Consider the following 72,089-nt stretch of genomic DNA (forward strand, 5'->3'; position numbering starts at 1 on the left):
GATAATTATCCGACGCTCAGCCGGGCAGGTGAGCAAGCGCGAGCTGTGAAGCGCTGAAGGAGTGAGCGCGGTGGAAAGAGTTTAATTTGAACCGGATTAATTAGCGTCTGCAGCGGTGACTAGACAACAGATTGAACAGATTGAGACGTAGGCAGGTAGGACGCGGCTCGAGGTAGCAGCCGCCAACTAGCTTACAACTATTATCGGTTAGGATACAAGCGTTGGAGACACTGTCGTTGGAGTTTGGGATGCAACGCGCGCTTCGGAGAATGCTCATTACGGCGCGCTTAAATTGCCGACGATCAAAATAAACACTTTTTCTGCGGTGAAATGTTGACAGTCTCACGATCGTAAAGTCACCGAAGTTATTTTCTCATCACTGTCAGCAATTAATTGCGGCGCGTACATATATCGGGCAGCGCGAGCGTTAAATACTGCGCTGACATTCCAAGCATGCCACGCGTTTGCCGATTGAGTTGTTTTATATTGCGCCAACAACGGTTAAGCGTAGCGTTTTAATAATTGATGCTTAGTCATGTCGTGTTTCAGCGACGATTATCAAATATTTGTCTCGTGGCTTAGTGGTGTGTGTAAGAAACAGTTTGAAGTAGCCTGAGTCAGTTAGTCTGAAAACATTTATGTACAGGGTGTGCTGTCTTTATTTCCCCGAGTTCTCGAATAGACTAGCGTTGATTGCGGGCCAAATCTTTGACTAGAATGACGCATCTTAGTCTAAGAATTGTTGTCATGCACTTTGCTTTTCAAGTATCCTAACAGAAGGAAATCAAGGAAGCCACATCTGGAGTTGTGGATGATTAGTGAAAGTGTTTTTTTGACATCAGTTATCCATGGAATGTTTTTTGAAAGAAAAACTGTATAAAAGCCAAAGTGGCCACATGGCAAACATTCTTGTTTATACTAGTAACTGTAAAGACCTTTTCCAGGGCATTTCAGGCTTACATTATGGTAGTCAACGGTACCATATTGACGATACTGACTATCCTATCGGCTGATTATTCTTCGTTTCGTTCGATCAAAATATGGTTTGGGAACATATATCGAACCAAAAACACATTCATTGGTCATCCAATGGCGTTTCATGGATCTCTAGAGCTGCACTGTATTGAGTTTATCAAAATATGAGGATCAGAAGTCGATCGTCCATTAAAGGTGCAAGTACAGATCAAGAAGACTGTAGGAAATATCTAGAGAAGGGCTCCCGGGAAAAAATGGAGCATCTCTTGTGCTCTTCTTCCGCATTGGCAAGACGGCGCGGTAAGCATCTGGGCTGCTCACGGTATGAAACACTGAATGAGATATAGTAAGGCGACAGAAACTGTTAAAATTCGCGTCAAACGCAGGTATCCTAAAGGATGAAAACTCCTCATAAACCAAGCAACTGAACTACCAGATGGCCGCAAAGGACCAAAACTGGTTCATGTGAGGCTTATTGGCACAACAGATTGACCAAACCTAACCTAATCTAAAGGTTAAAGTTAGTCAGCGTGTATCGACCGACATAAAAGCTGACACACCCTGTATGTATATATGTAGCGATACTTCTATTAATTTCGAACCCGGTTTTATGTCAATCATAAAGTATTGCGTGATATGTTATGTAGCTTGTGGCATGTGGCAAGTGACAAGTTGGCAGTATGTCGCTAGCGAGCAATTTGTTTCAGACACAGTTGCCAAGTACAACGAAAACAAAGTATTAATTATGTGAAATTTAATAAGACGATAAATTAGTGAAGAAAATTATATTTCAAGAATTTGGCGCCAATGAATTTTACAGTGGTTCGCTGCAAGGTTGAAGTAATAACTGAAAAATGGGTGACGTAGAAGAGAAAAATAAAATTTTTACCAAAGAAAAACTTTGAGAGGACAACTTTGAAATATGAGCAACTAACCTGAGAATTCATCATTCAGGCATCAACTTGATTTATTGAACTATTAAAAGAGAGAAATAAAAATAATTTTTACGCTTCAAGTCATATATTAGCGCATATTTTGGGAGAGTAAACTGCTAAATGGTCGCTTCGCCCTTGTAACACTAATAACATAATCCTCACTTAACCAAGCTTAACAAATAATGAGCTAACTCATTCGAACTTGGTAGCCGCTCGCTACAATAAATACTTGTATACTATCTTTTTGGGCTAAATTGTGGAGCCTTTCTCTCATAAACTTACTAATTACGTCAATATCTCTCAGATTGAGTCACTAAGTCTCGATTATTAATAAGTTCGCATTATTTATTTGGTTTCAAAATTTTTCATCCGTAAAACATCAGAAGATTAGAGATAAAAAGAATGAACTGAGTGTAAGAAAATCAACAAATGAGTCAAAACGGACGTGTGGAAGTAAGTCTCCAATGTGAAATGCGCTCTCGGATATTATATAGACTATCCTACGCTCTTTACTCTTAAATTTTGTCATTCACTTGGAACCGCTTGCTCAAGAATTGGTGAATTAAGTCCGATGATTTCGATCACAAGTTGTAGAGAGCGCTATTTTTATTGAGAGTCTTTATAGTAAAATCTCTCCGCTAGCAAACTGGAAGACACATAATCTTAACGATGTCGACGTGTGCACTTCCAAACTTAATATTCGGATGCCAAAAGACAACCAAGATATCTTCAAGAGTAGAGAACGTGAGTTTAATACAAAGTAGTAAATATCTATATCATCTTAGGCTGTTGTCTCTGTACTAGACAAGGTTGCAGACAAAAAGACTCCCTATCGCCGGGCAAATAATACGAGCTGCGGAGCTAAATAGAGAAGTTCGACGGTTTTCAAGGATAAATCGGCCGGTACTGCTGCAATTTCAAGTTCGAAGTTCATCAATCGTCGCTGGCTTATTGACATAGATCATAGACTTGACGTAGCCCCACAGGAAACCGCCCATAAATCGCATCAAAACCGTAATTTTTCGGGATGCAATGGTGACTCAAGAAGTATGTGTTAATTGCTGCCTGATCAATAATGCATAATTTGCTCATTGACGAAGCCATTCAGCCAGAAATGAGCCTCATTACTGAAGTTGATTTTTCGATGAAAATCCGGATCATTTTCAAGTTGTTGCTCAGCCCAATTCACGAACAATCTATGGTTCTGGTGGACAAGCGGCTTCAGTTCTTGCACCTGTTTGATCTTGTAAGGATGTAGGTCAAGATCTTTTCGCAAAATTTGCAACAACGACGTCACAAAATGCCTAACGTTTGAGAACGACATGTGAGATACTGATTTGGTCTTCCTCAATTGATATATTAGACTACGGGAACTTCTCACTGGCATGCAAACATTTTGTACTCTGCCTGTGGATTCAGAATTTTCCACTAGACGCTCAATTGTTGATCTGACAAGACGATTAAGACGACCCTAAATTGGACGTAGCGCTCTTAATGTTGAACTCACTGACTCCGAATTTCGGTAAAAATTTTAATAATTTCGACTCGTTGTTGGATCGTATATCTTTTTGCGATGAAATAACAAACCGTAGTGAAGAGAAATGTGAAAAGAGCGGGAAAAATATGGCATCGTTTGCTATCTCTATCGGTCTACTTTTGTAGCGTCTCTATTGAAAAACCCGCTATAAAGAGTGCAGTAGCTGGCTGACGTCGATTATATTGATATCATTGGCCTCAACAGCTGCTACTTCAGACAGAGTAGGCAATTGAAAGTAAAGTTCTCTCTCGACAAACAAAGACCAAACTCTATAAGTCCCTCATCATTCACGTCCTGCTATATGGCGCAGGGGCATAGACAAAGGCAACAGCTGACAAGTCGTCGTTAGGAGTGTTCGAGAGAATTTTTTTTTGCGTAAGATTTATGGTCCTTTGCGCTTTGTTAATGACGAATACGGCAATTGATTGGATGGTGAGCTGGTGCTAGATATACGGAGACACTGACAGAGTTCAGCGATCAAGAGGCAGGGCCCATGCTGACTAGGTCATGTGGTTCGGATGGATGAGGCCATTTCCACTTTGAAAATTGTCGATGAAGTACACGCGTGTAAATGCAAAGAAGACGAAGACCGACACTACATTGGAGACACCAGGTGGAGAAGGGCCTGACTGCACTTAATATCTCCAGTTGGCACCAAATACCGAAGAAAAGTAACGACTGGCGCGCTTTTGTTGACTCGGCTACAAACAGGTAAGCGTTGTCCACGAGAGTAAAGAAGAAGAAGAAATATTTGTTTCAAAATGTTGACAAATACTGGAAAGAGAGAGAGAGAAAGAGGGATTTTAACAATACTGCTTTGCTGAATGTCCCACTGTACCGATATTCCATCCACTAAGCAACGCTCAAGACTCCCTATTGCGCAGTCAAAAAGCATCAGCAGTAACTCGAAAGACAGGCGCTGTGACCGAAACATAACCAGTGTTGCCAGTTGCTACAAAAAAACAAAAACAACAAAAATATCCAAAAAAAGATTCGCATAAAAATCGCTGATGAATGAAATTTTCAATAAACGCTGAAACAAATGTGCCATAAACGGCGCCAACAACAGCAACAATTGCGCATAAAATAAGCTTAACGCAACAACAATAGCACGAAATAATAAAAAAAAGCATGCAGCCAAAACTTGCATGCAACAATTCGTGCGCGTTCAACAACTTGCAACAGTGCAACAGGTAATCAAAGTAGGAAGCGAAACAGTTGGAGGCTGGCGTCTACGCTACGCTGTCTGTCTGTGCGCCTGTCTGCCTGGCTGGCCGAGACTGCGACCACCGTTGACGGCTGCGTCGCGGAGCCACGCTCAGCTGTCAGCCACATCGTTAAAGCTTTTGACATGCAGCAACAGTGCATCAGCATCTCAACTTGACATGTTGCAGCCACACAGTTTGAGCCTAATTATAGACGCGCGCGGCGCACACACACACACACACACACACACAAACAAACGCACCAGTCAGTCCACATGGAGCAAGAGTAGCTTGTGGAGCGTTGGGGAGTATATGTATGAGGAAGATTTTGTCGAATTTTTTAAATGGTTCAACTAACGCCCGTAAAGTTTGGGGCACTTGTAGGCATAAAGCGGCAGTTGCAGTTATAAATAGGCTTGTTGAACCCAAAATTTTGAAGATGTATCCGAAATAACCATCGTCTAAAGTAGTAAGCTCATTTCCTTCATTAAAAAAACTAAAATAAATTCATAAAAAAATTGGAAAAAAAATTAAAAAAATTGAAAAAATTTCATTAAAAAATTAAAAAAAAATTAAAAAAATTCATTAAAAAATTAAAAAAAAAAATACTGAAAAAAATCTCTCTCCTTGCGTGCATGTTGCATGTTGTTAGTTAATGCCTTCACTTCTTCAAATATTTTTTTTGTTTACAATTTCGAACGCTTTAAATTGGTAGCAATTCGCTTTGAGCAAATAAAATTCGTGTGTTTTGTGGAATTTACTACTTGTTGCTGTCAAGTTGTTTCGTGAAATGTCAGTGCGACCATTTACATGCGGACAAACAAGCTGATCAAACCAGCTCTGGATTACTGTGATTCTTTGATGAATGGTTGAGCTGAAGTTAATTGGACGTGTGTCTGGTGTATTAATTTTAATTTTCAATTTAAACAGTCTCCGGGCACTTTTTGGTTTGTTCTTGTGGGAAACATGATCAAGAAAGTGGAAACTGGAACTTGGAAGGAATATGAAATTAGATTTTTGGGTATTTGCATGTCTTTAAATGCACCCAAATCACCCAAAACCTTTCTAGAAGGCTGGGTTAGAGGGAATAAACTTCAATGTGGACAATACAAAAAAAGGAACATAGCTAACCGATTATCATAGTATAAAGTTCCTTTCATAAAATCTTTCTGGTTTTTTCTTTACCTTAATTATTCCCCACTAGTTCAGATGGCCTCAGGACAGGCTTTTCCATTTCAGACGAGTTGGGTCTGTTGGCTTTGCTCGGTTCTAAGTGAAGAAGCATCGGCTAGTTCGTGCAATATCGACCTTTTCCAAGTTGTTTTTGGTCAGTCGCGAGCAAAGCCCTCGTGATGTTGTTCGGTGTCCTTCTGCGTTTTATTTATTGTACTATGTATTCCTGGACTAGGCTGTCCTTCCTCTGCTGACATATCTTCGATGAAGGCATGAGAGAGAAGTATTCGATGGAAGAGAAAGGCGTTGAGCTTTCTCTTATGGAAGAATCAAAGCTTGCGGGGAGTGTTCTGTCGGAAAATAGACATCAGCTCCAGTTTTAGGCTTTCTTACCGGAGGAGTGTTTTCCCAGCGGATGTGGCTGCCAGAAAGTCAGAAATAGACCTACTTTTCCCGCGCGCAGTCTCCTTCAGTGCGATGACTATCCACTTCGGAAGTAGGGTAGCGATATTGGCCTTGAGCTCGCTGACTGTGCGCTCAATAATAGTGGACTCCTTCTTTTTAACTAGTTTGGGCCTGGCCACAGCGGTATTGCAGGAAACTGCATTGCTGGTTAACTTGCGAAGGATTCAGTCGCAATAATTCCGAAATGGAAACAGGTAGGAGCTTCGTTGGCTTCTCGTGGTTCACAACTGTTTGGGTTTCAGACCAGCTCAGCAATCGTCGGAAAGTCCTTCTGGCTCAAGGTGCAATCTAAAAAGTCTAGTGAACTCTTCGCTCTCAGAAAGTTCACCTTTCAATGATTATAAGCGTTCAAAATGGACACAGTGCGATCGATTGAACATCTTACCGGATGCCAGCAGCATCAGAAGTTTGGAAGAAGTTGTAATGTAATTATCTCCACACTTCCTTCTCGAGTGTGCCATCTTTGCCAGATCAAGCACATCCAGGTGAAAAAATGGCATTGATATTACTCTAGAGACTTTCTTCCTTACTACAAACACCGTCGTCCGAATACTGCCTTCTCCAGTTGACATCCGATTCAATTTCTATAATGCATATCTCCGCTGTAACAAAAGCTGTGAACGAACTCGTCTCTTGGCATTCAATCCTTATTTGACTACTGCTGGAGTGACTTTCTCTGGTCTAAAAAAGTGCCAGCTCTACAGAGTTGCTGTTTATTTTCAGCATGTAGGAGAGATTGTGCGTTAAAAGGTAAATGTCATCCGCGAAGACCAAGTCCTCGAGTAATCTTGTGAGGTTACAAGTGGTAGTGGGGATAGTTGCCATACTCCGATATTTTTCGTGAAAAAGTCGCTGAAGTTACCAATACCTTAACCAAAGCTTGGAGTAGGCAGAGTGGTCCCCCTTCTAATGTTAACATTTTCTTGTTCTAATAATTTTTACCACAGAGTTATTATCCACTAGTAAACAACTAAGCCACTAATTCGACCCAACCTCTCGTCACACCTCTGAAAATATTTAGTTGCCAACTATTCGCCTTTGACACAACAAAAAACCGAAAATATTGCGAACTGAAGTGAAACAATAACTACAAACAATGTCTACATACACACTGCACTTACGCAACGCACTTCAACATCGCATCGATCAGCCGCACTTAATTAATTACACCAATTGAAAGCCACAATAAGAGAAACAAACATCGAAATGACTGCAGCTGAGGCATGCTGTCTGTCCGTGTAACGCTAAACGCCGAACTCCAAGCTCCAAACGCCAAAAATACACCCAGCGCACGACACACGGCCACTGTCACTCGAGTGGTGCATTGCGCAGGCGCACCTCGGCTGTCCGACAGCTCGCCACGCTTAGCAGTAGTCGGCCAGTGGACGCTCGGACTTGTGTACACACTTAAACAGTGTTGCGTGTTAGCCACAGTTTAGACGTAATTTATTAACAATTTTCAACACAAACTTACAAGCGGCTAAATTCCACTAAATTCCGGATGGCCGTATGCTCACTTAAGACGACACAAACTCGTCCTAATGCCTGTTGTTGCTATTGTCATTGCTATTGTTGTTGGCAACTGCTAGTTGTTTTCACTGCAGATGCTTTCGTGCAAACTGCCATGCTGATGGTTAATGGCCGAAGGCTGTCGCCTGGTGCTTGTCGATTGTCGGTTGCCTGGGCTGGCCGGGCGTTTGACTCCGGGCTGCTGGCTGTGCTGACCGTTCTTGTCCGGTGGCAATTAACGTACAAGTTTCCGAGAGAAATACGAGCAACCATTTGCTGCACACACAGACGAAGATAAAAAGAAGACAAAGATTGTGGCAAGACTGTGGCAACGGTTTCGTAGGTTGTGGGTTCCCCAAAGGCGGTAGCCAGAAGGGGAGGATGTGGCTGCACTTCTGGTTTACTCGCATTGTGTTGAGGATTCGCGGCTGCTAGCTGCCGTGTTGCACACTGATTAACACATAACTGGCTACGTGAGAAACTTTATTGACATTGTCTATGCCGCTGTGGTATTCTTGAGAAAGCTTTAGTATCCAGTCTAAATTGTCATTGCAATTTGAGTTTAGCGATTTATTTTACCCTTTCTCTGCAACGCTGATGATTTGTCATTCTATTTAATTTTGTATCTCTTTGCTTACTCCCCCATCTTCGAGGGAAGGAAACTCCCAACTTGCAGTTCGAGGCAAAGACACTTCAGATGACATTTTCCAACCCAGCTCAATAAAAGACCCTTAAAAATTTCTTTCAGGTATGCCTCAACAGTAAGTGAGCGATTATCGGAATACTTTCTTGGCATTACTTACACTTTTACCACTTCCAAATACAGACAGATTCTTGGAACATTTATAAAATGTGTTTATTTTCTTTCTAGATTTTAAATGTATTCATTTGGCAGAGATAGTTAGGTTAAGTAAATAGGCTAATTTATCGTGAAGCCACGAATAATCCCATTTGGACTATTAGAGAGTTCGTTCATTGTGATGCCTAGAATGCCTAGGTATGAATCAAAACGACCATCGCGTCTTTCGATTTTTGTCCTTTCGTCCATTATTGTCTGATGAAAGCTGGAAAGTGAAAAAGAAAGTGTCTAGATTTTTCCAACTGAATCTTTAGCCTCATCCCGTGAGTACCAATGGAACAGTGTCTAGTTAGAATGCCTATCATTGCGGCGATGTAAGTCTTGCTAAGAGCTGGCAGTCCGACGGACCCTTTACGTTCCATTCAGGCTGGTTGCTGACCAACACTTACTGTGATTTCACAAAGCCCTAGACTCAGCGTTCGAGTGCCCGAAGAAGGTGAATTCCTACTTGTTCCCAACCTTATGGAATTAGGGTATGGTGACCTTTTGGTGGAAGCTTATCGCCTTTACAATTTCCGATGGTTACGCTGTGGCCAGACAGCCAAACAAATTTAATATGGTTGTAGCTTAGTGCTACTGCTAATAAGATCATGCAGTCCTTGCTTAATTTTGAGCTCACTGTCTGCGAATGAGTACTCCCGACAGAAGACTATCCCCGTTTATGTTGTAGCGGCTGGATTCCTCCGAGTTGACAGTCCTTGCATCAGGTACGTAGACCCAATAGTCTAGGGAATGGATAGAAGATTAGGTCGAAACTGCACATCGAGTGGCACAGACAATCTAAATTTATGACTTACATACATACGTCTATTAGGCTTTCTCTTGAAGCAATTATTCTTCCAAAATTTACAAAAAATTCTTTAATAATCTTAAAACTTATCTAGAAATTACGATATTGGACTATCTACTTAGATACAAGTGAGCTGGGGAATCGAAGAAAATGATACTCTGCGGCATGAAGACTCCACATCTACCACGGGCACGACCTCTTCGTCGCGGATGGTTGCTGAATAGTTAACTGCAATAATTGGAGCCTTCGAATTATTTTACAAAAGGAGTCAGTATTATCAGGATCATCAGCTAACTACCCTTTGTGAACCGTAGATAACGATAAATCAGGGCTTCGAGCCGACGTCTTGGAGATAGTTCGCAAACAGAGCGCAGTTTGTGTATCTATCCAGTATCTGCCTGCATGTGAACCTATGTATTAGACAGCGTCCAGTCAGAACAACTATATTTGCGACAAAATCGATTCTGCTAAAAGCCATTAGTTCGGAGGACCTCTTATAGCCTTGACAGACGGCAGCGTTAATCCGGATTAACTGCGCACTTAATCAGATCCAAATTTGTTGGTGACAGACGGCAGATATGCGAGTTTGAAACTCTCATAAACAGCTCATTGTCCCTTTTATAATATTTTCAATGAAAATTGATAGAAGATAAACAATACTCAAATAGCTCAAAGGCAGCATAGCCGTACGGAGTTGGAGTGTCAATATTCAAAAGCATAACGAGGTCCACTTCCGAAGACTTTTTAATTGCTATAAATACGTCTATTTACTTATATATGTACATAATATTTTCCTAAAAAATTTCCCTCAAACTCCTATATTTCTGAAATATACCACACCACCCCCCAACTGTATGGAGTGTTCAAAGCTCAACTCCCGATTTGCAAATGAGCCGCATGTTAGTGTTACTCATCGCAACATCCGCAGGAAAGGCGTCCACATCAAACGCCACAAATTAATAAATCTCAGAGCCAACTAGAGTTCCCACAAGCCGCAGGAAAAAAGTAAAACGGAATGCCGAGTGACGGCGCAGACGACGTTAAGTGCTTGTACATGCAAATTTAGCCATAAACAAACGCGAAAACCACACTGCCTCAGAGCCACATAAATACGTGGGTACAAACATACACTTCACATTGTATATTAGTGGCTGCGCACCCAAAGCCCCACGCAAAATGCAATGCACGAACGAGTCTCTTAAATCTTCTTTCACTCGCAAGTGGCTTTCGTCGTACGCGATCGTCGCTAACAAATTCTGCACTTCTTGTTTGGCATTTTCGCCTTTCCGGCTATTTGCGCATGCGCAACGGCGCAAGAAGAAAGGCGCCGCCTTCCATTAACTCAGCCGCCGCGCTCACTTATCAATTCCAAGCAGTGCGATGGCATTTTCTGCGTGCGGACGCGGGAGTGCGCTTCAGCCGGTGGACTGCGTTGTCCATTATCGCAAGAGCCGAGTACACGAAGCTTTTATTTATTTATGTTTGGACCTTCTTTTATTCTTGCTCTGCTGCCACATACATCTTTAGCCGATTTTCGAGCGGCGATTTTTCCAATTGACTTCATTCCGTGGCGCTGAATAGTAGCCGATCGCAGGATCGCGCCAGGCTTTGTGATAAATACAATGCCGCACCGCGGACTAAAACAAAACAACAACAACAGCAACACTAGCCTAAGCAACACCAACACCTTAACTCAACTTCAAGGCGATCCATCGCATGGCGCACCGGCACACCGCCGCATCTTGGCCGCCCGATATCGACCACGGTCGTGCCAACTTTATTTGCGCATGCGCCGACGGCTGCCAACTGACGTTGATCCCTTTAAATGGACTTTGTTTGAATTAATCGAAGTGATATTTCGCTTGTCCTGAATTCAATTTGCTGGCGCAATCGCTCGGCGTCCACAAACAGACCACGAAACGTTTCGCTCATGTCTTGAGACACATGGCGGCGCGGCATGCCACAATTGGCCTGGCCGTGGCACAATCTCCACAATTTTCGCTTGGTTGCACATATCGCTGTCGTATTCGCTTGATCCTGCCGATATTGCGAGTTTCCAACTATTTTTATATGGTTTTCGTGTTTGTTTTTGTTGCCGTGGCGTTGTACGTGGGTATGGGAGACCGCTGAAGCCCTGCGGTTAGCGAATGAGTTTTGTTCGATTTAGCATCGAAAAAATCAATTGAGAAAATATAAATATTCCCCAAATGAGGTTTCTGATGCAGACTGACATGAGTTGTGGTCCAAATCAATATTTTAGTACAGCTGTTGTGTATGAGAGTGTGTGGATATAAAAGTCATATACATATGTATGTATGAAGATATGGTATTTGGTATAATGCAAATGTGGATTTTGTGGTGAGTCTCAATAGAATACAATTTTGTAGATCTAGCTAAATGAAGTTCATTATTTTTGCACTTAATTTAAAGTTTTATTTAGCATAATAAGAATGATTCGAGAGTGATCCGATTTATGTAAATATAGCACAGTTTCGTTCGAAAACTTGTTGCCATCTTCAAATTCCATTCTTATATAAGCCCACGCCCCTACTGGCAAAACCTTTAGTTAGTCACAAGTTTTCACAAGCTTCTCTTGAAGCGAACTCTTCACCAACAAATCGTTAGCCACAGACAACCAGCCGTTACCCTAATTGAACATAAATTCTCCTGCTTCCTCGAAGATTGTTGTCTTCTTCCTCAAGAATTTTTATTTTGTCGCTCTGAACAATTGATTTCTTCGGACGGATTGTTGATAATACCAGGCCGTACTAAGGCGGTTCATAGTATCCCAGCCAATACCACCAAACAGGTAACAAATAGTTGCCGTCAATCCTGGCTTGGCCATTTCTGCGCCGGCTTATCACGTTTCGACTACGACCTTTTCTGTTTGTCGTTGTTGTAAGCGACTTACCTTTCATCACCAGTAAACATCTGCTTCAGGATTGAAAAGAGATTTAGTAGCGACTCTTTCTTTAGCCACTTACGCGGTTATAGCCGGCTTTGCAACAACGAGCCAGTCGTCTCAGAGCTGGAATGTTTTCATACATTCGGGCGACATGACCTAGCCAGCGTAGCCGCTGTTTCTTAATTCACTGAACTATGTCAATGGTCGTATATCTCTTACAGCTCATCGTTCCATCGACTGCGGTATTCGCCGTTGATAGTGCGCAAAGGACCTTCTTCAGCAGAGCCTCTCCTAACGCCGACTCATTAGATGTAGTTATCGTCCTTTTCTCTGCACCATATCGCAGGACGGGATTGATGAGTGACTTGTAGAATCTGATCTTTGTTCGTCGAGAGAGGATTTTACTTCTTAATTGCCTGCTTAGTCCGAAGTGGCACCTATTAGCAAGAGTTAATCTGCGTTGAATTTCGAGGCTGACCGATCATGCGGATACCACATAGTTAATGCCTTTTAACATTTATGAAGAAAGATTCTAGAATAGATATGGTAATGACTATTTTTTTGTATAAATTTCGAAAATAATTATAATGGGTTGTCAAAAAAGTCGTGCGGTATTTTTATTGAATTTTTTTTTTTATTGAAATTGAAATGAATTTTTGATGACTCATGCCCAGCTCTTGACCGATGCTACGGCTGCTACTATGCCGATCTCTTTCGACCAATTCAGCGATTTTATCGCAATTTTCGACGACAGGCCTTCCGGAGCGTGGCGCATCTTCGACCACTTCTACACCAGAACGAAAACGTTGAAACCATCGTTGTGGAAATGGAAACTGTATCGGGTCCATAAACTGCATAAATTTAATTGGCGGCTTGAGATGCATTTTGGCCTTTATCGTACTAGTACTGTAAAATATGCCGTATTTTGTGTTTATTTTGCTCCATGTTTGCGACGCTATAACTCACGAACGACTTAAAAGAAACGACAATCAATCAAACACGTGTTAGCGCGTGAAATGGGCTTTCCAAAAAGGTATAGCATGACTGGATGCGACGAATAAAACTTGAACTACGCGCTTTCAGCGCCAACTAGCGAAAATACCGCAAGACTTTTTTGACAACCTATTATATACTTGTATATATTTACAGTTTTCCCGGAAAGTAATAGGACTGAGTCGATTTAAAAAAATTTATTGAACCAATCGTCACAATTCTTTAAAAACTTTCAAAAAATCCGGGGCTGTAGTCCGGCTGCGGAACCCTTGTAATGCCGGCCTTGGATGGGTAGCTGTTCACATAAAAGGCGGTGTGAGCCGGGGCGTTGTCATGGTGCAACTTCCAATCGGCTGCGATGTCTTGTCGGACCCGAATGACCCTTCGTTTGAGTCTCTTGAGGACTTCCACGTAAAACTTGGCGTTGACGGTTTGACCTGGAGAATTAAATTCATGGTGGGAGCATCGTTTTCACTTTGGATTTGCTCATTCTTCTCTTTTTTGGGCGAGGAGACGCCGGCGTGTGCTACTCGGAAGATTGCCCCTTTGTCTTTGCTGAAGCAACATCTGGGTAAGCCTGCTGTATGTAAAGCTAAATCCATTGGTTTTTTGATGAAACTTTGGGAGATCAAAAAGTTTCTACTTTTAGGCAAAAAGGTACTTAGTTATATTACAGGGACCATCACAGGGCACTTAACCCTAAGATACCACCTTCAAAAAATTGGTAAGGTGGATTCGGCGAAATGTAGAGCATGCGCGGAGGCTGATGAGACGCTGAAAAAATATATTTCCGAATGCCTAGCCTTCAGTACATTCCAAGCTCCCAATGCTTCAACTTAAGAGGCGTTGGACAGCTGGGACATTAAGGTATTTTACTGAATCTATTAATTTCTATATCATAATGGGCATAACTACATACTTATGTCTTGACCCGCGGTTGTCTGCATTTGGCGCGCCTGCGTCGCCCGTTGTAACTAACTAACCAAGCATGGCCAGATTTAGCAGATCATTTAAAGTTCTACACATATTGCCTTTCCAATAGATATTGTCTACTTATTTTTCAGAAGTTGTTTAATATTTTTCATGGTCAGAGCATTAGAAACCTTTTATGTACTGCTTCCACTAGCTGATACCGCATATAATACTTCGCGATTGAAAGACTCCGCTTCAATTCGAAATTTGTATACTAGTGATAGTAGTCGCTCCAGACTAGTACTAACCGAAATGAAAAAAAAAACCGAAATTTATACCAGAAATTATAATTTCAATTAAGAAGAGCATTTCTATTAAATTACACGCGGACATGTAATTAATTTAAGTGTCGATTCGATCTACAAGTACTAAAAAGTAGCCAACACAAACGCCAAGGCTACCACCGAAGCCAACGGGCACGCTCATTAGGGAGTGTGGCATTCTAAAGACGAATAAATGTGAGAACACCTTGCTGCTACTTATCTATTTAATGGATGTTAATTAGATTTCTTTCCGAAACATATACACACACATGTATACAAACATATACAGTCCTGCTATGCGACATCAGCTCAGCTGCCCCCGCTACCTTTAAGGCAAGAAGAGGCAAGAAACGTGTTGGTGAAGAGGCCAGCGCCTGTCTCTTCGTGGAATGCAAATAAATGATGTGGCGAGTACATAAATATATATTGAGCGGGGCCATAATAAGGTTAATTTTATTATTTGTTTGTAGGACTTCATTCTGGCATGTGTCTACATAGAAGTGTTTGTGTGTGTTGGTGCATAAATATGCGTTTTATGTTGCTTCACAGGCAATTTTAACGAATTGAAATGGTGATCCTTATCGCTTAATGGTTGTCAATGTGATGCCATAATGTTTGTGTGTTGTAACAGTTGGTGGCCAGTGGTGCGTGTGTATGTGCAGATATGTATGCATGTGGTATGTATATGTGTTAGTTTATATGATTTCGCTATCGAAATGATTTATGAAGTGAATGCCAGGCCAAAGGATATAAAAATGGAAAATTGAAAGGTAGATGTGGCTGCCTATAATAAATAAAGGGCGAGCAAATTGCAAGTTTAAAACGGAATGCTAACAGGGTTGTATTTCTTTGATAATATTTTAGTATGATTAATTATATTTTCAGACATTTTAAAAACTTTGAAAACTTTGCCTATAAAGAGTGGATATACACTTTCAAGTGTAAGAAAAGTTAATAAAATTTTAAATTAGTGGCAACTCTATTTTTTTTAATTCAGTTTTAATAAACAAATTATTATTACTTTTGCACAATATGCAATTTCAAGTATCAAAAAAGTAAGTAAAATTTCAAATATGTAAGTGGCAACTCTATTTTTTTTAATTCTTTTTCCATATACAAAGTTTTTTTGTTTGCAGAATATGCACTTTCAAGTGTCAAAAAAGTAAATAAAATTTCAAATAAGTGGCAACTCTATTTTTAAAATGTTGTCTCGATAGACAAATTATTTTGTTTTTTTAAGAAAACTGACAATTCCATAATGTTTGTTTCGATTTTAAATTTAAAGAATCTTGGCAAAAAAAACTTTAATATTTTTTATTATATAATATGCTAATACTGTTAATCTTAAGCATCAGTAAGTATGTACATACATATATGTATATACATACATACATATGCGAGCGTATAAATAAATAATTATATTTAATCAATATATTACTAATTTTCAAACCGGTGGCAACCCTCTCATGAAATTTTTTTAAATGTTTTTTTTTTATTCTGAAAAAGTCTGACGGCATTCTAAAAAAAAAGTTTATTTATTAAAAATATTATATATATCATTTTTTTTAATGGGTGGCAACACTTATTTAATAATTTTTATACAATTTTTTAATTATCATTTAATATTTTTTTTTATTCTGAGAAAGTTTAGCGACATTGTTGAGAATTAAATTTATTCATTATAAAAATTGTATCTCTATTTTTTTTTATTAATTGATGGCAACCCTTATTTAATAATTTGTATATATTTGTTTATTTATCAAATGCCTTGCAAGCACCAACTCTTTACAAATGGGTTAAGCTACAACTACAGCCTATAAAAAATATTATTTTATACATTATAAATACATAAATAAAAATCGTTTGCAGGTGGCAACCCGTCTTACTTTTTAAATTTTTTGTTTTACGTTTTGACGGCATTATTAAAAATATTGTTTATTTATTATTATTTTTTTTTAATTTTTTTAGTTTGATGGCAACCCTTGTTCAAGTATTTATTTTTTGTTTCATTAATAAAAAATTTTCAACAAACTTTGCGGCCTTACAATCGATTTAGTTTACTACAAAAGTAAACAATAATTTTTTTTTATTTTATGGGCCACCCTGTACAAATAAACACATTTACATAAATAAGCATTAACAACGATTGTCTCGGTATTAGAAAAGATTATGACTAATTGAATTTGCACAAAACTAACAACAACTTGTGTTTATTTTATTTGCATGTTCTTCTCAATAATAAATAACTAATAAATAATAAATAGTTGAGCTTTTCTGCTTGCCTCCAATGCGCAGTTAAATAATTTATTTGAACCTCGAAGGCTGAGCTGTCAAATTAAATATCAATCAAATTGTAGCAGCTTGTAGCCCAAATACACGGTCAATGGCAACTACTACGCAGACTTTGGGTCAAAAGCAAAAACAACAAAGAGAACGAGAACAGCGTTTGCATGTCATTAAAAGAGACGATCAATCAAGCATTAATGAGGTGTTGCGATCAAAATATAACCTGAAGCATGGCACAGGTCACCACGGACTAAAATCAACCTCATACCACTACCACTACTAACACACACTTACACAAATGCATATGTATGTATATATGTTTATAATCCCCTGTGGCGCTCTTCTCAACGGCGCTTAAGACTAATTTTGATGCTGTGGACAATATCGATTGAAACATGCGCGATAATAACGCAGTAATTTCAACGGCCACAAAAACAAAGCAAGATGAGCGTAATGATTGGTTAGATGAAAAATTAATAATCACAATATTTTCCAGAAGTTGTCAAAGTGGAGAGAAAAGGCTTAAATATAATGAAATCTAATTTCAAATGACATACATACATAAAAACATATGTATGTAAACGCCATTAGATTGCACTTCATGAACCACAATAATTTTTAATTACCAATTTAAGAAGAAGCTCCGTCCCAACAGTTCCAATCAAACAGATAGGCTAAAAAAGATCACAAGACCAAGACTAATGGAGAGCCACAGTAAACAACTGACATAAGATTATTCAAAACATATTACGAAACCTATGAAGAACCCGTAATCAGCAAATCGAGGTTCCCTACTTTTTCAGGGCCGGAATCGAAGCGAGATTGTCCGCATGGACTTTAGACTTTACAGCCTCCATATATCCCCATAGGAAAAAGTGTAACAGTGTGATATCATACGATTTTGGTGGCCAATCGACCCACCCAAAACGTGAACTTAGCTGCTCACCGAAGTCTTCTCTCAATAAATCCATTGATTGATGCAATGTGAGGGAACTGGCGCTGTCTTGTTGAAACCAAATGACGCCGAGATCACGAGCTTCAATTCAAGCCATCCAATATTCGGTTATGATGGCACAATAGCGGTCGCCACTGACGGAATCGTTCTCACCGGCCACTGAAAAAAATGCCATTACTTGGATCATCCAACGGTCGTCTTAAACCGACAATATTTTGCTAATTTTGTACCAGTATATCGGAGGGTAAGTAGAAAGGACGATTAATTGGAACAAATCGTGAAGACTTTCTTTCAACTAGCGGCAGCTACTTCTGCAACTTCAGACATCGTACTATCTCGGGGTAGTGACACCCTGTAGAGCTTTTTAAGTCTTGTGGAGAAAACTAAACTCGCTGTTAATAAGTTAAACAACAAAGTCTTAGAAGTATCTAAAAAAAGCTTCAGCAGTGCTTCAGAGACAGCGTTGAAAGTATTAAACGCAGTATCCGCCGGGGGATGCAGAGAAAGGTGTAGAAGGACCTGGCTTTGTTTGGAATCACCAATTGACGTCACTTTGTTAACTCGGCTATAACCGGATAAGCGGTTTCTACGCCAGTAAAGAAGCGCCATCTTATCGGAATTAAAGGGAACATCTTTGGTCGTCTTCTCTTGGTAGATAATCATCACTTTGATATTCTTCTAATTTTATCTTCTAGTCTTATTATCTTATTGTCTTCCCCTTAGATTAACCCTAAGACTTCCTAAATTGTTTTGTCCACGCAATTTGTCTTCGTTTAGATTTTCCAAAACGAAAACCAAATTGATATTTATACTTCTCGGATTAATGAGTAATACTACCGTAGACTCTTAAAAAAGTAACAAGAAATATTTTACATACATTTGACCTAAGGACTTTGTATTCATGACAGATTTGTTAGCACATTAATGTTTCCAAATGAGATCGCAGTTAATGTTATCGAGATGTACCATATATTTCGTCCGATATCCCTGACTAACGGTAGACAATCATACTAATGAGTGCAATATTATATCTGAGAAAGCAATTTATTTTTTATATCCGATTTCCTAATTTATTGCAACAAAGTCGTAGGTAACTGCAAAGCAGATGGGCTGACAAGAAAAGTCTCCACCATCAGCAGAATGAACTCTTCATGCATTTTACTATTGGATAGTGTTTCGCGGTAGTTGGGATAGTGCTGTGTTACCACCAGATCTGGCGTTTTCGCAAGATCGTTTTGGCCCAAAATCAATCACATCAATAAGGCTAGCCTTTCCTTAGTTATGGGGATATTTGGATACTGGTATCTACCCTATTAGCGTTCTCGCTGTAAGCTTAAAAATCTTACCGGATGACAGCCCTAAAAGCAGTTTCGAAGAAGATGGAGCAGACGAAGAAAAAAAGGCTAACTTAGGTTGCACAAATACAAAATATTCCTTAGAAGAACATCTAGAAACGATGAAAATATAAGAAAAGATTTTAAATTAAACAAAATCTAAATATGTGGAAGCCAGTGAAGCAAACACTTAAAGCACTCTTTCGACTGCAACCAGAATGAAGAAGGGCTCATGTCTGCCCATAGACAACAGCTAACTGATAGCAAGTGATATCAATGCGATAAGCGGATCATCCGCTCTGGTCACAACAGCAATAACAATAACAACAACAAGAACAATAACCATCACAAACATTAAGACAGTCATCAAGCGATCGCAGCAACAATCGTCAACCGCATCCACCGGCCATGTCAGCGTTATTTAAGGTTAATAAATAATATTGATTTGACTGTTCGTTGAAAATGAGACAAAGCCAGACACAGTCAGACACAGTCAGAGCCAGCGGCAGCGAGCTGGGGTGCGTGCAACAACAACACTTCTACAGCGGCGTTATCGGTTAGCTCGCCGGTTAGTGGCTGCCCGGCGGCGACTGGCGTGCGGGACGTGCGGGCGTTGCAAGAGCGTTGGCTCGAGCGTCAGCATTGCGTGGTAGTCGGGAATTGGACGCGGCTAAGAAGCCTGTTGACAATATCTCCTCTGCGTTCGCTCCGCAGCCGCTTCCAACGCGTCTCAAAGCGCGTATCTACACCATCTTCTTCATGCGCTTCCAGTTGTTGTTGTTGTCACCATCGTCGCCAACGACGTGGTCGTCGGCGCACCGCAGCGGGATTAACGGCGCTTATCTGCTGATGCCGATCAATAAACGTGGAACCGCTGCATCGTAACTCTTAATGCGCATATCGATTACGCTGTCGTGCAACAAGTTGATAAATAATTCCCCATGTTTACTGTTTATGGTCGCGACTGTGTTTCTGAGTTATTGTTGTTGTTGTGACTGCGACGTGCAAGGCGACATAAATTTTCGGTGGAAGGATTCTCCATCTTCGCAGAGTGGACAGGTTCTGGGCTGTTTATATTGTGGTTGTTATTGTTGTTGTTGTTTTCTTTTTTTTTTTTGTTTCAGCATGGTATTAATTTCACTTAAATGAAATAAGTTAAATTTAATTGTTATGTTGGATGCACTGCTGCCATTGTTGTCTTTCTGGTCCCATTTCTTCGTGTTTGGCCGGTTGAGTGTTGGATTACAGTACAGTTTGAAGAATGTTATGGCATTACATGAAGTGAAACTGCTCGGTGACAGACAGAATGACATACGGCAACTATTTTTTTTATTATTTGGAAAAGACCTCGTCAAGAAACCTTCGACCGGTAGTTGGTAGTTATTTTATAGTCTCCTCTTCTTCTATCTCCTGACTGATTCTACAATAGGCATTATATGGTTTTCGTAGTGTGCTGGCACCTGTTTAGTACTCCTATTAGGGTTCTTATGTCATTCCTTTTGATTTTCAATAGGCGGAATGTGCGGCCTACATTCCATTCATACCACGTTTGCCTGCTTTTTAAGCAAGTTTGGGACTGATTCCAGCGAAACTCAGTTATTTCTGTAACCTAATTGTCGACTAAGTATCTATATGTAGCCAGAGTCCTCTTTTTCGGAGTCTAATTGTAGGGTGCCTACTCTGCTTCAACATTTCCAGTAATATCATGATATACCGGAACTCATTGCAGGTTTATCGTGATATAAGAAGGTAGATCCACTAAGAGATCAAGGCATTATTTCACTATCTTCAATGAAACCCTAAGAGACTTTAGTGGTTTCTAAACCGCCTCACTATTTGTATATACAAACATATTTCTTGTTGTAAGCACACTCCTTTTCAGAAAAAGAAGGCTTTCTTTAATCGCTTGAAAGACACTGCAGCGGTTTGGTAGTGGGAAGGCGATTATGGAGTTATTTACTATATATAAGTGTAAATAATCTAGAGATACCTGTTTCGAGAAACATGCTCCTTACTAACTTCGCGATAGAACAACGCGAAACACATAAAATTCTTCACAGAGTATCAGGAGGCAGCCTTTTCAATTTGCAATCGCTGTCCACCCTTTCTACTTCGTTGGCAATTATCAAAAGTTAGTGAAACGAGTTTAAACATGTTATCATTGCCGTCAGTTTTTTTATAAGCCATAGCAAACGAAAACGTGATCGTTTCCGAAACATGCCTCCACTGGTCCAAGAGGTGAACATCACAGAAGAATCGGCAGCAGATGACAATGTGCTATCAGTTGGAAAGATGGTAGTTCCCTTTTTCTGGGATTCAAGAAGCGACCATCGGACTCTACAATACCGAACTAATGGATCAATTTGAAGCCGAATTGCAAAAAAACCCGCCTCATTAACCGAAAAAATAAACATAAGCGCACATCATCTTACACTTTCGCCCTCGCCTTGGTCGAATTGTTCAAACTAGCCTACGAACGGCTATCCCATCCACTACATTCTCAAGATTTAGCTCCATTCCGCTTTTTCTTGGCTTGCAGACTTCTAAGAAATCTCATTTATCGGATGAGTTAAAGATTATAAACCAACACTGTGTAAAGTGACGTGCTTGATGGTCGTTCGGCCCAAGATTGTTCCACAAAATCTTGCATAAACCAGATTTGTATAACTCCAATTGTTGACGGATGGACTCATTCAGGTCTTCCTAAGAATGAAAGAGTGGCAACGCAGTGAAATCAGAAGGATGAATGAGGAGTAGGTCTGAATGACGTGACTGACGAGCCGAATGGCTAAGCTTGGCCCCACGATGTAATGCTTAACGGCAGTTCCGTGGGGCAAATAAACTACCGAAGACAATGCAGTTAAGGGTTTAGTACGTAGGCGTATTGGTCTCTGCATTAGCGGCCAATACGAATCGTCCGTCGGAAAATGACGGTATCTTTTGAAGATTCCCCCACCAAAATCAAAAAAAAGAAAAAAAGGTCTCCTTCGATACTCTTCTCCACAGGAGCAGTAGCGTCTTCGGTCGGCACTGTACGGCGTCTCTGAGCACGCGTATTTTTCATTAGAATAAAAGTTTTGTGAAACCAATACACGGTTGCTCAAATTACCGACTCTGCAGCATGATTATGTCGACCGAATTTGTAATATTTCTACATTTTACTCTTTCATAAAAATAAGCTCCTTCTTTCATGCATTTTCTGTTCAACTAAACTGAAAGCATTGACTTCATAAAAAAATAATGGCGTCACCTCCTTAAACAAAAATTTCGAAGTGTTTTTTTCCAAAACCAGTAGCTGTTCAATAATAATTAAAAAAGTAATTTCAATCACCAGCATGCTCTCCATCACTCTCCACCACTTTGCCACACACTATTTTTCTACCAAAACTTCATGCGCTCTCCAAATAATTGCTGAAATGAGTACATACGTATAAAAATATGTGCGCATGCGCCAATAAAAAAAGTGTAACTAACACACGTTTCAACACGATTTCGCTGACGTCGTCGCCGCCTCCATGCGACCGATGCGCCCACGAGGACCACACAGCGCGCCACGGAGCAGCGCTCAGCTAACGAAGTGTTATAAATTGCCGAGTGAACGATGAGAAGAACAAGCAATTTACAACAATTTCGATTAAAATCAATATTTAATAATGCAAACACATGTACAAACAACAACAAATTATCAACTTACATATACATACATATTGAGTGTGTGTGAGTGTGTGTGCAAATTTGCCTCGCTTGTTATATAAATAATGTGAATCGTGACAAGCCACGAGGATGACGGCGAACACAACAAGGCGCTACGACACTGCAGACCCTACGCTGGGTGGGTTGGACCGCAAGAAGACGCATCGCCCAGGGCTGGGTGATGAAAGCTCCAAACGAACGGCAAATATTTGTGTACGTGTGTGTGTGTGTGTGTGTGCTGCATTTTGATGCAATAAACTTTGGTGGCAACGAGAAGTGCTCTTGCAATCTCCTGTTGTTGTTGTAGACATTCTTGTTGTTGTTTGTGTGGTTGTTGCTGTTGCAATTTGTCAGTTGGCGGTTGGGTAATCACCACTTGTTATAAAGACTGTAATTAGGCGCCCATTAAAAGGGTGGTCCACGCATGTCCACACACAGCTCCGTCCGTCCTTCCATAGCACGTAGCCAACAAGCACTGTCTCCGTTCGGCGAACACACACGCCGCGACGCGTTGCAGCAACGTGTTCGGCCTTTGTCGTCGATCAACAATCAAAACACGCCCCTGCGCACGCCTAATAAATAACGCTCGGACGCAAGCGAAAAATCGCCCGAAAGCCAGGCGAAAACGCGCGTTCTCATTTCAGCGTGCCTTTCCGTGTCTGTATGTGTGCGTGTGTTGGGGCTAAACAAATAGGCATATTTAATAATTGCAGCATTGAGTAAAGTGCAATTTTATGAAGGGCGGACAGTTTGCGTACAGTTTATTCACCTGCCACCGCCGGGCGTGATGCTGCAGCAACGGCGGAGCCCCGGACAGGCGACTCACCTCAGCTCCTAACCATGCTTCTGTAACATATGTTTTATATGTGTGTGTGCGCTTGCGTACGAGTGCAAATTTCACGCCTGCCAGCTATTTGCCAACGAACGAAATGTTAAATTGATTTCATGATTTTAATCGCTGTTTTAAGTCAACCAACTCTCCTCGGTCGCCTCGTACACACTCGTCTGTGTACTGGTATACACACATGCACACAAACATACATAAAATATAGATGTGATTTCACGCTCTTCAGCGTATTTGCTCCAGTTTCAGCTGGGCTAAGTGGCGTCGCCTGCCTTGTTAGCGCTGAATTGTTGTATTTGCTTGGCAAAGTGCTTGTTTGAATTTAGCAGAGCATTAAATTTCCCCAACAATACAATTAAAATGCAATTGCCGCTCTGGGGAAATGCCTAAACACAAATACAACGAGTACATGTAAATGTGTGGTATAAATTGTTGTGGTAAGGAATGCTGTCTAAATCTCGATTGCGGTTTTTTAATGGTAATATCTGTAAGTATTTAATATACAATGTGGAATTTTTTTTAAATATATGTACGTACTTTGTTAAGGGCGTTTGAAGATCTGTTTTTTCGATGAGACCATACTGTTTCCGGAGTAAGTCTTTTAGACATCTGTTATCTGTTGATATTTATGATGAACAGACTTAAACTGTAACAATGTTTGCAATTCGTGCATTTATTACCAACATTATGGTTCGGTTCGCCAACAATCGTTCGTTGAAATCAACCAGTACAGTCGGTAATTCAAACATTCATGTATTTCGATTTCACATCACGTTTACACTAGTGGATAAGTATTACGCAACCTGAGAATGGCCACAGAGTGCACAAAGACGCCATTTCTGCTGTGAAGCAGAGCATCGAAAGGAGACTCGAATGAGTCCATTCGCCTTTACGTGAAACAGTTGGAGCTGTGCCCATCCACTTTATGGAAGTTTTCGCGGAAGGATCTTGGTTTGTGGGCTAACAAAATCGAACTCGTGAAGTAATTGAAACCAAACGACCATCAAACGTGTCGCACTTTCGGTGAATGGGCCCAACACGAGTTGGCCACCGATACCGATTTTCACAAAGCAAATTTTGTTCACAGATGAAGCTCACTTTTGATATTAGTAAACAAAATTGTCGCATACGAAGTGATAATAATCCTTTGGCCATTGTTGAGACGACGTTAAATTCTCAAAAAGGCACTGTCGATATGCTCTATAGCAGAGGGTGAGTGAGGAACGCCATAAAGCCATGCTTAATAACTTTTTAATGCCTCCATCAGAGAATATTGAAATGGACAACCTTTGGCTACAAAAACACGGCACTACTTCTCACACAGTGAACGCAACAATCAATAAATCGAAGGCAGCTTTTGAAACGCGCATTATCTCGCTTCGTGGTCTCCAAGTTGGTGCGATTTAAGGGGGTATTCTGGTTTAAAAATTCGAAAAAATCGATTTTTTTTCATATTTTTATAGTATAACCCTTCAAGAAAATGCCCCTAAGAGGATTTTTCGAAAATCAAATTGTTTTCCGATTTACAGCGCATTTTGTGACTCCGACTCCGACAAAACCGTTTCGCAGCCGGTGACAACTTTAAACTCGTTTTTCTCATAACTACTTTTCAAGTTCTACACAACCGATTCACATGAAATTTTACACAGAGCTTTCCTATACACTATAGTATCGCAATACGAAGGGCTTTCGAAAGAATTTTTTTTCTTTAATTCCGAACCACAAAAAAAAAATAGAAAATACGAAACTTTTTTTTCAAACCTCCAAAATTTTGTAAAAAAAATTTTGTTTTTCAAAAACGTTTCGTAGTGCGATAATACACTTTTACTCTTCACGGATTTCGCATAAATTTTCCCTTTAGGTCACGGAAAAGATTTATATCCTGCGCGCCAGGACAAGCCATTGTTTCATCAGTCTCTACTTCGAAAAGCACCTTTATACCAAATAGCGGAATATACATTTACAACAAAATATTAGTACACCTATACACACACAAATGTATCAAAAGAAAGAAAAGAGCACAGAAGATTTACTTAATTCGCACAAATGCCACACATCAGCGTCGGACAGTCACGGAGACCGTCAGCGCGGACCGCTGCATGTAGTCCGCATTTTGAATGGCCTAATGGATATAAAAAATGAGCTTTGCTTGCATTTACGCAAACTTGTTGATGGGTGCTTAAGTTCCACGCACATAAATTAGCCACATGGTAGACATGTTGCATGCTGCATGCTGCGCGAACTCGCGACCAAAGCCCTGGCAGACACATTGCAACGGCCGAACGATCTGAGCCAACGAGTCAGCGAGCGGTCGGGACCGATGCGCGCCAACAAACACGGAGCGTCGAAAGTGAAGCGCCACGCTATCAACAGCGAACAGCGGGCGTAGTGTGGGAATGCGGGGGAATGTCTGCGTTTACAACAACTTTGCAGTGCATAATTTTTTTCTCGCCGACGCGCAGCGCTGATTCACGACAATGTGTGTATGTGTGAATATATAATATGTGTGCGCGTGTGTGTGGGTTCGTATTGGCATGAAAGCGCTGACTGTCGCCCTGTCTTCTGCGCACTCGGCTGCAACGGAGTCTGCGCTGCGCATTGACCCCTTCGGCTCCACACGCTTCCGACGGTGTTCCGGCCTTCAACGCGTTGCAGCGCGCTCATTTGAATGCGGCGCACGTATGTATGTATGTAAGTCGCCCAGTTCGCATTCAAATTCAATGATTATATTAACATATGTGTGTATGTGTGTGTGTGTTGCGGCTGGCGCATATTCCGCATTAGCAGACACAGCGCGGCGGGATGCAGGCGCCACTCGGCAACGCCATGCAGCGCCAACACACACATCAGCGGCAATGCACAGTAACATTTACAACAACAATAACATTTAAAAAAACAAAAACATTTACAAAAACTACAACAATTACAAAAACAACAAAAATAACAACAAACAACGTCATCAACTTCACTACAGACGCAATGCGCACAGCTTTGAATGTCACTCAGGTAAATGGCCTGTGCGCATGCGCAGCTCAACAGTTGCATCTTTCTCAAGAATGGCTCCAGCGTTCGATTTTCGTTCGTTCCACGAAATGCGCGCGGTGTCTGTTACGCATGCGCTCGGTATGTGCATGGCTTCGGGTCAGGTGTGTTATTGTTGTTGTTGTTGCAGCTCGTTTTAATGTCGCCTATGTTGACATTTCGAGCAGTCAGCCACTTTTATTTATTAATTTATTTATTTTCAATTAATTTCGAACACACAAATGTTGCAACAACCAACCGCACGCACACACGTACATACATATGTACATATTTACATCATTGCCGTTACACCGCTCTCGCCGGCTGCGGCTACTTGTCGCCAGCGCTTGCGTAATGCAATGATCGATTGCACATGTTGTGCCGATCGCATCTAATCCCCGTCTTGCCCTCCAGCGCACCTACAAGTTGTCTTGCCTCCTTTTGTGGCAGCACGCACGCTGGCTTCGACGTCTGTCGCCAGATCGCCGTTATCATTGATGGTTATGTCAATGCTGCCACTGAATTGTATGTCTCAAGTGATAATTCGTAATTCTTGTGCTCAAGTCACAACAACAACAACAACAGGTATTGCGTAAGGCCGCTCTTGCCACAGCTGCTCATGCGCGTCTTTTTATGCGTTCGTTTGTATGTGTGTGTGTGTGTGTGTTGTGATTGATGACAGCGTTGAAGCATCGCATCCCCAAATTGATAGACATCTCTTTGTATTTAAAACTTCAATTTTGCTCCGCTGCAACCAAGGGCATAATATCAATTGCATTTTGGCTGAGCAATGAAATGCTGCGGAGACAGGCAGGGTGGTCTTTTCGAAAAGCATGACGTGAACTGCACGAAAAATCGCCTAAAAGTGTTTGATTTCAGCTTTTTTATAGACCTTGCATAATTTTCTTCTTCTTTTTCTCTCTGTTCTTTCTTATGCCTCTTATTCATCTTCTTCTTTTTATGTTCTTTTTCTTCTTCTTTTTCCACATATTTTTCATCTTTTTGTTCGTCTCCGTTCTCCTCTCATAGTTCAGCAGATCTAATACTTAATATTCCATATGATCAAATATGATCCGGACTGACAAAAAGCCAGCATTTCGAGGTATTTTAATACTAACCTTTTCGCCTTCAAAATAGGCCTCTGAGGCAATAAAAGTATGTCAAGGATTATTCCAATAGGGTGAGCCAGGTATGTGGCCAATATGTGCTTTCAACAAGACGGTGCAACATGTTATTCCTTAAATAACCTTACCTTATGTACTTTATTATTGAATAACAAACTACAATCGTATGACTAAAAACTGTATTTTCTATTTAATTCCAATCTTGCGTTAATTTTGAGACACCTCGTAAGCCTCAAGTCGGATGAGCCTCAGTGCCTTCAGCGAATTTTATTTTTTTTATGATATAGGTTCATATTTGGAGCAACATTTGCTAGATTGTGGAAGAGTTTCGACCCCATATTCATAAACCCACGTCTCGTCACTAGTAATGTTGCTTTTGATGAATGCACCAGTACTGCTGAAGCACATCTACGTTTTGAAGCATCACTTTTGCGACCTCTGCTCCATTTCGTTTTTAAGTTAGTTTTAAGTAAAAGTTTCCAGAATTTCTGATGCAAATCTAGCATTAAGACGCTTCATAGTCGATTGGTAAGTGCTGCTGAGATCCTCTGCTATCTCTTTGTTGTCAACGCGATGATTTTCAAGCACGGTTTTTTTAACTTTTTCTTTAACAGCGCTTGATAGACACTCGTTTAAGGTAAACTTTCGATGTTTTTACGACCTTCACTGAATATTTTTTACCATAACAAATACCATCTCACCAAAAAGACATTTATAATACTACTATGAGCAAAAAATTGTAAGACTTTGTTGATAATTATTATTCAAAATCTATAACGTCCCCCTTAAAGTAATCCCCCTTGGTCTCAATACACTTGTGCCAAAGTTTTTCTAATCCTCGAAACAGTTGTTAAAGTCAATTATCGGAATAGCCTTCAATGCTGGTAGAGTCTTCAATTGACTCAAAACGTTTTCCCCGAATATATTCGTTTGAGTTTGTGGAATAGCCAGAAGTCACACGGAGCTAATTCCGGTGAATACGGTGGTTGCTGCACGATATTAGCAGATAATTCGGCGAAAAACTCACTAAAGAATCAATGGAGTATGCGACGATGCATTATCGTGGTGCAAACACCAAGAGTTATCGACCCATAATTCCGACCTCTTTTTACGAAAAGTTCGCGCAAATGACGTATAGCACTCAAATAGTATTCCTTGTTGGCAGTTTGGCCGGTCGAAAGTTAATCGGCGTGTACCACAACTCGATAATCACTGTTAACATAACCTAGATTTTTGATTTGCTTTGACGTGTCTTTTCCAGTTTCGGCTCACCTTTGCCACGATATTCGATCGATTGATCGTCTGTTTCTGGATCGCAAGCATAGATCCTAGACTCATCGCCAGTAATAATAAGTTTCATGGCATCCTGATAGTTGGAAAGTATTTTTTCACAGACGTTAACGCCACGCTGTTTCTTCTAAAAAGTGAGTGAGTGGTGATTCTGGAACCAATCGTGCTTTCACTTTTCATTTCTGAGGCCCCCAAGATCTTTAAAAATGGTTTTTACTGATCCTTTCAATATTTCAACGATACCAGTAAGTTCTCTGACTATTAATCGTCGTTTCCCAAGCACCAATTATTTCATTTTAATGACGTGTTGATCATCAGTTGATGTTGATGGCTGTGCTGGACGTGGTTCATCGTCAATGCGTTCTAAACTCTTTTTGAATAATTTGTACCAGTCAAAAGCACTTGCTCGCGATAAACAATTATCACTGAAAGCCTTTCCAACATTCTGTACGTTTCGGCAGCAGAAATTTGATTCCGCTTACAAAATTTAGTGGAACTTCTTTGTTCAATAATTTCACTCAATCAAGCGTATACTGAATAGTAATGTATATTTTGATGTGACATGTCACTGACAGTCATGCTAACCAAGAAAAAAGTATTTCGACGAATGGGTTTTCGCGCGAAATTTAAATTAAAAAGTCTTACTTTTTTTTGTCCAATGAACTGCATGACGAACTCAGTCGATTTAGCCATATCCGTCTGTCTGCCTTTATCTTTGCCTGTATATGTATACGCCAACTGTCTCTCAATTCGATGATGATCGAATCGATCTGAGATTTTGATTCGTCCTTTTCTTACCAAAAAGTCGCTCAGACTAATACAACATACCATAACGCCATTCAAATTGAACCATCGAAATCAAGTGCTTGTATCGAAAGCTTTTTCATTCGGAGAGATATCTTCACATGGTTTTGCATAAATTACTATTCAAGGCAGCACGCACTAAAATTTCCTAATAAACGAATACAAACCGACCGAATAAAATCCAAATAAGCATTTTTTATCTTCTTTTATGCAAAAAAATGAACTTGAGAAGGGTATAATGGCTTCGTTGTTGGTGAACATAGAGGAAAAATCAATAGCCTATCTAGTACCTATAAGTTGGTTAGCGAATTATTGTCTAACCTTGATTCTTGCCTTGAGATTGGGGAGAACTTCTTAGCATCTAAAAATACTCAGGGCTTTTATTTATTTTGAGGTAAATGGCGCTTTAAAATTTCGTAATTATATCTTCATACTTACCAGGTATATATTATATGTATAATGTACATTAGAGTGATTCAAAAAAAAATTTTTTTTTTCGTTTGGTACTCGGAAAAATAGGTTCCTAAACACCTCTAAGAAAGCCTCTCCAAACATGAGTTTTTAATTGTAACGGGAAGGTCCTCCTACATACAGTTTTCTATTTTTTCTTATTATCAGATAGAAAAATTTATATCTCGCTTCCAACTACTTAAAAAAGTATATTGTTCCTTAGATTTTGTAGGAAATTGAATGCTCTACAAAAAAGGTCTATTATGATTTTTTCGTAAACCCAAACGTTTAAAAGATATTAACAGTTAAAGTTTGATTATTTTTGGGAACATTTTTTATTTCTTATGAATTTTATAACTCAATGAAAAAAAATTATTATGAATAGATTTTTGGAGAGGTTTTCTTAGAGGTGTCTAGGAACCTATTTTTCAGAGTACCAAACGAAAAAAAATTTTTTTTTAATCCACCATACGCACATGTATTGTACTTCAGCACCCCTAGTCCTTCGTAATCCAAGACGCTTGCTCACATTAAATTTATTCACATTAAAATGAACATGTTCGCATTGAAAAGTGCTCCATTTAGGCAACGAAAACACCAGCGGTAGCTGCAACACGGCCACCAACAACATATGGCTGCTGCTTGGGTGTATGTGTGTGTGAATGTGTGCGTTTACGAGACAGCTGCCGTTTTGATCGCATTCACTACAACAAGCGGCGGTTGTGTACATGACAATGCCACATGCGCACACACAGCAGCACATATTCACACACATGACTTATGTATGTAAATACATCATCTACTATATACCATACATACATACATCCCAAAGGACATGCGTACTGCCAACATAAGTCAATGCGATTTTTAATTTTTTTAAACTTTTGTTCCACTGCCTTTGCGCACAATTAAAAAGCTGCAACACCGCTATGCAACACACATATTGCAAGTGGCACAAACAGACTGAAAAAAGCTCTGCTACAACAAGGCAAACAAGTGTGTTGAACTTGGCGAAGCCGCAAAGGACAAATGTCGCGCTCCACATTTTCCCAGCTACCAAATTCGTAGATTCCCGGGCGCTGATAGTGTTGGCGACACTTGCAACACGTCGTGGCTGCGCGGTGTTGGCGGCAGCGAAATGAAGTTGTTGCCATGTGTGGCATATTGTTGTTACTGTGTCGCACGCGAATTGTTTCGCTGACTTCTTTTTTACGCGATCGTCATTTAATTAGGCGGCTTCTGAATTAATCTTCATACAGGTTAGACTCATCACATATATACATATACATATATGTATGTATTGGTAAGCGAGGAGGTTTGTATGCGAGTAGGGATGAATTTACAAACACAAGTGCAATCTGAAAGATTGTGCGATATGAAAAAGTTTTATTTACGAAGAATTTCTATCAGGAATTCGAAAACCCATCTTGGGACCCAACATTCATTATTGGATAATATTCGACCGAATAGGTGGTCGGTGGTACAGCACGCAGTGAAGAAAATATGGCTGCCGTAGGTGAAAATGTACGCGAAGACCGTGCAGAGTCGATTCGGCGCCGTTCTCAACTCGGACAGACGTATAGTACGACTTGGCGCACTTTACGTTGAGGTCTTAAATTGAATACATCTTGTGCAAGATTAAAAGCCGCTCGACCTTCCCAAGTGACATCCATTAGCTCTATGGACTATTGAAAAGTGCCAAGCAGATCTGACAAACGAAATTACGGCATTTGGGACGAAGAACAACTTAAAGATTTTCAAGAGCTGCCATTTTATCCAGAAGAAACAAGGCTTTGGAGTGGTTTATGGATCGGGGGAATCATCGATCTATAATTCCGAAAGTTATCGCGCCATAATTGTCGACTATTGGATGCCTGAAATTGAAGCTCGTGATCTCGGCGACGTTTGGTTTCAACAAGACAGCGTCACATCCCACACATCCATTCCATCAATCAATGGATTTGATGAAAGAATACTTCGGTGAACAGATAATTTCACGTTTTGGGCCGGTCGTTTGGCCACCAAGATCGTGTAATATCACACCGTTAAGCTTTTTCCTGTGTGGATGTGTAAAGTCTAAAGTCTTTGCGGACAATTCAGGCCTTGGAGCAAAACATTAGGCGTGTGATAAGCCAGTTACCAGTCGAAAGCTCGAACGAGTCATCGAAAGTTGGACTCAACGGGTGGAACATCTGAAACGTTGCCATGAAAGAGACAATCTTCCGTTCCCACGACAGTCGGGTCTACATAAGCGGAACGGACCCGGATTTTTATCCGGCCAAGGACTGTGAACTCAGCAGAACTCTTCCGCTACAACAACAACAACAATAACAGAGACAATCTTCTAAAAATAAATGCCAAAGAAAGTTCTTTCGAATGATAATACGAGTATACATTCCTCATTAAATTTGAAGTTTCCGTGTTTTTTTTTAAGTAGGAAATCTCGAAATGGGCCATCCTATAACACCGTTTATATTGGTCAATCAATCGGAGTCTCTCTTCGACAGTTTTGAAAACGGGTTCCTTATGATATCCGAAGCTTTTAAAAATGGATCAGCAAGCAAACTCGTCTTTTTTGCAATTTGCAGCGATTCCGCTATGACCAAGCACCTAGAGGAGGCGGATAACAAAGTAAACTGACGCTATTGATAAAGTGATGAGAAACTGTTGTTGTTACTATTGTAACGGTAGAAAATATTCCTGAGGAAATTTCGAGGAATCGTGCTGAATTGACAGTCCTTGGTCGGATAGAAATCCGGGTCCGTTCCGATTACTTTAATCAGACTTTCATGGGAATGGAGACAAGAAACTACTTGTCTAGAACTGAGAGCATCAGCTTGCTCAAAGTCAGTATAACCGCCCTGCTAACGGTGTGAATGCACACCTCTCTGGAATATCAATTCAATGTAGTACATTCATATAGACACTTTGATGGTAGCCAGCCTTGCCTAAAAGACACTACAGTAGTCTGGTAGCCTGAAGTTGGAGTTGACGAAAAGATGTTGTAGGGCGTCTCCATAAGAAGCTCCACCTCAACCTCTAAATTTCCATGCATCCTTGAAAAAAATGCAAGGCAACTCTGCTTGACGGCTTCGCTCCCATTGACATGTCCTTCACAATTATGTGCGTAGAGAGAAACCACGAGGAGAAGATTCTGCAATGCAGTGGCTCAGATTGTCCGGTATGAGACTCCAAGTAGTATATTAAGTAATGGAGTCCCTGTTCAAAGATACTTAATTTAAGGATCTTTGGTTATCAAGATAGAGAAGATTCTGTGATGCAGTGGCTCAAATTGTCAGAGATCAATCGAAGTAGTGGATAATTTTTTCAGGGGTAGGATCAGAAAATGCCTTCCGCATACTCATTGATGCCTGGGTACCATCCGAGTAGTATAATAAGCCGCCATAAGTAATGGAGTCCCTGTTCAAACTTACCAAATGTAGGGTTCTGCGTTTCTCGAGATGACTTTACCCCGGTTTATATGTGAGATATTTTCGTGGCACTTAATGAACATGTTATCTTGGACATAACGTGGTTTGAGACTAAAAATTGTACCCTGTATTAAACGTGCAGCTACACCCGAACTTAGTCCTCCCTTACTGGTTTCTTATAAACTTCTTTCCCAACACAATCTAGCAGTTCAATCAGAAAGCACATCACACTTCACGTTCTAACGCTTAGTAGCACATTTCTAGCGTTCTTTGATTAATGTGCCACACAAATTCTAATCAAACTAACATTTACAACAACTAACTAGCATTGGGATCCAACTTTTTTCATTAAATTTACAATAAATTAGAAAATTATGCACGACGATAGGAACGAGGGCGGATAAGAGTTTGACAACATACTCCAACAAGGCGGCTAAATGTTGTGTGGAAAGGTGTAAGTGGTGATGATTATGGGTGTGTGTATTTGTATGAGTGAATGTATATGTATGAGTGAATGTGTGTATGTATATATGTTTACCGAGCCAACACTTAACTAAACACACCTAACAAAAACAATAAACACACTCATCTTGGCAGCTTGGTCTTTTGGAAGGCCTCGGCTTAAGAGCGCCTTACCGTGGACGCTCAGGTAGTTGCCGATGAAATGCGGAAAATCATTATAATTCAAATTGAAATGTGTGGCATACATTAAGATAATTTTAATTAGCGCCTCAAACTAAATGTTATTTTGCCTCAAAGGTGAACATGCAACGTCGCAGCGGTGGAAAGCATAAATAAATGCATATGTATAGTACGTATATAAGCATATAGATATGAGCATGTGTATATGTGTTTGTATGTTATCTAAGTAATGTTACCGTCAAGCCGTGGCCGTGCGCTCCAGCGGAAATGGTTCCTTCGCGAGCGTTGTTTAGTGCCACTTTGCACTCCATCACCGCGATAAGCGCCAACACCAGCGGCCAACTTAAGGACGCCAAGGTAATAAGCGAAGCGTTAGTGGCAGCACCGTGAGATAGCGAACATCGAGTTGTCTTAATAAAATTGAAATCAATTTTTCTTATAAATAAACTCATTCGGTTGATGTCTGGAGTTATCACTACCGCCTTGCGCTTAATTGAGGCTTTTATCCGAGTGAGAGAGGGCCCTGCGTGGAAATGAATAATAACTGTGAAAAGAGTTTTAATGACTTAATTTTGTCACTGTTTAAAAAGGTGAAAGGCATTTATTGAAGTATACCTTCAATATGCATACGTACTTATCCATACTTGTACATATGTATATTTATGTATATATACCCGAAACTTAATAATGGGTTGTCAAAAAAGTCTTGCGGTATTTTTATTGAATTTTTTTTTTATTGAAATTGAAATGAATTTTCGATGACTCATGCCCAGCTCTTGACCGATGCTACGGCTGCTACTATGCCGGTCTCTTTCGACCAATTCAGCGATTTTATCACAATTTTCTTTGACCACCTCTATACCAGAACGAAAACGTTGAAACCATCGTTGTGCGGTGAAAATGGAAACTGTATCGGGTCCATAAACTGCACAAATTTTATTGGCGGCTTGAGATGCATTTTTGCCTTTATCGTAGTAGTACTGTAAAATATGCCGTATTTTCTCTTCATTTTGCTCCATGTTTGCGACGCTATAACTCACGAACGACTTAAAAGAAACGACAATCAATCAAGCACGAATAAAACTAGAACTACGCGCTTTCAGCGCCAACTAGCGAAAATACCGCAAGACTTTTTTGACAACCTATATAACCGAAGTTTGCAACGAAGTTTGTAAGAACCAGCAGAAAACCTTCGCCCACCCTGGAACCTCACTTGCATTACCTCAGAGTGGCGCTGCGTTTTTCACAGAGAAGTTTACATCTGCGCACCTGCGTCCCAGTCCCGCTTTTTGCTGTGTAGCAAAATTTTTGGATAATTTTGTTGTTATTCCTTTAACGGATGCCTAATCACCGTAAGGATAAGCTAAGTTCTCGTCGATGTCATCCAACGGAAAGCCCAAGATCGGAGTGGAACCAGGCACGCAGGACAAACATATATCAGATATGTTGAAGTCTATTCTGGATGAGTAGGAGTTTAACCTGCTACAGTATCCAAAACGAAGCCGCGCTGCTGCAATTCCCACAACAGCCGGTTCTACGCACCGGAATTGACCCGGATTTTACACGACCAAGGGCTGTTATTTCAGAGATCTAATCCCGTTAGTTTTAATTTCTGGATAATTCCCTCTTTCACTTTCCAACACGACGCTGATAAAATAGTCCGCGTTTATAGGGTCAACCAGGTCTTCTCAGCAATGAGTTGCCATTGCAGACATTCAAAGAATGTGTGTTCAGCGTCGTCTTCTGTCTGCTCGTTGTGTAGGCATGATGGCTCTGTGACTTTTCCCATTCTGTGGAGGTACTTTTTAAAGCATTTGTGATCGGATAACAGCTGGATTGTGTAAAAGTCGGCTTCTTTGAATTTACGGCTTGTCCATAAGTTTAGGTATTTTATTAGTCTGGCCGTTCATCTACCGCGACTCTCCTTCTCCTATCCATGTTGCTATACAGTTATTGTATCTTTCTTTACTGCTACTTTCGGATGTTTCTTTAGCTATCATAGCTTTATCCTTTCGCATACCAAAAGGTCAGTTGGACCGCTTATAACTAATACTGCATCACCTGACACTGTTCGATAGATTGATGCAACTCTGAGAATTGCGACGCGGTGCACTATGGCCACTACCTTACGCCGGTTTTTTCAGCACATCTACACAGATCTCAGCTCCCTATAATAGACTAATTGTCGTCGACATTAGGAGCTTTATCTTTTCTTGGCTGGGGCCTGCTATGTTGACCATTAGTCTGGGAAGTGGGGGGTGATTTTCTTTGCCATTCCTGCGGCGTGCTGGATTTGTATGCAGAAGGTTAATCCGGGATCCAGTCTTACGCCTAGGTAGTTTACTGCTTTTTGTTTACTAAGAATATCCGTACTTATTTGTTTGCAGTAATAGCACTGTTTTTTCCGTAGCGAGCTGGAAGTTGTGTGTATCGAGCCACATTTACGTGTATCATGACCTGATTACGCTTTATTCGCGCTTCTTCTGTATCTCGTGCTGTAATTACTGCTGCAAAGTCGTCCACTTAGCATCGTATTTAATTGATTCGTCTGGCATTTCGACTGATGTTCCACAAGCTTTGGTCTGGAATGGATCCTTGTGCTGCTCTGACGTGTCCACTACGTGAACCCCCTTAGCTTTATACAGCAGTTTCTGTTACTAAAGTAACTCCACACCACAGCTCTGAGTTAGTTGGGGATTTTAAAGCTTTTTTCGAAAGCGTCGATCATATCCATCCATCTAGCCCTATTGAAGGCGTTTCGGATAACTGAAGTCGCCAGCTACTCTATTCTTTTGTACTTGTGCCATCTGTGCGGCTTCTACACTTTCAATGACGCATTTTATAGCTGCTAGAGTTGATCTGCCGGGTCTAAAGCCAAGTTGTTTAGGCGGAGTCCTCCAGCTTCGTTTATAGCCGCTTTGAGTCTGGGTTACGTAGCCTTTCAAAGAGCTTTCCCGCTGTGTCAAGCATGCATAGTGGACGGTATGCTGATGGCAAATAGGGATGTCCTTTTTCCTTACTGATTAGCAGCAGCCGTTGCTTTATCCAGGGTTGAGGAAATATTCCGGCTTCGAGACAGGCGTTGTACTATATGCTGCCACTGCCGACCGCTCTGCAGCGATTATTCTCAGGATCCCGTACGGGCCAGTCTAGGTCTTGATGGTCTTGAGCTTGCCAGTGGCTAATTGCAGTTCTTCCAGGGTGAACTTGGTGAATTATCACTAGAAGATATAGCTGCCATACAAACTGAACAATTGAGGTCGTTGTATGGAAAACTTTTTTATTTGAGAAGGTGTCTTCACAAAATTTTGGCATGGGTTACTGAATAAAGCAACGGCACTATCTCCGAAAAATTGTTCAGATCTGACCACTATAGCATATAGCTGCCATACAAACTGAGTTTTGAAAATCAGGACAAAGATCTTTTTGTAATTTTTTTGCTATGAAGAATGCACCTGTAAAGGTTATAATGCCGAAGATTTACGTTCATTCTTATTTTAATCTTGATATACATATACATACATACATATATATATTTATACATTATATACATTAATATACACACATATTTATCCAGCGTATGCATATACTTACCTCCTCTATCTCAAACAAGTTAAAAGTCGACATGCAAGAATGTCAACAGTTACTTGCATCCTTCAAAATGATAAAAAAAAGAAATAAATTTATTTTACTAGTTACATAACAAATTCATATCTGCTGTCTGCATTTTCAACTTTATCATGCGATCTCGGCGCAACAGATGGCTCCGGAGAGGACAGTTAATCGATGAGCTAATCGCAAGAGCCCTTACAAGCATGCCCACACTTACAGCCACACACACACACACACTCAACTAATCACACACACACAAACATATATATATATAAGATATGCATTTTCGAAACATACCCACTCAACCTCCGTTATCTGTGTCCCGTGTGCATAGGTCCTGTTAGGGCAACTCGCAGCAGGTTGCCACTTGTACTTTCAACATCCTAGATTATTGTTATTGTTGTTATTGTTAATGCTTGTTTTTGTGCGCGCTGAGCACGTTCTCATCATTGGTACCGTAATGTGACAAATATCGACAATTTATGTGCAACAAATATCGTTAAGCGATCGGTGGTGCAGTTAACAGTAAAATTATAAGCCAAATGTGTTGCATCTACACGTTTCTTCCGTTCCATACGTGACCTCTGCTATCGAATATAGAAGTAGTTTAGCTTGGTGTAGAATTGTATGTATGTATGTATATATATAATAATTGTATTGGTATTTGTAAGTATGTGTCACGTTCACATTGGCGACTTTAAGGTTATTAGGTTAATACTAACATACAATTTCTATGCTGACTAAGTTTTCATACTTTTGGAATCGACGGATATAAGAAGAGCGAGAGAAAACATAGCACAAACTGGACTGACTCTACAAACTCGAAACTCGCTCGGTAGAATTTTAAATTTTCGATCAAAAATGTGGAAGTGTTAAACTGCATATTTAAATATTTTTTGTATGTAACAAACAGACTGTCTTTATGCAAAAATCTGCAGACAACGCTATGGAAAGTGGCGTTAAACCCGATAGATACCGCTGAAGAATCAAGTATTTAGATATTAATACAGTTAAATCCTTTAAAGAAGACAACTTCGGCAACTTTTTCTGGGCGTTTGAGAAAACAATCGCATTTTCCTTTCTCAGGCTCTATTAAACATGAGATTTTGATACAAAATACCGGCTAATGAGCCAATTTTCAGACTGATAATTTTCGAGAGATTCTCTAGGAGCGAACACGAGACATTAGTCTATACAAAACTTTCTAGGAAATGATCTCATTAAATGATGGTCAAGTAAAAGCAAAAATTTCAACAAAACTGGGTGACCCGAATCCTTCTATTGTATAGCGGAATAAAAAATACTTACCACTATTCAACCAATTGAGTAATGCTTTCATGAACTTAAGGCTTACTTTTTGCTAATAAAATTTCAGTCTTCTGAAAATCTTAAACTGGGCCTAACCCCCTACAGTCGCTTGAAGGCGCTTAAGTCAAGTAGCACAGATTATTTATCAATTATTTGAAAAAAAATATACGGAAAGGAAAAAAAGTGTGAAAGTTTGACAAATGAAGTAGTGATAACCAACTTTTTTCCTTCTTCTCTTCAATGAATTGAAAGAATATCCACTGCCGCCTTATTGATCTGGAGGATGTAGCTTTGGCTTCTTCGTTGATGGATTTCACCACGCTTAGCACGCTCCAGTCGCTAGTTGGCAAGTCCGGATTCTGTCGTTGTAGCAGCCGCAGAGCATGTTCCGGGTCCACCACGCGAGGTATGGTTACCTTCGCTTTGGGCACCGATGGAAAATTGCTGCTGTCCACCACCTCCATTTTCGCTCCATCCCACAGGTTTGGAAGTGTTCTGACCGTTTCCCTTACCCATGTTAGCGTCGGATCATCGCTACATTTTAAGATTTAGCCACCCTGCTCCATCAAATGACGACATGAGTGCGCTTGGTTCGGCGTCCATTTTCGAGAAGAAGGCTTCCAATAGCTTCATTTCCACTATTTTCCACAGCTCCTGTGAAATTTGTCCCAGCGAGTTTCTGCGGTCTATGAGCTCGAGGATCAATATCGTTTCGCAGTCTCATTAGCTGCTTTTCAATGCGATTAGTATACGCTGGATTCGAGGCATTACACCAATTTCGAGTGGCAAAGTGTGCCCGGCCGTTCTGCACCTCCTCTCTATCCCAAGCCCAGCCATTTTACCTCTTCTTCCTTCAGGCGCGACTTGCCCTCGAGACGGTTGCATATTCCGACCGTCGCCTTGTACCTCGCTTTTGCCGTCAACCCCTCCTTGCTTGGCCCTCTCTTGTTGCCTGAGTTGTAGCCCTCGGTCGTCTGCATAGGAGAACGAAGGAGTTCCTCTTCTTCTTCTGTGTAAATGCTTACAGCGCTTTCTTGGTCCGAATCTTCATGGACTGTGGCTCCTGTGCGCTGTAAAATTGGTTTGGCAGTAGTATTACAACCACCGCAACTTGCTCTCGTTGCAGTGGAGGTTTGGTCGCTGGCGATACAGCTCATAAGATCGCTGTGCCCGCCAAAGGTAGCAACCTCGTGTGTCAACGACGTTTGAACCGATATCCCCGTCCGCTTCCTACCTTATTTTTCCTCCATGTTGAGTTTTGATTCGGGGGTCACTACCCCTACAGTTTCATACCTACCGCCAGGTGCCTCATTAGCAATGACCCATTCACCTACTACTGAGGATGCATATAAAGCAATTCAACATAAGGGAATGATTAGGCTGGGAGCCGCCTGCCTGCAATGTAACGACACTGACAGGAACCAGCTTGAGATCAATACATTGTTAGCAGCGACCCCTTTGCCCTGTTGACACCCGCGCTGAGGATACATATATACATAAGGTGGATCTAGCCTCTTGTGCAAACTGCCGGTTCTGTGACATGGAGGCGGAAATTCTTGAGCACTTGATGCTAGATTGCACAACAGTTTTAGACGCAGGATTAAGGCTCTTATATCCATGTATCCGAATAGGCAACACGTTGCTTCAGTAGCACCTCAATAGCTTCCAGCAGTATACTGAAATTTATCAGTGCGCTGGACCTACATATGTGAGTTGTTATGACAGAGGGGAGGGCACAATAGACCTTTGGTCGCGGTACATTTTAATTTCAACAAAATTTTTCTTTATTTTAACCTCACTTTCCTGCCATATTTGCCGAAATCTCTTCCTGCTTGTCGTTCGGAACTGCGGGTCGATAATTCATGAGTAAATCACATTAATTACAACAATAAATACATTAAACTTAACTCAAACCAACCGAAACAAGGGAAAATTAGCAACAAAAGAGAGAAATATCGATATACATACATGCATACAAACATTTTTACATAAGCACAAACTACTTATGTGTTTGTATGTATTATACGTGAATATATAATATTTTTATAATTTTCCATGAAGCTGTGTGAAGGATACAAACAGCAACAACGAAATAACAATGCTCAATTATTTATACATATGTACATGTATGTATGTGTTGGTCAAATTATTTTTGTTGTTGCGATTGTCTTAATGTTTTGTCTGTGGCGGCAGACTTGAAACGTCTCATCGGCATTAAAGCTCCCGGAATGCTTTTTTATCCACCACATACATACATACATATGTATGTACATACATACGATATACATACATACACCTTTATAGCTTGTGCTTAGCTCTCAGCTGGCTTAGCAGGATGAGGGAGCCATCTAATGAAAAATGCAAACATAAATAAATCGAAATAAATTGAGGAAAAAGCCAAATATGTACGTACATAAATGAACAAATACATTCATAGTAAAGGGCCACCTTCGGCTCCGGCTGTTAAAAGGGGTGGACAGCCAAACACTCACGGGCACACGCCGGACCGCCCACCCCTGCCAACCGCAGTTTTTGTATACAATTTACAACCAAAAGAGAAGGCATGTTCGTATGGATGTATGCATGGGTAAAAAACAACAAAATACATATGTATGTATGCGTTGTACATACATATGAAATTATGTATGTAAACAGGCATATTTATGTGCATTTATTGCTGTCGTGCATTGTTATTGCTTTCTCGCATTTATGATACAAACGTTGTTTTGGTCGTTCTTGTTGTTGCTGCTCTTGTCTACTGCTGTTATGGTTGCGGTTGCTGCCGCTACTGTCAGTTTATCTATCTGTCTGTCCGTCTGCTTGTTTGTACGCTTGCGGTCTGTTTGTTTGTTTAGTTAAACGCCTTCTTGTATTTGTTGTAATTGCCAGCGAGCGCTGGTGGTGGCTCGGTTTGCTAGTGTATACGTCGTTTTGTGCGTTAGTGTTGGTGTTTATCTGTGTAAAATTGCTAAGTAATTTCGCTCTCGTCAGCGAATGCGTGTGTGTTTTTGCAGTATGTGAGGTGGTGCGAATGGGCGGAGCTTCGCTGGTTATTAAATGGATACACATCAAGGTGGAGTGGCGTTGCCAGATATCGCAACTAAGAAAAAAGAGTTTTTGCTGCAAAAAAAATATATATGTTTTTATGGTATGTCAAATCCCATTAATTATTATTGAAATTTGTATATTAGTTAAACATTTTTGAGAAATTTGAACGCAGAAAATAACCTCAACTTACAACTTTTTTTTGTTAATTAATAAATATGAACTACTGTGGGCAAAAATTAGTAAGACTTCTTAATTATCAAGCTATTCGGAATTATGGGTAGACAACTCTTGGTTTTTACACCACGATAAAGCACCGTCGTATGTATGTACATACAACCACCGAATTCGCCTGAGTTAGTTCCGTGTTCATTCTGACTACTCGGCAAACTCAAACGACCGCTTCGCGGAAACCGTTTTGAGTCAACTGAAGACATAAAACATGGATCTCTAGGCGCATTGAAGGCGTATTTAACTTATTCCATGGGAAGAGTTAAAAATGCTTTGTAATATTTCAGTTCGTCGTCGGCGAATCTAAATACCTTAGCCTCGACCATCGACCCTCATTTCTTTGTTGTTCTTAAAACGCGTAATTTCTGCTCCATCTTCTTCTTCGTGGGTTTACCATCTTCTGGTGTTATACCCATGCTCTGGGCATCAGTTACTAGATCATGTTCTACAAGGATAGACTTCGGTCTTGGAACCTTCTGTTAGTCGCCGCATTTTTTCGTGGAATTTTCGAGCATTACCCCTGTCGGCCAGTTTGTCAAGCACTTCGAACTCTCAGCCTTCTCGGTATCTGTCCCATCCCACACGTGTTGTGGTCGCTTGTAACGTTGCGAGTAGGCAGTCTTCTCCACTACGACACGTGACTCCTCATCGTACCAGCTGTTCTTTTGAGTTTTCCGAAAACCAATGGTTTCGTATGCAACCAGCTTGAAATGCCATCCCACAGTTCACTTATACAGAGTTGTTGATGATGCTTTTTCTAAGGGAAAAATGCTTTAAAATATTTTAGGAAACATCAGACAATGGAAAATTTGTCCCGTTAAAAATCGAGAGATGTAGGGATAAGTACGGATTAGCGAGTGAAATTATAGCCCAAATGGTGCATAAAAAAGGTTTAATTGTAACGAAAGCTGAACATATAAAAGAAGAACGTCACACGAAGGCTAGCCTTTCTGCGATATTGTGGTTTGGAGTGATGAATTCAAGAATAAAGTCTTTAGGAATGATTACCCTATTCCAGGTGTCTATCACTAAAAGAATTAAATCCACGTTAAAACTGAAACGTTGTCATCAGGCGGCGTTTCACTCCATTGGGGGAAGGGCCACTTGTACAAGTTGAGGCAAAATGACTGGCATAATTTACGTAGGTTGCTTTCTATATATCCGGATTTGAAAACTAAAACATATTTTAAGCATGGAAACATGCTTTACTATTTTTAAAAATATTCTCCATTAAAATCTATACACCACCTCTTCAGGTGTTGAAAAACGTTGACCTCTGAGTGTGAGGGAAGAAAAAGAAGTCATTCCTTGCCAAGTCAGAATTTTACGGTGGATGACTTATCAAATCGATGTTTTGAATGCTTGAAACTGCTTTTGTTTCACACGATGTGTTAAACTTCGCATTGTCATGGTGGTCTTGGTCTTCGACGGTTGGCTTTTCTTAAAGGAAACTAACGAACAAACGATTGTATACCACTTAGAAATTACTGTTTTGCTTTGTTCCAGTGGTATGATTTCGAGATGTCCAGTTTTTCCAAAAAAAAAAGCAACCATTTGCCTGGCAGTTTTTCTTGGCAACAACTTTTGTTGGATTCGTCTCATCTTGAAACAACCATACAGTCGACTTCTGTTTACTGTTTACTTTCAGGCTCATACGGGTAAATCCACGATTCATCACTAGTCAGTATGTCATTGACGTGTTTCGAAGCACGTCGAAGGTTGTAAAAAGTATTCGCGTGAAAATTCCAATTTTTGATAGAGATGAACATTTTAAGTTACTGTGAACAACACAAATAGCGTTCGTATGTCAAAACGCTCTGAGTATGCATACTATCAAAAATATCAAATTTCACGATAAAATTGTGAGTTTCCAGATTGCAACACTAGTGTTCCCAAAACCCAAATATAAATGGCAACACACGTACCGAGACCATTTAAAAGGAAATTGCGCCGATTTTCGATCTATTCATAAAATTCATTGAATTTGTAGACCATTACGTTCTTGTGACTTAATTATGTGTGTACAAGTGCACTCACTCATGCACATACATACATATGTATAAATAATGAAAATAAAAATATATTAATGCTATTACAATGCGGACCCGGCCACACCTTGAGCCGTAACTATAATTTCCATTACTTCTACCAAACTAATATTTATTGGTGTAAATACTGGATTACCACATAATGCCATGAGAATAATTTTATTACATAATCGTACTAGCCAACTAACGACACTAACACAACAAAAATCAAGCTTAAGTACTTGAAATAGCCAACTAAAGCGCAAACTCAGCGCTGGAAACTCCAAACAGCAGACAAAAACAAAATATACAATGGGAAACTGCCATTGCAGTTGCTACATTCACTCACATGCATACATACATACAAACATACATTGATCCATACAAACAAACAAGAGGCCTTCATATTTGTATTTTCACAGTGAGAGGTGGCGAAAACACCACAGCAAACACTTCACTGTAATAAAAGCAGCAACAAAATTTACGCATTCACATAAGGCAGGCAAACCTACTTATATGTATATATACATGCACACATACGCACACACATATGCACATTAGCAGCTACAAACCGGCTATACAGCAGGCCCACAGACCAATCAGCTGTCTGCTCTCTCTTTCACACCAACGCTATGCGTTCAACAACGAATGGGCAACTACATAACGGCACAACAGTGAGCAAGAGCAGGATGGCAGCTGTGACTCAGTTGCTTCAGCTGTTGGAGCGACAAGCAATCGCGCGTCTCGCGAGCGCATAATAAAGCGACGGCGGCGGGCGAGTCAGGTTGGTTTTCTTGCGGTGAGTGCGCCATACGGAATCAGTCCACATTGGAGCTTGGCGTTGTGTGTACAAGAATACGAGCGTAGCACAAGAAACTTGAACGCGACGGCGGTGACGTTTTCGATTGTTGCGCTAACGACGGCTGTTGATGATGATGATGGGTGTGAATGGCGCGTGTGGAATGGTGATTAACAGCAAAAACCGCAAAGTATCAATGTGTGCCAAGTGAAATTGATATCGGCGTAATCAATAGAGCAAAACAACAACAAATTAACAACAGTTATTAAAAAAGTTTCGTTTGGTGAATTGTTGAATTAAAAGTGTATAGAAAGAAGAATAGAAAGATAAAAGATTTAATGAAATAAATAGTGAAAAAATTGCGAAAAAATATTCAAGGTTGATATAACCTTGGTTTGAGACCACAACAAGCAGCTTACATAGCTGTTCAACCGAGCTTAGCCGGTATTCAAACTGATACACAAAATCTCCTCTCGCCCCACACCACAAGACAACACACAAGCGCACCGCAAAAATGCTCGTGCCGTCGGACATGATAGCGGCCCAGTCCAAAATGGTCTACCAAATGAACAAATATTGCGCGGATCGCGTCCAAGTGCGCAAAGCACAAATCCACAAACAAATACTCGAGGTCTGTCGCATTGTGCAGGATGTGCTCAAAGAGGTCGAGGTGCAAGAGCCGCGTTTCATCTCCTCGCTCAACGACTACAACGGTCGCTTTGAGGGTCTCGAGGTGATCTCGCCCAACGAATTCGAAATCGTCATTTACCTCAATCAAATGGGTGTGCTGAATTTCGTGGACGACGGCACGCTACCCGGTTGTGCGGTGCTCAAGCTCAGCGATGGCCGTAAGCGTTCCATGTCGCTGTGGGTGGAGTTCATCACCGCGTCGGGTTATTTGTCGGCGCGCAAAATACGCTCGCGCTTTCAAACGCTGGTCGCGCAGGCGTGCGATAAGTGCGCCTACCGGGATATAGTGAAAATGATTGCCGACACCACGGAGGTGAAGTTGCGTATACGCGAACGCATCATTGTGCAGATTACGCCCGCCTTCAAGTGTGCCGGCTTGTGGCCGCGTTCGGCCGCCCACTGGCCGCTGCCGGGCATACCGTGGCCGCATCCCAATATCGTGGCAGAGGTTAAGACTGAGGGCTTCGACATGCTGTCGAAGGAGTGCATTGCGTTGCAGGGCAAAAATTCCGCCATGGAGGGCGATGCTTGGGTGTTGAGCTTCACCGATGCCGAGAATCGGCTGCTGCAAGGTGAGTGTATGTGTGTGTGTGAGCTGGCGCTATAGTCATATTATATGTGTAGATATAATTAAAAATGGGCCACTAAAGCTTAGTGTTGGTCACAGCGGTTTTTAACTTAATCATCGCCGTTTGTTTTGCTCGGTAACCGCGTCGCTTTGCCGTCGGACCGGCGTGCTTCACGCTGTGTTGTGTGCTCTGCTTGGCGCCAAACGCTTTTGACAACGCTTACTCAGCGCTGGGGGAATCATTTTCAATTATTTTTTTTTTAACTAATTTTGGTATTAAGACTTTGTTGACGAGTTCCGTATATTTTTAGTAGGAATTTTGTTAGCTGTTCATGATTTGGTGTAGTGAAGTTGTTAGTGGATCAAAAGTTTGAATTGGTTCTTAGTAATTTAAGCACAACAACTTTCGTCAAAAATTGTGTAACTAATCCAATGAATATTAATATATATTGATATTTTGAGGTTAGTTAGACATGTAAAATTACCAAATGCGTCTAAGAACCCAATTGAAATTTGGTGGTGTAGAATAATATGGGCGAAATATAGTAAGACTTTGTTCATAATTTTAAAATTCTTAATTTATTCTTCATAATCTCTGCCGATCTTCTCAAAGTAATCTCTCTTGGGCAAAAACATATGTGCCAACGTTTTTCCAATCTTCGAAACAGTTGCTAAAGTCAATTTCCGGAATCGCCTTCGCTGCTCCTTGTGATTCACTTTTAATATCTTCAATTGAATCAAAACGGAGCTGTTATTTGAGTTTGCTGAATAGCCAGAAGTCACACGGAGCTAAATCTGGCGAGTGCGGTGATCGCGGAACGATATTGATTGAAAATTTAGCGGAAAACTCACGAAGAATCAATGCAGTATGCGACGGTACAATATCGTGGTGCAAAAACCAAGAGGTATCAGCCCATAATTTCGGTCTCTTTTTGCGCATAAGTTCGCTCAAACGTCGGATAACACGCAAATACTATTCCTTGTTGGTTCCTAGTATCGGTAGGAATTCGGATTACACCACACCTCGATATTTGAAGAAAATTGTCAACATAAACTTGATTTTCGACCTGCTTGAACGTGGTTTTATCGGTTTCGTCTCACCTTTGCCACGATATTCGGCCGACTGATCGTCTATTTCCGGGTCGTAAGCATAGATCCAAGACTCATCGCCAGTAATAATATGTTTCATGGCATCCAGGTAGTCGGAAAGCATTGTTTCACAGACCTTAACGCGACGCTGTTTTTCTTCAAAATTGTGTGCTTTTGTGATCTTTATACATAAATGGTTTTCACTGATCCTTCCGATATTCCAACGATATCAATAAGATCTCTGACTCTTAATCGTCGATTGTCAAGCACCAATTCCTTTAGTTTTTTGACGTCTTGATCATCAGTTGATGTTGATGGTCGTCTTGGAGGTGGTTCGTCGTCAACGCGTTCTCGACCCTCTTCGTGCTATTTTTACCAATCAAATACATTTGCTCGCGACAAACAATTATCACCGAAGGCAAGTCTTATTATTCTTTGCCCTGAACAAGGTATATTAAGACAGTCAGGATCTTTGTAAAACCCCAAAAGGAAACGTCAGACACCCTATAATGTGCTGAGGCAATTTAGTCATTTCAGTCTGTCTGACCGTCTGTCTGCCTGTATTTAACTAGTCCAACAGTATTCAAAATCGATCTCATTTCTCGGAACGGTCGACATCGGACCACAATGGAGTATAGGTGTCAGTCAAACTGTACGTTCGGAACAAAGTGCATGTATTGAAAGTTTTTCGTTTGAGGAAATATTTACAAAAATTTTAGCATAGGTTATTGCTTAAGGCCAACAAAAAGTTTTTGTAAGGAATTTTTTATTTGTGAAGGTGTGTATTGGACCTTCGATGCAATCGAAATTAATGCTTTTTCTTGTTTTCAGTAAATATTGCAATGTGGCAAGTAAAATGCGTTGTATTTTGTAAAATATATTAAAAGTCTTATAAGAACAGTCAAGAGTTCAAAGTATAAAGTTTTCGGAGTCAAAAAATTTTCTTAGAAATACAACAGGGTTACTGGCGATGGACATTCATGCACACCTGGTGCCTTGTCCGTAATATAGGGTGAATGTGGTGTATAAGATCCATTCAACCAAGCTACTGGAGCCTCTGTTTAGTAGATATTGATGTGTGTGGCATGACGTTGTTCTGATGGAACACAATTCACCAAAGCGCGCAATATCTGGGCGATTGCTTTCTTCGGATGGCTTAATCGTTGACAATAAAGAACCGAACAAGGAGTTTGGCCGTAGCGAAGTAGCTCCTAGGAAAAAATTCCCTAACAATCCCAACAAAAACACACCTAACCGTAAATTCTTGGTCGGCTCATGGATGCGTTCCGTTTGACGTTGTTGTAATTTCCCCTGACAGTCGGATCTACGTAACCGGAACGCACCCGAATTTGTTATCCGGTCTAGGACAATCAACTCGGCAGAATTCTGCTGCTACAACAAAAACAATGTTGTCGTAGGTGCACCACTCTTCATTCCTAGTAACCAATCGCTTCAGAAATGGGTCGGTTTTGTGAAATCGAGTGGCACTTAGCACCTTTTTGTTCTTTCTGCCTTTATTAAATGGTTTCATACGGTTTTTTCCATCCACTTTCACCAGGTCTTATGTAAATATCTTTAAAAGATGGCATGTTATATTTTTTTTATAGTTATTCTGATACTCAGTACACCTGCCTTGTTAAGATAACAACTTATCATTTAAAAGACAAAAGCATTGTGAAGTAGTGTCCATAGCTTCCCAAAGTGAATCCAGTGATTACCACAATCTAGCATTCTTCCGACCATGATCTTGAAATTATTATATTGGAAACCGAAATAAACCTTGTCGGCAGAGCCACTTTTGGGCAAAAAATGTGAAAGACACCAGTGACTCATTTTAGGGCTTAGAAGTTATTAGGTTAGGTTAGGTTAGTATGGAAGGCCAATGAGTCACGCATAGACCAAGCTTGGTCCTTTACGATAACAGGTGGAGTTCAGTTACTAGGTCCATGTGGAGTAGTCATCCTCCTCCTGCACTTTACGAGAATTTCAACAGACTCTGTGGCCTATCTATCAACACCTCTTCTAGTCTATCATACTGTGGAGACCCAAGATACTTAAAGCGTAGTTTTACTAATGCAGGACAACTGCACAAGAGATTTTCCATTGTTTCCCTAGTGCCTTGCTTTAGACATTTTCTGCAGTCTTCTCGATTGGTCAGCCTCATTCTGGGCTTAGTATTAACATCTCTATGATTTTTTTTTTAAGAATGTGATCCGCGATAACTAAATATTGGGTTGTCAAAAAAGTCTTGCGGTATTTTTATTGATTTTTTTTTATTGAAATTGAAATGAATTTTTGATGACTCATGCCCAGCTCTTGACCGATGCTACAGCTACTACTATGCTGGTCTCTTTCGACCAATTCAGCGATTTTATCGCAATTTTCGACGACAGGCCTTCCGGAGCATGGCGCATCTTCGACCACCTCTACACCAGAATGAAAACGTTGAAACCATCGTTGAAACCATCGTTGTGCGGTGGAAATGGAAACTGTATCGGGTCCATAAACTGCACAAATTTTATTGGCGCCCTAGACATTTTCTGCAGTCTTCTCGATCGGTCAGCCCCGTTCTGGGCTTATTATTAACATGGCTATGATTTTTTTTAAGAATGAGGTCAGTAATAACTATAATAAAGTTTATTAATTTATTTAAATTTATTGTTAAATCGGCAAAGCTGTCTGCAAGCGAAATATAAGTAACAATACTGTCGTTGTTTTTATAAAAATCATATGACATTTGGAAATAAATCATTAGAAAATCACGGGGCAGAAAATCCCAGCATAAATTCGAAATTGGTTTGAGAAATAACTGTGCTTCGTAAAAATGTCAACAAAATCGGAATCAGGAATCAGCTAGAAAATGCGATTCGACAGAATTTACGGCAAGTAATCAGCGACACATTGAAAAGTAACTGATTTATTTAAAAACCCACAATACCGCTTTTGATACACTTTTGATATGAAGAATTATAAATTAAACGTAATCGCGCTGATATGAAGAAAACGCGTCACAAAGCGACGCTGACGACACACAAACCGGCAGCAAGAAGCGCCACAATAACGGCGCTGGTGATCGCGCTGAGATTAAGGCTACCAACAAACACACTTACAAATGTAGATACCTATACATGCATGTATGGATGTAGTGACATGTATAGGTGTGTGTGTGTACACGAACTGTTGTAAATTGTCGAAAGCATTGGCTTATTCTGAACTTTTATCAGGAAGTTACGCCGCTAGCGCGAAGTTCACGAACTGTACGCCAACTGCCAGCTTCGATTTGAAAACTTCTAATTAAATAATAATAAATGCGAATGCGAGAAATGAATTAATGATTAATGAACACACTGGTTATTCGCGAAATCAATTGAATTGCTTTGCATTGATAAATTGATTGCTTAATCGCGCATTTATCATTTTATTAGCATAGTTGTTGGTGGCGTTTAAAATTGCTGGCAATTAATTTGTACGAGTGAAGTGAATAAAAACAAGTAAAAAGTAACTTTGGTTGCACCGAAGCTTTAATACCCTACACAGGTGCACTGCTCATAGCAAATAAGTTTATAAAAAGATCTTTAGCTTGATTTTGAACGATCAGTTTGTATGGCAGCTGTAGGTTATAATAGTCGGACCTTAATGATATTTTAGGAGATTGTAGCGTTGCTTTGAAAAATAAGCTGTGCCGAATTTGGTGCAGATATCTTGTCAAATAAAAAAGTTTTCGATACAAAATCTTGAGGGTGATCGGTCAGTTTGTATGGCAACTATATGCTATAGTAGTCCGATCTAAACAATTTCTATGGACATCATGACGTTGCTTTGGATACTACTTCATGCTGAATTTGGTGAGGATATCTTTTCAAATAAAAGAGTTTTCCATACAAGAACTTAAATTTTAGCGTTCAGTTAGTATGGCAGCTATAGCTTCTATGGTTCCGATCTGAACAATTTCTTCGCAGTTTATACTGTTGCCTTGAAAAATTATCCATACCAATTTTGGTGAAGATATATTGTCAAATAAAAATGTTTTCGACACAAAAACTTGAGGGTGATCGATCAGTTTGTATGGCAACTATATGCTATAGTACTCCGATCTAAACAATTTCTATGGAGATCATGGCGTTGCTTCGGATATTACTCCATGCCGAATTTGGTGAGGATATCTTTTCAAATAAAAGAGTTTTCCATACAAGAACTTAAATTTGATCGGTCAGTTTGTATGGCAGCTATATCTTCTAGTGAACCGATCTGAAAAATTTCTTTGGAGTTTGTACTGTTGTCTTAAAAGCTAATCTATACTGAATTTGGTGAAGATATCTTGTCAAACAAAAAAGTTTTCAATATAAGGACTTGATTTTAATATAACAGTTTGTAGGGCAGCTATATGCTATAGTGATCCGATATGAGCGAGTTTCCTAAATGAGTAGCTTGTTATGCAGAAAAAGACGTGTGCGAAATTTCAGGACGACATCTCAAAAACTGAGCGACCAGTTTCGACTCAAGTCATCACGCTAATAAGTACTTCTCCTAAAATGCAAAACAAAAAATCATCAAAAAATCGAAATTGAGCTTTTTATTGCTTCACTACATCATGTTACATATTTGTAACATAAAATTTTCAACTTCCGCTGTCAGATATAACCATATTATAACCAATACATAACCATTTTATAACCAAAACTCAAATTTTGTTTCAATATGAATGGTTTCTTCGCCTTTAAACTTGTGAAAAGTGATGTTACTTTATTTTGCATTTCAGGCTGCGATATATTTTAGAGGGTCTTCGACGTTAGCTTCTAGGTGTTACCAGCTTCGTGACAAATTTAATAATATGTACCATAGTACTCTGTTCAGGGTATAAAAACACATACGAGAAATTTTGTTTATGATTATTTAAATACTTCCTTGTAACATTACTGAGATTACGACTAGTCGTGCTGTTCACTAGCATTAGCTGTCTTATATAATATTTTCATACAAATGTACATACAAATATTCTTTAGATAAATCTATAATTGTCACTTTGCTCGAGCGCAGCGCGTGTTATCTATTGAATTATTTAGATACTTATTTATCTAATAGCGACGGAAACCTTCCTACCGTCTAATAGTATCAGTTAGTAATCCAGCAAGTTTCATTCATTAAAATATTTCTAAATGCTAATTATTGCATAAAATTCCTAGCATAATGGCGACTGAGCATTTTACTGTAGAAGAGAGCGCCTTGCATTTTTACTGGTCAAACGGTTGTGTTAAGTGAGCGCACTGTGGGGACACTCCTAGCAATATGATTGGCGTATAGAGGTCAAGTGAGAAACAAACAAAAACAATTTTTCACTTAACTCGAGATGAAATCAAACGAATTGAACGCGTTTAGAAATAAATGAATTAGAGTTAATGAATATTTTTGAGATGAACATAAATATGTATGTATATACAGTAACTATAAAACAACAATTTTATTAAATAAATTTAATATTAAAATTCTAAATTAAAATTATTATTTTTTTTTTTTTAATTAAAATTAAAACTTAAAATTTTTTTTTTATTTAGAATTTTTTATGGATCAGAAATTAGAAAATTTCGAAGTAATTTATTTGATAATAATTATGATTGGGAAGATGAGTGTGACTTGTTTGCAAAATGAACTTTTATTAAATTGGACCTGAAAGGGTCATATAAAGCGACCTTTTAAGTCCATTTTCCAGATGCTATTACTTAACAAAACCAATTAGCAACATGTAATTAAATGGAATTCAAAGAGCAGCCTATGTAGGAGTTAACGGGACGTTTAATTCATAACCGAATCATTCGCTAAATATGCGCCTGCACCCACTGCTTATAGAGATTTTCATACGAAAAGTGACAGCACTTTCTGCTATAAGAATTAAGGAGATTAAAGCATGAAACAGGAAGAGTTATAAAAAGTTGGACTTCAATAGTGACTTCCAAGTATATAAATACCGTCTAGAAATGAATGGAGAAGAGGTTAAGTAGGAGAGGATAATACTACCACCATTTATACCGAAGTGTCCGAAGTGGACTGCAGGGACGAGGGTGCCTCCGAGGATCTTGATATCTCTCTATATTTCCATGTACCATAGTTAGCAGAAATCTTCCAAGCGAAAGCATTAGGCATAGGTAAGGCTTGTGGAATTCTACTGAACAACTACGGACGGGTCCAAAATGCATTGCAGTTGTAGAGACGAGGATGCCTCCGAGGATCTTGATATCTTTCTGTATTTCGGCTACCAAACTCAGATATCATCTTCTAATCGGAAGTATTAGGTATTGAGAAGGACTGTGGGGTTCTGCTCAACAACTACCGACGGGTCGAAAATGGACTTCAGTTTAGGGACGAGGATCTTGATATCTCTACCAAACTAAGCTAGCATGTTCCAAGCGAAAGTATTAGGCATAGTTGTACTGAACAACTACGGGAGGATACAGAAAGCGACCTTTTGCACAGACAGCTAGGCGGCACTACAAGCCTTGACGTCACCATAGACCAATTCCAGCTTAGCCAACAAATGTTGGAATGCTTTAAGCTCACTGGCAGATCCACTCCTTCTTCTTTTTTAGTGTAGACACCGTCTACGCAGTTATAGCCGACTTGGACTCAACTCCACTTATTCGTAAATTGGGTTCTCAGTCGCAGGCACATTTTTGGCAACGAAGAAGCCGACGATTTGGCTAAGTCAAGAGCTTCTCTAGACGAATGCGAGACAGAGACAATACCGTATCCGCTGAGAATAATCACGAAGGAACTGAATACACAGCTAGAATTAGTTTCCCAGAATCGATGGAAATCTACAACCAAATGCATTATAGTGAAACAGATATGGCCAAATTATAATAAGACGAAAGCACTTATTCCTCAGGACCAGGAAAGGTATAAAAAGACTTACAGCTACCATAACGGGGCATTGATCATCGTTTTTGGTATGGGCGATATGTGATAAAGTTGTCCAATCTCGCCGATTCCGACAAATTATCAATAGAAAATGAGAATTCACCTTAAGAATGTTTTAAAATTCCTAAAAGATAAACTTCGCTTTAAAAATCACTGGTCGAGCTTGGTTTTAGACTCCTATTCCCTTGGACAAACTTGTTCAGAATGAGCCGTAGAATATTTCTCACATATGCGATTTTTTCGTTTTATTCTTTTTCTTCTTCTTTATTGATGTAGACAACGCTTACGCGGTTATAGCCGAGTTTTCAACAGCGCACCAGTCGCTCTTTCTTTCGCTGTTTGCGCCAATTTAATATTCCGAGTGTAGCCAGACCCTTCTCCACCTGGTCTTTCCAAAGGAGTAGAGGTCTCACTCTTTCTCTGCTTCCCCGGCGGGTACCGCATCGAATATTCTCAGAGCTGGAGTGTTTTCATCCATTTGGCCGGCATAACCTAGCTAGCATAGCCGCGTCCCATAGAATGCCATATTCGGCGTTGCCAAAGGACTTTCTTTCTTTCGAAAACTCGTAACGTCGACTCATCAGTTGTTATCATCGGCTATGCCTCTGCACTATATAGCAGAATGGGAATAATGAGTGACTTCTGAATTTAGGTTTTTGTTCATCGAGAGAAAAATTTACTTTTCAATTGCCTACTGAGTCCGAACGAGCTCAATAATCATATACACTACTTCGAAAAACATTTTTCATATAATATTGCCTATTTCTACATATAATTTTTTTTTTAAATCCCGAGTGGATCCATTCCAATCAGTTTTTAATAATAATTTCTCAATTAAGTTAATTACCTTTAATAATAATTATTAACAAATAATACATTTAAATGCGAGTAATTCTCCATTACCAATTGATAACCCACTTACTGGTACGCCTCAAAGCCAGCGGGCTTGCCAAGCTTCACAGGAAAATACACAGTTGCTTTGATGGCGCACAAAGCTTTTAAGTTTGCGAAGTCTGCGCATTGTGACGTATGTCATTCATGCTTAACAAATGACTAATTTATTGTGCATAATAAAATGTTGCTGCTTGTTTGCTTAAACTTAAAAATAACAAAAACAAACTCAAGCTATGTATAAGCAAAGCGCAGCAAAGCTAAAAGGGCGCTAGCAGAATACAACAAACATAATATAAAAAAAATAAAAATATAAAAAACAATGGGAAAAAAATAAAAAAGTGTAAATGAAGAAATACAACAACTTTAATAGTTTTACGCTGCGTGTTGGTAATATAACAACAACCACAACAACTATAAAGCAGCGCATTACACAAAAATGCGTCCATAAAAATGTCAGGCGCTACAACAAATTAATACTCGTTTGTCGACGATAAGCGACTGCGAGAAGAGATTCTATACACACACACATGTACTATAAACATGCATACAAACATACCTCTGTATTTATTAGAAATATTCTACAAACTGCTGTTTTACCGACGGTATTAACTCAAGAGACCGATATACATATGTTTGTTGTAATTGAGGAAAATCGAAAGTCGCTTGTGGCGCTGCGAACAGTTTTATGATTATTGTACTTGCCATATCTGTGTATACATATGTAAATATAAACATTCAGTATCGGATACTCAGATTTCTTGGGCTTCAATAAAATCACGCCATTATTTGGTTAGGTGTTTACGTGAGCTTTAGGGCTTTAATAACTGACCTATTGATAACTTATCAAGCAGTTTAATGAAAAAAAAACTATTTATAGTTATGTAGTTATGTATGTACATATGTATGTATGCTTCTGTATATTCATACAAACATACATATGTATATATTCTTTCTTTTGTACGACATCACGCCTCTGGTTTAATTTGGAATCTAATCAAGCTGCTGATAAATCTCCTAACATACTCGCCTTAATATAACTCTATGCTTTTTGTAGAATAACAAGCGGAACCGTTAACTTCGACTGCACTTTAGGTATAATACCCTTTTCACAGGTGCATTTTTAAAACCTTAAAGGGTATAAAAAGATTTTTATCTTGATTTTGAGTGGTCAGTTTATATGGCAGATATATGCTATAGTTGTCCGATCTACACAATTTCTTCGGAAATTATTTCATTGTCTTCTAGAATAACGCATACCAAATTTTATCAAAATGTGTCACCAAATAAAAAGTTTTCCATACAAGAACTTGATTTGGATCGGTCAGTTTATATGACAGCTATGTATATGCTATAGTGTTCCAATCTGAACAATATATTCGGGGATTGTAGGAATGCCTTGAAAAAGAACATACGCCAAATTTTATGATGATACCTAGTCAAATAAATAGTTTTTCGACTCAAGGACTTGAGTTGGATCGGTCAGTTTGCATGGTAGCTATATGTTATAGTAGCCCGATATCGGCCGTTCCGACAAATGATAAGTTTCTTGGTGAGCAAAGACTGCGTGCAAAATTTCAGAAAGATATCTCAAGAACTGCCGAATTAGTTAACGTATATATAGACGGAGAGGCAGACGGACAAATGGATATGACTAAATGGACTCAGCTGATCATTTAGATATGTATATAATTTATAGGGTCTCCGTCTTTTAGTTCTGTGTGTTACAAACATCGCTGCAAACTTGGACTTGTAACAAATAGAAGTTCTCTTATAATCTTGTGGTCTACTTTTAGAAAGCTGGGTTGCGTAAACTTTGTGAGAATTGGATAATCGTCGTACTTGTCTGGTAGCATTCCTCTATAGGGAATCAAAAGAGATCTGGGTCGTTTCTGGCGCTCAGTAAGAATACTGAGACGTCTTCTGCTAATCTCGCTGCCCCTCTCCTCCCACAATTACCTCGCTGATGCATGGGTAGAAAAAGAGTCGCCAGAATACGGTTTGGCGACTCCATGATCCAAGTGATCCCGTGAGAAATCAAAATGAGTGGAGTTTACCGAGTGTTCAGATACGTGTTCTATTAGAAACCCAGATTCTCTGAGTCTGTTGATAACTTCGCAGTCATACAACTTCCGGCGATGTCCACGCGCAATACGTGCATGGCGTTAAGTGTCATGGTTGAATTGGGCCTTAATGCAGTACACATGCTGATGAGCGCTACTCGTTGAACACTCTTGAGTTTCTTTGCAAGCGTGGTCTTTTCTAGAGCCCTCCACCACATAAAGACTCCATAGAACGTAAAGGGCTAGACTATAGTGTCGTAGAGCCAGAAGACAACTTTCGGTTGCAGACCCCACCTTTTGCCAATGGCTCCTCTAGAGCATTACAAGGCAATCGATGTCTTTTTTGTTATCTCTTCGGTGTTAGGTTTACATGAAAGGTTCCTATCCAGAATGAGCCCTGGATATTACACTGTATCCGCTGGTTGCGGACGGATGTCTTCCATTTCCGGCAGCGATCGTCTAGTGAATAATCCCATATCGGTTTTATTATGGTTGATGACGAGACCGTTTACGACGGAGCCAAGTGAGCCAAGTGGTGTGAGCCCTCCTGGTCCAAATGGGTACTACTTAAATGATATAAAAATTGCGCGGTTAACTGAATTAGTGACGAGCTCAGCGCATTTCATCGGTAAATTAAGAGATCTGATTTTTCCAGAATCATTATGTCCAGGTCTTATAAAATATCAAAGCTGATTTTAGTATACTCATTTTCTTAAATGTTTCATACCTTTTTTAATGCCTCCGTTATTCATTATTCAGTAAAATTTTCGTAGTATAAGTGGAAGGGATTTTGAAGAGGGAGAGTCAAAACTGTTTACGATTATGATTATATTTGCAACAGAATTTATATATGTATAAGTATATAGTATTATTTGTCGGATAACTGCGGTATTTAAAAGCATCTAGATACGAGTATAACTTTCTTATAACATTTTCGTATATTTGCTTAGTACTATTTTAAAAGTATTCCTATCCTATATAAATTCCCTTTCTCCTTTCTAGGTGCCAGCCGTCGGCGTTGTTTGAGCATTTTGAAGACACTACGCGATCGACATTTGGACTTGCCCGGCAATCCGGTCACATCGTACCACTTGAAGACACTACTGCTCTACGAGTGTGAGAAGCATCCGCGCGAAATGGAATGGGAAGAGAATTGCATTGCCGATCGCATTAACGGCATATTTCTGCAGCTGATTTCCTGCCTGCAGTGCCGTCGTTGTCCACACTATTTTCTACCGAATATGGATCTGTTCAAGGGCAAGTCGCCCGGCGCGCTGGAAAATGCGGCGAAGCAAGTGTGGCGCCTCACACGAATCATGCTGACCAATGCGCGCTGCTTAGAGGAGTTATAAAATTGTTACAATTATTATTTGCGTTAATTTGTAAGAAATTAAAAGTTAATTAAGTAATTTATAAAGGGTAGCTGTTTTAAGTTAGGGTGGATTAACAAATTTCTAGGTTGCTAATTTAAGTGGAAAAGTAGTGAAAGAAGATATTTTAAATGCAATTTTTTTCTTTAATTTTAATTTTCTTAATTTTTATAATTTAAATTTCTAAATTCTTTTATGAATAATTTTAATTTCAAAATTTAATTATTTTAATTATGAATTTTTTTATCGTAAAGAAATTAAAATTTAAAAGTTGTTTAATGAATTAATTAAAAATTTAATTAGTAAAAATTTTAAAATTAATTTTTTTAATTTAATTAATTAATTAAAATAAAATTTTTTTATTCATTTATTTAAATATTTTTGTTTTAATATTTCTTTTTTTTTAACACATAATTTTTTAATATTGATTTAGTACTTCAAGAAAAAAATATTTTAATTACAATATTTTTTTAGGTAAAACTTTAATCTTTTTATAATGGAATCATTGGAACCAAAAAATTTAACTAATTAAATTATTGATTTCTTTTTATTTCAAAAACTTAATTCTTTTAATTAAGAATATTTTTAAAATAAAAACAGTTTAATTTTTAACAAAAAACTTTTTAATTAATTAATTAAGAATTTAAATTTAATTAATTAAACATACTTTTAATTACAAATTTAATTAATTAAAAATTAAATTTTTGAATATAAATTTAAAAAAAATTAATTTCATAAATAAATAATTTTATAATTTTAAATAATTTTAATTTTAATAAATTAAATTTGTAATTAAAAGTATGTTTAATTAATAAATTTAAATTTTAATTAATTAATTAAAAAGTTTTTCCTTAAAAATTAAACTGTTTTTATTTTAAAAATAAAATTAAAAAATAATTAATTAATTAACTAAAATTTTGAATTTAAATTAAAAAAATCAATTAATTAAAGAAATTAAATTTTTAATTAATTAATTAAAATTAATTTAATCAAATGTTTAATTTATTTTTATTTTAATTTTTGTTATAATTTTTTTTAATTTATATTTTTTAAATATTTTTTTGCAAAATAAATATTTTTTATATATAAATGTAAAATTTTAATTTTATATGTTTGTATGTGTGTGTCTAATTAAGCGTCCAGTGATTAATTTTTAAGTGGTGCGTTTTTTTCATTTAGTGGCATTTCAATGCTTTTTAGGCACAGTCTATAAAAGTTTAGTGATTTAAGCTTGCAAAGGGTTGTAAAGTTAAATATGAATTGTATTTGTTGCTTAAAAAAAAATAAATAACTAATACAATTTATTTATATCGTCAGTGACTACAATTATTTGTAAGTCTATTGAAAATATTTCGCTTAGCATGTGTATACGATTCTGAAAGCTTTTGTGAAAGCTTTCTTTAGCATATTTTAAAACTGTTAGCAATTTAAGGACTTATTCTCAACAAATTTTTCACAATTTCTTATAACTTAAGTTAAATTTGTAAAAAAAAATATGTATACCCTCAACAGGATTTACTGAGTTTCATAAGTATGACGAGCTGAGTCGAATTAGCCAGGTCCGTCTGTCTACCTTCATATATTACCTCAGTTTTTGAGATATCGAGCTGAAATTTCGCACACGTCCATTTCTTCACAAAAAGCTGCTGATTTTTCGGAATCATTGACATCGGAATACTATAGCGTTTAGCTGCCATATAAGCTGAACGATAAAAATGAAGTCTTTGTAGGGACAACTTTTTTTATTTCAAAAGATATCTCGACGAAATTTGACATAAGCTATTTTCTATAACAATGCTACAATATTTGAAGAAATTTTTCAGATCGGATAACTATTGCATATAGCTGTCATACAACTTGATCGATCAAAATCAAGTAATTGTATGGAAAACTTGTTTATTTTCGGAGATATTCTTACAAAATTTGGCGAGGATTGTTTTCAAAAGCTAACACATAATCTGCAAAAAAATGTTTAAGATCGAACAACTATAGCATATAGCTGCCATACAAAATGATCAATTAAAATCAGGTCCTTGTATGAACAACTTTAGTATTTGAAAAGATAACTTCACCAAATTTAGCAAAAAGTTTTGCCCAAAGTAACGTTATAATCTCCCAACATATTGTTCAGATCGGCACACTATAGCATATAGCTGCCATACAAACAGACCCTTCAAAATCGAGATAAAACTCTTTTTATACCCTTTAAGCCATAAAAAATGCACCTGTGAAGGGTATATAGCTTCAGCGTAGCTTAAGTTACCCTTCTTCTTGTTCTTGCTTCAATACACACAAACACACTATCTGCTCTACTTTAACTTGCTTATAACTATTATTAGTCTATTAGCCGTTTCGTTTGTTTATTTATTGTAATGCTTATAAACTTAGTAAAAAAAAAATATATGTAAACATATAAAAACACAAATCAAAAGAAAATAAAATTATTATTACACATTATTGTAGTGAACAAAGCGCTACTTATTAATTTAACAAAAACAAAAATGTTTTATTTCCAAATCAGCACACTGCTTTCGTTTTGTAGCAAATTGTTTATATGTTTTGTTTTTGTTTTTTTTTTATCTACGCATGTGTGCATGTAAGTATATATCTATCACTGTACATCTGCATATTCGTATCTATTTCAGTGTGTTCGCTTGCAGTCGAATTTATGTTCGTTGGCATGACAGCTGTGACATGTCCAACGCGACCAACTGACTGGCGCATGACATGTTCGGCATATAAATTACATGCAACAAGTCATTTCGACGACACTTAACACTGACAATAAAGTTAAAAATTGATTATAAAGTTGATATGCCGCCACAAACACGATTCACAGGTGGGAGTGCACCCTCCCCCGGCTCAGCTGCTCGATGAAGTGCAAGTAAAAGTAGCAAATACGAAATTTATACATACATATATGCACATTAGGGTGAACACAAAAAAAAAATTTTTTTTGAGTACGTATAATAAATGCAGCGATAAAAATATCCCTGTAAGGGAGATTGTTAAGCTCAATTTACAAAGTGTCACTGAGCCTAAAGCTTCTCATATAAATAACACGTACCAAAAATAGTTTTTAAAACGCGGATTCTTCTAGAGCACAAAATTTGCTAATAAATTTTTCACAATGGGATTTTTTTTTTAAATTCAAAATTTGTAAATTTGAAAGTTTTAAAAATTTTCTATGTAGGGATATTTTTTATGTCTCTGTGTAGTAATAGTTTCCGATATAAATAACATGTAAAATTTTTCTAGAGCACAAAATTTCCTAACAAATTTACCACAAAGGGAATTTTTTTTTAATTAAAAATTATTATATTTGAAAGCTTTAAAAAGCTTTAGTTAATTTTTAAAGCTCAAATGTATCGCTGTAAGGATATTTTTTTTCTCTGTGTGTAAGTTTTCCATATACATACATAAATAACACGTAAAAATTTTTGTAGAGCACAAAATTTCCTAACAATTTTACTGAAAAGGGAATTTTATTTAATTCAAAATTTGCATCTTTCAAAGACTCAAAATTCTTTAGCTTAATTTTTAATGCCAACAATTTTAAAAATTTAGCTGAAAATTTTTCCCTGTAGGGATATTTTTTTCTCTATATGCTATACGTTTCCCATATAAATAAAACGTAAAATTCTTGCAGAGCACAAAATTTCCTAACAATTTACCACAAAGGGAAATTTTTTAATTCCAAATTTTTATATTCAAAAGCTTTCTAGACTTTTGTGTTACTTTTTAAAGCTCACCAACAACTTTTAAAATTAAGCTAACAATTTTTCCTTCTAAGGATATTCCTAGTAGGAATATTTTTTCGCTGCATATAGTTTTGTTTTAACTCATAAATTCGTTAATTATTTTTTTTTTGGTTTACCCTAATGTACGCACACACATACATATGTGTTTTAAATATTTAACAGTTATGTGATAAATGGTGGCACCTTTTGAAAAACAACGAGTTTCTTCAGAATTGCGCTCACGTTTGGCGCGTCGCAAAGCCGCAAATACAACAAACACGATATTCCATCTCATTCGAACGGTTAATAATCGGGTAGTGTACTGAGTTTAGTATGTTAATTGCAATTTATTTGCGAATTTGTCAAAAGTTGAAAGAGCACCGTGCCGACAGTGATATATGAAGAAGAGTATTGTATTGACTCAGAAGCGCAGTGCTCTCAATGAATTTATAGTTAGAATCGAAAATATACATACATGCGGTATATGAGTTGCGATTTATTTATATTTAATTATTTGTGAAAGTAAATTCGACATTTACAATTTAATGGGTTCATATAAATACGAGGGTTGCCTTTAGCATTTCCGGATTCAAGAACTAGTGTTAATCATCGAAAATATTTTTTTTTTGTTTTTCAAAATATTCGCCATTAAGAGCTATACCCTTTTGCATGAGTTTGAAGCATTTTTCGAAGCAATTTTACCACTCTGATTACGACTTCGATCGAGTTCCCCCTACCATTACCGAAAGTTGTAAAAATAATCGCACAAAAATGTTGGTGATTGAATTCCACATCCTTGGAAGAACGACTGACGCGCTGTTGTTAACTCGGCTATAACCACGTAAGCGGTGTCTACGCCAATAAAGAAAGAATTTAATTTTTTGGTTGAGATGAATATTTTAAGGTACTGTGAACAACACAAAAAACGCTCGTATGTCAAAACGTTCTAAGTCAAAATTTACGATAACGTTCGGAGTTGCCAGATTGGAATAACACGGTTGTCAAATCCCTAAATATAAAAGGCAATCCACATAGTTGTCCTCGTAGGCTAATAATAATTTTTTATTACAACTTATATGCAAATAGAAAATATCCGAGATTTATCGGAGTTCAATCTAATATGAGCGAGTATTACTATCGCTTTCACTAACCTTTGAATATTTTTTTTTAATCTTCGAGGTCTTTTAAGAATGTAGACTTCAGTTAAATTTACAACTTTGCGAATGTTCAAGTAAGCAAGAGTATTGAGGGGCTCCTGTTCCATCGTATTCCTGAGATAACTTTTATTTCCTCATAAGGTGGACAACGATCGATTATAAATCTCTTCAATGTAATGCCAGAAAAGGAAGGCTGGAACAACTGCGTCGAAATGAACGGAGACGAAGCAGTTACTAATTTTAGATTAGAAATATTCAGTCTTTGGTTACTCAGGAGCAATCCGCTCTACTAAACCAGTAACAAGTTAACATAAAATTACACAAACTTCAGTTTGTTGTCCACGGAACACGCAGTTTATCAGAAATCTTACTGAAAGTCGCACAAACTGGAGTTTTTGGATCATTTTGTGTTCGAGCAGTAAACACTTGTCAGAAACACCGAAATTAAGACGCAAACTATTTTAATTTAACTCTCCTTAAACACCACTTTTTGGCAATACATGGTAAATGAAACTTAAAGTTTCTTAAACGCCGAGAACACTTCAGAGTTGTTCATAAACACAAAGCTATAAACTCGAGTTTAACGAATAAGTTTCAGTTACCTTGCCTATTTAAGTATAGATTTTATACAAACATACCAAAAATCATAATTTTTGCACAAATTCGCTTGATTTCTACAATGTCTATTAAAACTGGCAATCAAGTGAAAAAATACGCATCAAAATAGTTAATTCTCTTGTTCTCATAATTAGTTTCCTGATTTGACTCTACGATTCGCCAAGGCATAAGCCGACTCGACCGCCGGCTGGCACCGCAGGTGGTGAAAACATGCCATCAAATTAACGCCAATGACAATGGCAACAGGTGAACAAACAGCGAGCGAAAGCTTCGCGGCTTTGAATATGATTTTTTATGATTCGAAATAAATTTTAATTTTGCACAAGACACATGTCTGTGATAACGATGACAAATATTGCTTTGTGTTGTTGTACCATGCCGCATATGTGTGTATGTATGTGTGTATGTGTGGTATTTGGAACACGCTTTGTTTAGACTTTCAATTTGCATTTAACAAGGCGACTAACAAATTGATACTTTTATGATCCGCCAGACATGTTGTTAAGCTTTTATGCGTTTAATTGTTGTTGACACACACATTGCGGCAAAATTATAAACAAATGATTAGTTTTATAGCAATTAAAGAAATATACACACTTATATATATTGTATATATTTTTGTATTATAAAGAATTGTTGGTATATTTTTAATAGTTTTGTCAAGAAAGCAAGTTGATGAGGGAAAGTGCTACTATTTTTATACTCTCGCAACAATGTTGCTAAGGAGAGTATTATAGTTTTGTTCACATAACGGTTGTTTGTAAGTCCTAAAACTAAAAGAGTCAGATATAGGGTTATATATACCAAAGTGATCAGGGTGACGAGTAGAGTTGAAATCCGGATGTCTGTCTGTCCGTCCGTCCGTCTGTCCGTCCGTGCAAGCTGTAACTTGAGTAAAAAATGAGATATCATGATGAAACTTGGTACATGTATTCCTTGGCTCTATAAGAAGGTTAAGTTCGAAGATGGGCAAAATCGGCCAACTGCCACGCCCACAAAATGGCGGAAACCGAAAACCTATAAAGTGTCATAACTAAGCCATAAATAAAGATATTAAAGTGAAATTTGACACAAGGGATCGCATTAGGGAGGGGCATATTTGGACGCAATTGTTTTGGAAAAGTGGGCGTGGCCCCGCCCCCTACTAAGTTTTTTGTACGTGTCTCGGAAACTACTATAGCTATGTCAACCAAACTCTACAGAGTCGGTTTCTTCAGACATTTCCATATACAGTTTAAAAATGGAAGAAATCGGATAATAACCACGCCCACCTCCCATACAAAGGTTATGTTGAAAATCACTAAAATTGCGTTAACGGACTAACAAAAAACGTCAGAAACACTAAATTTTACGGAAGAAATTGCAAAAGGAAGATGCACCCGGGCTTTTTTTTCAAAATTGAAAATGGGCGTGGCCTCGCCCACTTACGGACCAAAAACCATATCTCAGGAACTACTAGACCGATTTGAGTGAAATTCGGTATATAATATTTTCTTAACACCCTGATGACATGTACGAAATATAGGTGAAATCGGTTCACAACCACGCCTTCTTCCAATATAACGCTATTTCGAATTCCATCTGATGCCTTCTCTGTATAATATATAGTACATTAGGAACCAATGATGATAGTGGAATAAAACTTTACAAAAATACGGTATTTGAAAAATATGTAAATAACGTATAATGAAATCTCGATTATCACTTTATCATGCGAGAGTATAAAATGTTCGGTAACACCCGAACATAGCCCTTCCTTACTTGTTATATTTATATTCATTTTTTATTAGATATACTTTTATCATGTAATATATAGTCTTTGAAAATGTTTTATCGGAGGATTATCAAATTTTGTAGCAAAAAAACTAATCAAGAAAATTTGGGTTTTGTGCTGGTTTTTTTTTCTGTAGACTTTTTCAGCCTTGAGGAGATATCTCTATTATAATTTTTCTGTTATGAAATCGAATACTCCTTTGAGCCTATATCAAGTACCCAGAGTAGTCTATAATCCCCGAAAAAAGGACAAAATTTGTCAACTTATTCCAGCATTAAGAAGAAAGAAATCAAACTGAAGTTTTTTTCGACTATTCCATCAAATGAGTTTTTAGCCGAAAAATCGATTTTTTGAAAGTCCAAGATCTCCCTGTCTAATCTCATAGGATAGTGTACCAAATATCTTTTCGCTGTCAAATCCGCTGTAGAGTACTTTGGAAAGCTCGAAGTACTACATGAAGACCCCGGGCAAGGATTGTATTCCTTTCAACCTACATAACTTTATCGCAGAACTTTCTGTTGGCGGTTCCATCTCAGCTCACACACCTGCGAGGGATTTGTAGGTGTGGCGAAGCTGTTGGAGAAGGGATGCAGTGAGATTTTTCATGGATCGAAGTTAAAAGGGAGAGAGGAGGTTGTGTAGTGTTTTTAGGCACTTTCGATCAGGTCTAGTTTAAGACCATCAAACCACTGCAGCGCCCTTCAAGCGGAGGTGGCCTTCAGCAGGGAGTGCATTCACCCCAATAGCCATGTGGCTATACCGGCTTGGAGCAAGCGAGTCACTAGACTAGTAACGCATGACCTCATTAGCAATAGCTTCAAGCTTATCACATATTAGACTTGTATGGGCTTCCAGTCTCAACGGAATCGTCGAAAACTGTAAAGAGGATGAGCTCGCTAAGGGGAGCACTCTTTCCCCATTTTCATCCGTTTGTAGTCGAGTTGACTCCTTGATGTCTGCTTGCGTTCGGGCGTTGGATCTTAGACCTCTAGTGAGCTCAGCAGGCGTTGGTCAACAGCTAGAACTTGTGCGAATCCAAGATCATTCTGAACCAGAGTGAACCGTAAGAGGTCCTCCAAACTACTGGCTATTAGCAAAGTTAATGTCGCCACAATTTAAGTGTTTCTGACTGAACACTGTCCGTTCGTATTCGCAGCACCATCACACATCTTAAGACCGAGTATGCATTATTGAATAATATTCGAACGAATATAACATGTCCAGCACGCAGTGAAGAAAATATAGCAGCCGTAGCTGAGAGTGTACCGTGGGGTGTCGATTCGGCGCCGTTTTCAGTAACTCGGACTGAGCACATTTTATGTTAAGATCTTAAATTAAAAGCGTACAAAATATAGCTTGTGGAAAAGCTGAAGCCGCTCGAGCTTCCAAAGCTATATTGCTTCGCTCTATGGGCTCTTGAAAACTGCCAAGAAGATCCGACGATTTCGAGCCAAGTTTCGTTTAGCGATGAGACCCATTTTTAGGTCAATGGGTATGTAAACAAAACCTGAAGAGTTTCAAGAGCTGCCATTTCATCCAAAAAAACCTCAATCGATCTTCAAAAGTGATGCCGGTGAGAACGTAACCGTCAATGGCGACCGTTATCGAGTTGTGATAACCGACTATATGATGCCTGAAATTGAAGCTCGTGATCTCGGCGACATTTGGTTTCAACAAGACGGCGCCACTTCCCACTTCGCATCAATCAATGGATTTATTGAGCGAACACTTTGGTGAGCAGATAATTTCAGGTTTTTAGCCGGACGATTGGGCGCCAAGATCTTGAGATATCACAGTGTTAGACGTTTTCGTGTGAGGATATGGTATGTATGGTATAAAAAGTGAAATATGGGGATTTGGTATATAAAGCCTAAAGTCTACGCGGATAGTCCCAATTCGATTCAGACCTTGGAGCAAAATATCACGCATGTGATTCGCCAGTTAGCAGTCGAAATACTCCAACGAGCCATCGAAAATTGGACTCAAATGATGAACCATCATTCGAAAGAGATAATCTTCAAAAAATAAATGCCAAGAAGGTTCTTTCGAATGATAATAAACATTTCCTATTTAATGTGAAGTTTTTGTGTGTTTTCTTTAAAATAATAAGGAACTTTGAATGGATCACACCTTAGAAATTTTCAACGAGAAGAGTTGAGTAGATACCGTCTGTGTGTATGTATATCTATCAAAAGGAAATTTTTTATTTGACAAAATATCTCCACGAAATTTGGCCTGGGTTATAACACGAGCCACTGCAACAATATTCCAAGAAATTGGTCAGTTCGAACTTCTATAGCATATAGCTGCCTTATAAACCGATCGATCACCATCAAGATACACATTTTTTTATACCCTTCTATGCTCTAAAAATGCATATTTTTTTATTTTTTATTATCAAACCCAACTCCACCTATATTAGAATTATAAATAGCGCTCACTGGCATTCTCCTTAGTATTCCAAACATTTCACTCCAGTCACATAGCAAATACCAGATTATCAAAATAATTACACGGCATTATCGCATTTCTCTTTGATTGACATTGCTATGTGCTTAAGCGTTTTAAGTTAAACGGCATACACTCTAGGCCTACAATAACAACAACAATAAGCATTTGCCTAGCAGCCTTTGTGGCACTGCCTGCAACTGCAATTAAATGCTAAAATGGCAAATCGCCTGGCCAAAGTGTGCAATAAATGTTGGAATTACGCGGCCGCTCCACCATTCAGGTGCTTCGGCAAAGTGGCGCTTGTAGTTGGCATAATGCGCACTAACCAACTCAAATGGCTTCGCTTCAAATCGCCGGTGAGGCTAAGGAAAGTGCAGCAACAAATAGGCAGCCGCACACACACATCCACATCCATCGCCCATCCATCAACAACCTATTAAGCATACGCGAAGTCGTCGAGGTAGTGCCACAACAACATTACAGCAACAACGTGTGTGGTACGTCCGCGCTGCCGCGAGCCCGCTGGCTGCCTGCTCGCCCATTCGGCCAGCGCCTGGTGGTGGTAACAGGGTGTAATTAGAGGCTCTTATGTTGTCATCGCCATCGTATTTGATTATAGGTTTTCGCCACCAAACGAAATGTGCAGCGCAGCACTAAATGAGCAGAAGAAAAGCAAAGGCAAAAAGAGTGAAATAAAGTAAATATTAATTTAAAATTTCCCAGCGTGCCGCGTGAAGTGCAGCGAAATGAGTAAGTGCTTGGACAGGTGAAGGGATCAAGGGGATGGTGGTGGTGTTGTAGTGGCGCAAGTGCATTGTGATTTGTTGGGTTAAGCGGGCTGGGTACCAACTAAGTATGCCCTCGGGCTTGTGGCTGCTTGGAGTCGGCTCCGAATGTGTGTGCTGGAAAATTTACTTAACTTCGGCCGGTAATTATGGGTGGAATGGGTAGCAGTCAGTCAACTGTGTGACAAATACTTGTTAATATACGCGCATAAATATATCCATATATGTATATACAAGTATGTATAGCATGAAGGCGGTCCCCTAAGTACTTAATATATAAACAACGGAGGTATTCAGAAAACAAGAAAAACGTTAACTTCGGTCGGCTCGAACGAAGCTAATATACCCTTCACAGGTGCATTTCTTTTAGTAACTATGTGTTCAGTTTGTATGGAAGCTACATATATGCTATAGTAATCCGATCTGAACAATTTTTTCGGAGATTATATTGTTGCCTTAGAAGATAATCTATACCAAATTTGGTGAAGATACATTGTCAAATGTGAAAGTTTTCCATACAAGAACTTGATTCCGATCGTTCAGTTTATATGGCAGCTATATAATATAGTGGTCCGATATCGGCCGTCCCGACAAATAAGCAGCTTCTTGAAGAGAAAATTACGTTTGCAAAATTTCAAAACGATATCTTAAAAACTGAGGGACTAGTTCGTATATATACAGACGGACGGACGGATGGACGGACATGGTTAAATCGACTCTGCTCAACATACTGATCATTTATATATGTATATACTTTATAGGGTCTCCGACGCTTCTTTCAGGGTGTTGCAAACATCGTGGCAAACTTAATATACCCTGTTCAGGGTATAAAAAGCGATTCAACGCAGCCTCTTTTTTTTAGCTGGATACATTTAATCCAGCGTTGCTCCAATTTCTTGAACTCATATTAACCGTATGCTTTGTGAAGATTTTCAAAATTATGTCTCCGAGACGGCGGCAACCTCGTCGTTCGGCACAAATTTTTACGGAAGTAGTGAAAGGCCACTGTGGATGAGGCAGCAGTTCATAGCAATTCGACCAATTCGGTTATGGCGGCGGTGAAAGTGTGACCCGGTGCGTTGTCATGGTAAAAAATCAACTTCTTCTTAGCCAAATAGTGCGTTTTTCAGGTAGGCGGCGTAGAATTGGTCCAACAAGAAGAGCACTCTCAGCGTTTTGCACTTCTCCAGATGGTCGATGTACTATACATTACAAAGTGTCAAAACGGGTGTTATCTCCTTTTCGATCAATGGAATTCGCTTTCATTGGATGGATATGGTATCCAGCTCAAAGTCTTCTATTTCGACTGCTCCTTGGTATCTGGAACGTACCATTGAATCGTTGTTTTGTTTAAGAAACGCTTTAATACAGCTGTGCAGTGGTCTCACGGTTGCAGATAATAATTCAGAGTGCGCAAATGCGGCACGCGTTGAGCCGGCAGCTTACTCACGGGCAATATTTTACGCAGTATATGTCATTCGTGGTCCTGTACGAGGCCCACAGGATCAGATACCTCGCCCACCTTCAGACGTCGGTCAGGCGATATGAGATCGTGGACCTCTCTCTCTGGTTAATATCCATAGTAGCCGTTTGCGAGACAGCTGTGTGTAGCCGACCTCTGGGATCTTTCTGCCTCTGAGATTTTTGCATTGGCTTTCGGTTGGTGGCTTTCCGTGCGCCTATCCACCATACTACTGCATCGTAGAGCATAATTGGTCTTACAATAGTTGTGTACACCCAGTGCATGAGAGAGGGGAGAGTCCACAGGTTGTGCCGAACATCTTCCTACGCGGATAAAAAGCATTGCTAGCCTTCGTCACTCTTCCTCCCACATTGGGCTTCCACAGCTAATTACTGTCCAAGACTACCCCAATGTACTTAGTATGGTCCTTCCTTAGAGGAATTTTGTGCTTTCTTGTGAACACAAGCAGATTCGTTTTCTCCGGGTTCAATCCCAGATCCGCTTGCCACTATCTTAGGGGCTTTGCCACACAAGTTCCTTAGTAGTTTATTCACCACTAATGTTCATAGAAGATATCCTTTCAAGTATCAAACCCAGCGCACAACCCTGTGTAGGGGATATTTCGCCTTCTCACTTTAGCTCGCCTTCGAACGGATGTTCTTAGGCTGCCCAAATGATAATTGGTCTAAAACCGGAAGTCGTAAGCTGCTTGAGCCATATGTAAAGGAGTCGTTCCTGGCCACTCCCAAGTGAACTTCTACACATGACACCATCCTTCAAGAAGAATGTTCATAGAAGCGGAGATACCACTCCACCTTGCGGGGTACCTCTACAGACTTCATTGGTCATTCTAGCGTCATTTCACTCTGCTCTTATCCTTCTAGAGGTCAAGAGGCTTCTGATCCAGCGTTATATAGCAAGATTAACACTTACTGATATATTTAAGAGCCCTTTCGATATTAAGTATCAGAGTATGAACTGCAGTCTCTAAAGATCTGCGTTTTATATACACGTGCCGCGACTTGGACAAGCTTCTAAGAGA

The 72,089-nt window shown here is 39.1% G+C and overlaps 1 protein-coding gene and 1 pseudogene across 1 annotated transcript; one reads left to right on the forward strand and one right to left on the reverse strand.

Annotated features, from left to right (window-relative positions):
- Positions 1-39,909: 39,909 nt before the first annotated feature.
- LOC120773641 lies at positions 39,910-40,532 on the reverse strand (annotated as a pseudogene).
- A 4,927-nt stretch (positions 40,533-45,459) lies between these two features.
- LOC120774482 (protein mab-21) lies at positions 45,460-59,213 on the forward strand. Its single transcript, XM_040104143.1, has 2 exons — positions 45,460-46,739; positions 58,693-59,213. The coding sequence occupies exons 1-2, from the start codon at positions 45,992-45,994 to the stop codon at positions 59,040-59,042; spliced, it is 1,098 nt and encodes a 365-aa protein (XP_039960077.1). The 5' UTR covers positions 45,460-45,991; the 3' UTR covers positions 59,043-59,213.
- The last annotated feature ends 12,876 nt before the right edge of the window (positions 59,214-72,089 follow it).

This window comes from Bactrocera tryoni, chromosome 4 (genome assembly GCF_016617805.1).
Source record: "Bactrocera tryoni isolate S06 chromosome 4, CSIRO_BtryS06_freeze2, whole genome shotgun sequence".
Taxonomy (NCBI): domain Eukaryota; kingdom Metazoa; phylum Arthropoda; class Insecta; order Diptera; family Tephritidae; genus Bactrocera; species Bactrocera tryoni.

Coding starts and splice junctions, on each gene's coding strand:
- LOC120774482 (XM_040104143.1), top strand. CDS start 45,992: ATGCTCGTGCCGTCGGACATGATAGCGGCCCAGTCCAAAATGGTCTAC. Junction 46,740..58,692: donor CGAGAATCGGCTGCTGCAAG/GTGAGTGTATGT, acceptor TCTCCTTTCTAG/GTGCCAGCCGTCGGCGTTGT.